The sequence below is a fragment of the Brachypodium distachyon genome, chromosome 4, assembly GCF_000005505.3.
Source record: "Brachypodium distachyon strain Bd21 chromosome 4, Brachypodium_distachyon_v3.0, whole genome shotgun sequence".
NCBI classification, from domain to species: domain Eukaryota; kingdom Viridiplantae; phylum Streptophyta; class Magnoliopsida; order Poales; family Poaceae; genus Brachypodium; species Brachypodium distachyon.
Genome location: NC_016134.3, coordinates 33,250,923 through 33,319,342, shown reverse-complemented (window position 1 = coordinate 33,319,342; position 68,420 = coordinate 33,250,923). Strand labels below are relative to the sequence as shown.

Genomic DNA, 68,420 nt, shown 5'->3' with positions numbered 1-68,420 from the left:
CCAGGTGGAAGTCGATGCCGCCGCCCGCGACCTGCATCCCCAGCACGTGCTCCGTCTTCGGCACCGTCGTCTGCGTGGCGGCCACCATCTCGAACAGCGGGCGCTCCCCGGAGGCGGCATCGAAGGGCCCGGCGCCGACGATGGCGGCGCCGGCGCCGTCCCCGAAGAGCGCGTGGCCCACGAGGTTGCTGCCGTCGGGCCCGTTGAAGCAGACCAGGGTGATCTCGGAGCATGCCACCAGGACGCGCGCGCCGCGGTTGTTCTCGGCGAGCTCCTTGGCCAGGTGCAGCGCCCGGCCCCCGCCGTAGCAGCCGTGGAGGCTGAGGATGGTGCGGCAGACCGTGGGGCGGAGGTTGAGGAGCGTGGCCAGCTCCAGGTCGGCGGCAGGGGCGCGGCAGCCGGAGTAGGTGCTGAAGATGAGGTGCGTGATGTCGCTGGCCGGACGGCCCCACTCGGCGATGGCTTTTCTCGCCGCGGACTCCGCGAGCTTCGGCACCGCGGTGGCGACGATCTCGATGCGAGCGTCGAGGGATGGCTGGTCTCGGTCGAGGAACTCCGGGTGGGCGAGGAGCATTTCCTCCGTCATGTGGAAGTGCCGCTTCTCGATGCCTGTCTTGTCGCCTGGATCGATCGAATTCAGTTGAAATTAGGCTAGTTAGAAACATTTTGGTTGCAAAGCAAGTTAATTAGTATCGTGTCATGATCAACCTGAAACAGCATCTCTTAATACAGTACTCCCTCTAATTGCATACAATATTTAGCAGATTTTGTCGCCGAAATTAGCAAGCAGGCCCGCTACGCTGTGTCCCTGTGTACGTACGTGCCCGTTTTATCTTCTAGCCATTTTCACAGCATGCAATTAAAAGCACAGGACATACGGCCAAGAGTACTCTAATTAATTAGTGTGTTGATTCCTTTGAATGGAATCATAGGAAGAATCCCATTGATTAACAAATTAGGACCAAACTAGAACAGGAGATCTAAAAGAACCGATATCCTAACATGGACATCCAGGCTCTACGTACGCGTCCACCCGAGACTACCCGCGAGACCACCCCTGCCTAAAACAAGAAATTGAGAATGCTAAAATGACCTATATGCACGATCAGACTATGTTAATAATTAGGCAAACTGGGGAGCATGCAGTTGACAATGGGAGGATGGATAATTTGTAGTGCTAGCTCTTACATATTCTCTCAAACTTTGCCTTGAGATCAGTAAGGTCGTCGCTGTTGGTCACGCGGAAGAACTGGTCGGCGAACTGGTCCTGTTGCGCTATGGTGCTCGTCGGGTTTGCCGTGCCGATGGCGAGCACGGCCGCAGGGCCTTCAGCGTGTTGCATGCTCCGGCGGTTGTCACGCACGGGCACGGTACCGTTACCGTTAGCTCTTGTCATGGCCGATTGAAGAGAGTGTATGTATGGGTGTACCTTTGACTTGGATTGTTGGGAAGGGAAGAATGCTAGATATCGATCTAGTAGGCGCAGCGCGGTCTGTGTGTCGATCTATGAATGGGGCTCTGCTGGCCAAGTCTTTATACAGATCGATGCCCAGAGCTGGAGTAATTAATTTACAAGAAAGTGGAATTATATACTTCCTCACTCCATTATTAAGTGACTCAAGTTTGCTAAATATGGATGTATTTATACCCACGAAGCGTCCAAATACATGTAATATTTTGTCACTTAGTATGAGATGGAGAGAGTACTTATTAAACATAGTTATATACTCATGTATACTCTTTTTCACAAAGAATAACATGCATGCATTTCGAAATTTTAGTTTGACGAACAATTAGATTAATAATTTGATCAAGGATTACATGCTACAAAAATTATATTATTGAATTCGTATTTCAAAAAGTATCCAATGGTATAAAATTTATAACATATAATACACATATTATTGGTCTAATCTTTTATCTAAAGTTCGACCTCAAAATGCGAGAGTGACATTCTTTATGAAGGAGTAGCAATGATTGATGTACTTATCATATATTGTGAGAAACCAATTTGTACTGGCCCATAGAAACACTAGTTAGCTTCAAACTGGTTGGACCACGATTCCGGGTTCTGATACGCCGATCTTGCATCATCCCCTGGAATTTCCATCTTCAATTTATGAATGTGTGCTCTGCAATGGACTAATTCTTGAATTTAGAGATCATGTCTTCTTCCATTGCCCTTTTGCTTTAGATTGTTGAATATACATTTGCCCACAATTCACCCCTCAAGGATGCATTCATAGGAATATCAAAGCATTGAAACACCATACCCAGGCCCCATTTTTCATGGACATCACATCATTGGTTTGCTGGAGCATACGGAGGACATGCAATGATATGATATTTAGTGGCACTCATCCTTACCTTTACACATGCAAAAGGTAGTTCAAGGATGAACTTAACCTTGTTTTCTGTAGAGCTCGCAGAAAGACTAATAGCAACTTTAGAGAGTGCATTAGCCATTTTAGATGATTGCTCGTGATAACATCCTCTGTTATCAATCAGATTATCAGCTTGTAAATATTGAACCCCTTTTTTAATTTAATTGTGCAGTAGGTCCACTGTCTTAAAAAAAATGGGTCTAGTAAGAAGACCCTGCATCATGGCATGGTTCAGAGCATATTGGTGAAGTTCCATGGTGTTGCCTCCCATGCATTGTCCTTCACCTTCATGGCTGCATAGATCGATGACTAGAGCAGCCTATTCGCTAGCGCAGCAGCACTGGTGTCTTCCGCTCCTCTGGCATCATACGCTCCTCCAACTTTTGTGATCCAACAAACAGTCACGTCCATATATGTGTTTGTACCCGTTTTTGTTTCGGCAGTTTCGTTTTGCTATATATTTATGCTTCCCTGAAAATTAAACCACCATCATGATGGCACTCCTAATGCATCGTATCTTAATTAAACTATCATATGCATTAAACACATGTTTAGATACAACTACTCAAATGCTTTGTATCTAAATAACATGCTCTTATTTATTATGTTTTGTGAGAGGATAATTATGATTTTTCCTGGTTTAGCGCTAAGAGTTATATCTAGATTAGAGTGTAAATTTCATAGAACCACACTTGTTGTGGCAGTGGTCTCACAAAACCACAGTTGTTGCTAACAGTCTTACAAAAACACAACTCTTGGGCAGAGAGTCTCAAAAAATCCTAATCTCGATGATTAGGCGGCTTGATGGTATTTCTGACGACCCAGGCCCACAAGTCAGTTGCCACGTCATCCTCCCCGACCCGTCTCCAATGCCACCCGGGCCCACAAGTCAGTTGCCACGTCATCCTCCCCGACCCGTCTCCAATGCCACCCGGGCCCACAAGTCAGTTGCCACGTCAGCTTTCCCGACTTGTCTCCAATGCCACGTTGTGGACCCGGATCGTCAGAAACACCATCAAGCCGCCTAATCATCAAAATTAGGGTTTTTTGAGACTTCCTGCCGCAAGAGTTGTGGTTTCGTGAGACTGTTAGCAACAACTGTGGTTTTGTGAGATCACTGCCACAAAAAATGTGGTTCTGTGAAATTTCCTGAAATACCATACATCTCTGTTTTTCATTAAATAAGGTGCCACGTCAAATTTTTGCTTAGCTGAATGCTTAAAATACGGCACATCTAGAAGCATTGAGAGGGCCCTGATGATTCTATCCGTTTTCAGCCCTACGAGAGCACCGCCGCGGTGCCCTCGGGAAGGTCTGCAGCACCTGGAAATTATTACAACTATCCATACAAAAGGATCTTCTGCGAAAATACTCCATACTGAAGGATCTAACGGCTCCTAATTGTTGGTACCACCAAATGCATGACGCAAGAATCGGAGGAGGTACCAAATTGCACAGGCATCATGGACCATAATTGATGGCTCTTCGGCGGCTAAGTCTCTCCGCTGCATACCTGCACCCCTTTAACGCGTCCTCCTTGTCCTAGTTGTGCAGCTCCTCCTACTCCTCTAGTCCTCTGTAGACACCTCCTGCCGCCGTACGTCTCACCGACGCTAGCCAAGCGCATCATATACGATCCCTTTTTTTTTTCTCTCTACTGCTCGGGCAGCTCGGCCGCTCCTCTCTGCGCAGTCCGTGGAAGGAGCTGAACAAATCGACTGCAATTGAGTGAAGTGACCTACGCGACGATGATACTCTGCATCTCGGCCACACCCTTTGTTCCGTGTAAAGGTTTTCCGGCTGCTTCCACACGATCCGCTTTGACACGGCCACACAGACGAGCAGGAGAAGCAGAAGGTTGCAGCGATCTGAGATGAATTCCGAGGACCTCGAGTAGCACTGACGTTCTTAATTTCACATCTATGCATGTTCGCATCCTGTCTTCCGTTGTGGCGTTGTCTCGTCTTGAGGCCTTCTTTATCTCACCGGAACTCGAGGCTTAAACAATTTAACCCGATTGGTCACACTTTCTGCATTCCTGTATTTTTTTTCTATCATGTTTATCATGTGAATCTATCCTAAGTTGACCTTACAAATGAATGCTCGCAATGAGTAAGTACTTTCACAATCCCTCCAGCTGTGCGTAAATTAAGTCTAAAACCATCTTTGGCAAAAACGTACTTACTCCACTATTGTGAAAGTAAATGAATTAAGGATCTAACCCAACTTATTTGCTTCAAGGGTCTCACTTCACACATCCTCGTTCTTAGTCACGCTTGTTTAGTCCAAGGTGCCCATAAATGGAGGATATACGAGGAATAAAACCATTTTTTCCTCCTCTCATCTAATTCCATTTTTCCTTGATCGACATCTTGAAGAGAGGTGGGATTAAATGATTAGTGTATTCCGCCCGTATCGATTTGCTTATCTTCACTCCACTTTGGACCTGGTCGGCTGGTCGTGCCGACAGAACCTCATAGTCGCCCATGCTATTTCCACTGGTTGGACTCGTACGTGAGAGGCCGCCATTAATCTGGTCTGATCCTTCTGGAAAAGAAGGCGTCTGCTAACGAGAATGGTCAAGACAATTTGAAGATGATTGCATCCCACATTCCCACTCTAGGTGTTTTAGTATTGAAGGTTCCTTAGCAGCCGGTAGTTAGCAAGTATATAGATCGATGTACCATAAATGTCAATAATGGCACATTTTATATAGTACCGATCATGATCTATGTTTTGAACAGGGTGGACCATATATACATACTCATACTGAAGTCATGCTTAATTTTGAGGAAGAAAATTATTGTAGCCGCCTCCATGCATGCGACAGTGCTTACTTGTATGCGTACGACCAAAACACATCAGGTCACATGTACTACGCTTTAATGGACAGGTAGCAAGCAAGGGTCTACGTCAAAACATAAGAGCAAGAATAATAGTGGGATATAAGCTGACTACAAGAATTAAAATATTGTTTTGATGTTTAGTCGGAGGAAAGAGAAGAGAGAAGAGAAGTGGGCTGTTTAACCAGTAGCCAGCTGCAACACGTGCTCCTAGGCACCCTGTGAGACTGTAATGTGAGCCTGTTATTAATAAAGTAGTGTTTCTTATAATCAACTTATTATAAATGCTAGCTATTATATTACTTAAAGATGACATGACAATGTTTACAGCCAACAGCAGGTTATAGCTATTCATCTTGCTCTAATGGCGTCTGGTGGCCACTTGAGCAAATTACTAAGGATATTTAAGAAATCTTATATTCAACCAACCAGCTTGTCGGTTCCGCGGCCTCCCAGCACCTTCGGCTATATGACTTGGTACCACATCGAGTGCAGGGCGGAGGCAGAAAATTTTGATAGGGAGGGCCGACTAAAAGGACAAAATTGGAAGGAAATTTAGAGAAGAAGTCGAGAAGCCCAGGCACATGTAGATAGTTGGGGGAGGAATGCTTGGGGACCAGCCGGTTCCAGGGATGAGTGCAGGCTGCCTCCTCTCGTATGCTTTTGGGCTAGCTTTTGGCATAGAATATGAGAAATTAGAAGTCAGTTCGTCAAAGAGCAGATTTTCCTATGGCTATTGTTTTTGTGTGTGAATATTGAGGGGGGCCATAACTATAAAATGGACAAATTTAGGTAGAAGTAATTCCAGATCATACTAAATTTCTTTTTCATGGCCCGAGCCTTGGCCCCTGCTGGCCCCCCTCTCCCTCCGCCACTGATAGAGTGTATCTATACATACATCGAGGTAAGTGCTTGTGTTACTACAAACATTTATGACACTATGCATACATTCATACATTTGTACAAAATTAACTAGTACATCCTCCGATCCTAAATATTGACTGAAACATCGACAAGTATTTAGGAACGGAGGGAGTACAGTACTCCGTACTACTTTTGCACGGTAAAGAAAATGTATTGTCTATAGTATTGAAAACACTGCGAGCGTAATTTGTCTTTTTTATACTCGCCTTATAATGTACTCCCTCCGTTTCTAAATACTTCTCTCTATTTTAGTTCAAGTTTGCACTAAAACAACGACAAGTATTTAGGAACGGAGAGAGTAGATGGATAAACTACACAAAAAAATTATGGAGTCTTGTATTTATGTATACGTACTAGCGTCATTTTTGGAGAAGTTTTTATGGGGTACCCGCCTGTACCTACACCATCATAAGCCCGTAGAATGTTACCAATTCCGCTTACATCACCATCCCTGTCCTCTTGGTCCTCCTAGGCGTCATCCTTATCAGCATGTACGTACACCAATAATTTAAGTTACAGTGTAGTTACGTTCATGAAGACGCAGATTAGCCGGTCCCCAACGTACGCAATGGAGCATACTTGTAGGCCATATGGCCATAATGTTGCATGCGGCTTGGCCGGGTACTCCACACCCCCTCCATCTTGCATGACCTATATGACAGCATACTAGCGCGAGTCCATGTAGTAAGGCACATGCTTCTGCCAATGCTGCATCCAGCACAAGGTTCTACGGTTGTCCACCCTCTATAGAGGATTGTCCTTTGTCATCTCGCAAGCGGCTTCTATGCCACCATCTAGAGAACTCTCGAAAAATTGAGTTTTTTAACCATACTGGTCTTTCCATTCCACATGGTACGTGGACCAAACGGAGTTGATCCAAAGAATTCTGATGAGAATCATGGCCAAAACATATCCTTGACGAGGTCCAAATCCTATACTCCTTAATGTCCAGTAGGTTGCCACATTAGCTAGTGAGTAAAATGCACCGTAGGTCTAAAACTATTCGGCGTGTATCAACTGAGTCCTAATTCCATCAAAATGCATATTTGTACCCTAATTCTTTGTAAGTTGTTCACGCGTGGTCATAATCGAGTCCGAGCCACCGCTGACCGGCAGGGGCGGAGCTAGGTTATATTAGTGGTGTCAGCTGACACCAATGAATTGTTGCCATTCCTTTGTAAATAAGTAAAGCATATTATTCATTTGTAGAAAATGACACCGGGCCAGCAAAGCTGACACCAGTGGCCCTCCATCCTAGCTCCGCCCTTGCTGACCAGCCAGGTGGCAAGTTGACTGCCACGATGGCTAACTCCCGGGTCGTTGGAAATTGCAAATATGCCAAACCTTTCCATTTTACTCATTCCGCGGTCCTTTCCCCGATTCTCCCACCCCGCTTGAAATTGCAAAATGAATGGTTGGGCCTATTTGCAATTTCAAGTGACTCAACAGTTATCCAGCGTGGTAGTCAACTTGCCACCTAGCCGGTCAGCAGAGGCTTGGGCTTGATTTGGACCACACGTGAACAACTTACAAAGAATTAGGGTCTAAATATACACTTTGATAGAATTAGTACTCAATTGACACACCCCGAATAGTTTTAGAACCTACGGTGCATTTTACTCTTAGCTAGTCAACAGATTGTGACCAATCAGGATATAATTCACCTGCCTCTGCATCAAGCGATGCACACAACCATTTTATTGCAGAGTCAAAATTTGAGTTTGGCAAATCACTGATCAAACATAATAGACACAAAAATAAGCAAACAACAATGATCTAGCATAGCGAATCTATTTATAAAGCAAGCGACTAGTGTAGGCAGCCAGCCAGCTCGGCTGAAGATATCCCGAGATACCATCTTCTAACGGATGCGGCCAATATCCCCTCAAAGACAATACACAAATTTTTCCTGTCATCTGTCTGACGCTAGATAATATGTTTGTTGAAAGCTCGAAGCCTTCTAATCACACTTCGCCACGTATAAAAGATCCCCTCTTTACTGTGGCAGATTATTTTTTGGAAGGTAGTGGGAAAAGGGATCCATCGGGATAATACTTAGCTTTGAGGGCTTGAGCATAGAGAGAATCAGGGTTCTCTACTAATCTAAATCTCCGCTTCACTAACACTGCAAGAATATTACAATGAATATCTCGGAAAATCATTTGGCTTGAGCTGCTTCGTAACAAGTATCTTTATGCTAAATCCCTTTCCCAGGTGGAGTTGAGGGCATCCGACTCTCCCTTTTGGAAGGGATTGATGTGGGTGCGACAGTTTTTCATCCCTCATGTGTCGCTCGATGTTAAGGGTGGTTTGGCGGTGAACTTCTGAAAAGATAGGTGGGTGGATCACGCTCTCGCCTTGAAGGTCATTTTGCTTCGCGTTACAGAAGTGCGATGAACCGTCAGACATTTGTTGCTGAAGTGTTGACTATTGTACCTCTGAATATTTACTTTAGGAGGAACATAGTTGGGGCTACATTGATTGTCTGGGACGAGTTGTGCATCAAACTACTTGTTATGGTTCAGCTTGTAGACCAACCAAATTCGTTTTTCTATGTGTTGTCTTCTTTGGGGTCATACTATGTTGATCAGTTTTTTAGTAATACTGATAGTCACTTTCGCAATAAGATTATTTGGAAACTTAAGATTCCTCTCAACATAAAGATATTTGCTTGGCTTCTTTGTCACGGGGTTGTACTGACTAAGGACAATTTAGCTAAAAGAAATTGGCAGGGTTGCAAAAAACGTGTTTTTGGTGATAAGAATGAAACTATACCTCAATTGTTTTTCGAGTGTCCTTTGGCTCAATTAGTATGGAGAGTTGTCTGTGTGACTTTTAATCTCCCACCTCCCGCGTGCATTATGAATTTGTTTGCCCGTTGACTTTGTCAGATGGAGAAGTGTCTCAAATCACTTATTCTTGTTGGGTTTGTGCGATTTGGTTGTCTATTTGGAATTGTCAGAATGATTTGGTGTTTAACAAAAAAAACTTTGAATATTTTGCAGGTGGTTTGTATGGCGACATACTGGCTCCGCTCTTGGTCACCTCTACTTCCGATGGTGGACAAAGAGTTGATGGAGTTCAACAGCTGGTTTGGGTGGCACGTCGATTCTAGGCTGGGGTAATTTTTTGATGTAATTGAGATGGATGAGTTTTCAGCTTTTTCGAACTCTTTTGAGATGTAACTGAGATCGATGATGTGTTATTTTTGGCGTAATAATATTATGACTGTGTGCATCGCACGATGCAGAGACTGGTGCATGCCCCCCCTTTTCGAAAGAAAAAAATATCTCGAAAAATCTATGTCTCCTAATTTTTCAAACCACACATTGTCCACCAAGCAATTTAGCAAATTCTATTCTAGTTTTCATTGTCTTTTCGTAATAATGATCCATCACGTCCATGATTCCTTTGGTTGTAGAGCAAGGTGGAACGGAATGAAACAGTTGTATTCTTATATGAATGAAATGGAATGGAACGGTTTACTTTGTTATATTCTTGTAACCAAACACCTAGAAGCGGCGGTTTCACTTGGAATCAAATGATTCCTATTTTTTTTAAGAATGAGATGGTTAGACATATTGGAGGAATATTTCCTTTTGAGAAACCATATAGTTTCATTCTAATGTTCTATATTCTAGGAAACGAACACAACAATAATCTCAATTTTGTAAGCCAGAGGGAGTATTACATTGAATACCAAACACAACAGTCCACTCCATGACATGAACCAAGCACTACTTACAGATTTGTCCAGGAATTGTAAAGACTAAGGGCCTTCTTGATTCATAGGATTGGAAAAGTTAAGGAATAAAAAAAATGTAGGATCGTAATGTCATGTCCACTTGAGCGAGCCCTATAAGATTTTGTTTACATCAAAATTTGTTTGATTGGACCAAAGAATTTTTTCCAAGAAGTTGGAGTGGATGTAAATTTTATATGGAATGTAGTACAAATGAATCCTTAGAAAAAAATCCTATAGGATTTAATTCTACGAATCAAACGACCAACATAGAAAAAATTTCTAAGAATTTCAAGCTTTCAAAATTCTTATGAAAATCCTTTAAATCAAAAGAAGCCTAAAGTCGTGTAAGATGAAATACCATGTGCAACAGATTCAAGAAGCATCTCTTTTTCTCCAATTGACAGTTTTTCTTCTTCCAAACATTCACGCTTCTCAGCAACGGGATGGATCAAGAATTGATACTCCGATCGATCCTTGTAGTACGGTAAAAAAACGTCAATAACCATGTTGTCAAAAGTAGTTGATTTTCTTTTTTTGCAGGGATCAAAAGTAGTTGATTGACTAGTAGAATTCTGACATTTAAGGTGAAACGGACCGATAACTATACAGTTCAAAGGCCATAATGAATGAAACGAACAGCCTACGCATGAAGGGATTTTCTTGACGAAACTTGTTCGTCAATCATCAATGTTGATGCTTACCTATCGACAGTCCAGCTTGCACATGGACATAACCACGCGAAAGAAAAAATATCCTGGATAAGTTTGGGTGGCTTGCATTTATACCGGGAGTGTATCAATTTGGACTTTGTGGAGTGGCAAATCCTAGATTGGCATCCCCATATGATCAATTCTTCATTTATTGACCTGATAATACAGTACTTTTGATGGCACCGATATAGCTGAGAAGGAAAGATCTAGTTCCTCACATATGTTTTCCAATAAAGATCTTATATTCTAAACAAACCTGGAAAAACTATGTACTCCCTCGATCCAGCTACGTAGAGTGCTTTTGACCTCCTTATGCAAATTTTCATTGATGTTAAATCCGTCATACTGTTGATCGATCTGCACAGTGCACACAGCTCATGATGGGAGCACATGGTTATCTTAGTTGAAGTATATATCTTCGCAAAAACAAAAACAAAATCTTAGTTGAAGTATAAAATTAGAAATGCAATCTGGCTAAATACGGTTGGAATAACGATCGATCAAAGAGGAAAAAATCATTTTGCTAACTAGCAACTAACGGGATATTTAAAGCCTCCTTTGGATTCGAAGAATTTAAGAGATTCTATTTATTAGGATTTTTTAAATAACTCGGGTTGTATAAATTCAATAAAATTCATATGGAACAAATCATCAATTCATAGGAATTTTAGAGGATTTCTAACAGATGCACGTCTTGGTAAAATTTCTTTATGTGTCTCGTCTACATGTTCTCGCTTAAAATTCCGGAAAAAAAAATCAAAGTGGTGGATCCAAACGGCCATTGCAAATTTTCTGAGGTTCTGACATTTCATAATATTTCAATATATCTTCATTTTTTTTCTTCTGTTTCCATAGAATGATGTGCGTGTTCACCAAGCCCTGGAAATTATTTCATTATGCACGCGCTCTTAGCTGTAGTAACTAGTACATGACAATGGAAACAATTGCATATTTTCTACGTATATTATGATCTTTTTTTTAGAACAGATGGCAGCGGATGGTCACACACTGTGCACACTTGTATGATCAAAAGACATGTGGGCACACGAATCACTGTAGATGCACTGATGGTTTGACCAATTAGAGGGCAAGTACCAATTAGCATCAATTTTTATTTGCTACGCTTTAATGGACAGGTTGCCAGTAATGGTCACTATCAAAACATAATTAGCTTTCGGGAAAATTGCGTTATCCGTACGTATCTATCAACGTTGGAGAACTTAGTCGCCGGGTCATTTAAGTTTTCGTGATCGGGAGTAAATGAATTAATGAATTGGACGACCACATTTTTTCTGTCCAGTTGCTCATCGCGGGGATATTTTATTTAGGTAGGTCGTAGCATCTTGTACTCGTATCCATCGGACTACTCAAATAGTGCAAGTAACTTGGATAATAACATGCATGTCAACTAGTCATTTTGGTGACATGGCATAATAATAAATGGAAAAAAAAATGTGGTAACTAATATGTTACCATAACATCACACAAATCAAGACAAGATGAGTCTACATCATAATATATGAACAATGCAAGATACCACATGTATAAGTTACTCCCCACTATTAAGGTAGTAACTTAGACACATAATAAAGACATGCTACTAGTCTAAATTACTATGCACTATGACCAACCAAAGAAGAGAAAAAATTAAGTGTATTTGTTGCGAGGAAAAAATGTATGGGCCATTGAAATGCGGCTGGCCTGGTTCGTAGGTCGCCAATTTAACTAAGGAGATATAAGTTATATGACCAAAAAAGTATATCATTAAATACTTCATTTGATTATCTAGTGATATACTTTTTGTGTAATATAAGTACATATTTAGTTTATCAAACCGACAACCATGAAATACGTGCATGCCTTATAAATCCGAACAAAGCGAATACTCTGTATGTGCAGACTGTTGGGACCCGCATGATTTTCTCCAAATTAACAGGTCAATCCTGTGTAGTCTGGAAAACGACGACAAAATTCCTGTCCGGGCGGTTTGTGATCCCACACACAGCTTGCTTTCTAGTTTCACAATTTAGACTAGGTCCAGTTTGAATTGTCAATATACTCCCTAACTTCTGATTAGAAAGTCCATCTTCTAATTCATACTAGTCAAAGAGTGTCCATTTATATGTTCGACTAACCATTGATGAAGTATATATGCATACTTGTCTTTTTCAAGTATTGCTTTATTTCACATTGGAGACCCAAATTACATAGTATTGGTCTAGGCGTAATTAAATTTGCTTATTCCCAAGGCAGATGGGCTTACAAAATAAAAATTTAATATTTTTTAGATGGGCGTATAAATTGAAAAGGATGAGGTACTTAATTGAAATTTTTCCTTATTTTCCTATAAAAGATAGACTCAAACATCTAATCTACAAGTCCAACCATAACCCAACTCAGACTTATATTTGACACAGATTCCAACAAGCTTCATCTTGCAGAATATGCCTTTTGCCATCTTGAAGCCTTCATGCATGGACCTCTGTTGGCTTGGACTTGATTTTCTTATAAGGGCATCTTCGATATTTATTGGAAACTTTACCATGTACAAGATTTTGTTGATGTGGATGAAGAGCGACAATTTAAACTGCAATGTCTATTAACTTTGCCATGTAATCTGTTGCTGGTGTCAACAGGAAGACGTCCCTTTGCCGCCACAGAATTAAGGTGGATCAAAGGTGGTGCGACAATAACTGGAAGCGGGACAATGATGTTTACTACTTTCAAGAATTGATGGCAGTGACTGCTTCGACGACAAGTATGTGCGTGCTCGGGTAGAAACACTATTAGTACGCCGAGCCTCTAGATGTCCTGCCTTAGTCACACCAGACCAATGACGAGTCTCACACTTCCTCCTACCACTGAGCTCTATCTTGCATGCACGTGTGCTCCTCTCTCTTTTTTTATCTTGCTCACATAGGCTTTGATTCTCCGGATCCTTGCACTTTAGGTTTAATTACTTATCTTTCAGCGAGAATAACTGTTAATTAGGTGGGGATGACCCTCATGATCCGGAGATAACCGTATGACGCGTGCATGTGGCGGCCTGCAATATTTGGAACCAACTCCGACAGAAATTGATCTTGCTAGCAACACTGACCTGACCATGAATGTCTTTTCATGATATCAATGGAGCACAAGCAAGAAAAATAGTAGGAAGTACAAGTACTGCGAGTATCGTTTTAAATGCAATAGCTAATTTGATCAAGAGGTTGAGGTTTGTGGTACAATGGTGGTGATTTCTTTATGGAAAACAAATGTAATCAAAATCCGAGTTTTAGAGGGGATTTGAGGACTTATTTAAAGGAGATGAGGGTTGGGAGTTTTACGGCCACCACAGGGGCGACCCAATCTAACCCTAAAATAAACCCTCCTCTCATACTCTAACTTGGAAATAAATTGGGTTTGAGTCTAATTTCGAAAGTACACGGGTGATTGGTACGTTAATCGTACAGTTCATTATAAAAGTTTATCGATATATGCATGAGAAAGTAACGAATGTTGCAAAGCCTGAACCCGATGGCCGCGATAAGGCATTACGTGGAGATGCAGATGTGTGGAACCAGGAAGCATCGGGTGCTCCCAGTCAGAGGCACTTAGTGGCGGATCCAAAGCCAAGGATCTTTGGGTGCAGTCCCTCAACGTGGATCCGCCAATGGAGGTGTTGTGCCGGGATGAATTTCAAAGGACATCTATCAAACTGAGTTTTTCAGGGTTCTGATGAGTCTTTCGGGTCTACAAAATCCCGTTGGGGCCCTGCACGCGTCGTGAGGGGCACAAATGGGAAACCAGCGGGGCGGTCAAAAAAGGCGCGTGCCAAAGGGGAGACAAGGCGATATGGCAACAAAGCACAATAGATAGATAGTGTCGTTGGCGCTAACAGCGCAAGAAGCTATCAATATTGGAGGTGATTCCATTATAATGGAGATGAACCCATAGGCTTTATTTTCTACTCACTCCGTTTCACAAAACATCTCGTATAATTTTTTTCTTCTGGATTACACAGTACATCTTATTTTCTCGTGGCTCCCGCACCTAGACAATAACTGTCCACACTCATTTTCTTTTAAGCCAATAAGAATGCTCAGATGCTAAAAACGATAATTGCCTTGTTCCAAGTGCAAAAATCGATATGAGATGTTTTGGGAAACGGATGGAGTAGCTTTGTCCCTTTTGTTCATATTAAGTAGTTCCATTTAGAAAATTAGTTTCTTTTCATTAATTAGTTCCATTTAGAAAATTAGTTTTTTTTCTAAAAGGACAGAATAGCCCGTACCAGTACTAGACTAACTATAAAATTCCCCATAGCACATGTTCGAATGGGCTGTCATCTTTGGCCTAATGTTTGATTTTTCGGGGGCCAAACTGGTCGTGATTGCTGAAGGCATTTTTTTGTAGCGCTGAAGGCATTTTTTTGCTACAAACAGAAGGTGTGTAATGAACCCCTCAGGATCTAACGGCTAGCAACATGGTTGGTTTGCTAGCCGGTGCCCGTTCATGATCGACTCCTTACACTTTTGGTTGGCTAGTTCTTTCTAGCCAACCATTTCATTTTCTTTTAAAATATTGATAATGATTTTTTTTTACAAACACATTACAAGCACAGACACTCACACCCTTGCAAACGCACACACTCCTACGAGCACTTTCGAGCATATTGAGAATGATTTAATTTGTTTGCCAGTAAGTTAATTATTTGTTAAAACTATAGTTCAAACATGCAAAGTGGAAAATAGTTACTCTAGATTTAATGAATGAAAGCGACTAGTGTTGTGTGAGGCGGGTTGAAGCGGACCCGTATTTGAATACCCCTGGCAGTAGTGTGCTTGCATCGCGAGCCGCAGGCGTCTCGTTATGGATTCTTGTGTTCTTCTCATACGCGTGTTGGATGTTTCCCTTGGATGTTTTCTTGTGTGCAACGATAAAATTCCTGAATTCGACCGTACGAACTTGTTTGTGCGTGATCTTCTAAACCTCTGCAGTTGGAATTTCATTAGTACCAACAGTGTAAATAGTTTACTCTGTGTCGACGGATGCAATTGCTTCTCTTGGCCTATTTTTCCGTTTCACACGGCAGCTAGAGAGATACTTACAGTGTATCATTTCGTTCCGTCCTCTATAAAGGGACCAAAAACTGAGCCAAAGGCTGCACATACAAGCTTTGATTTGCAGCGAACTAAACTCTAGCAGATCGACATGGGGCTTAAACTCTTGGCCGAAGTGAGTCCTCAGGACTTGCTGGTAGCTCTCGCCGAGCTCCACAACCACACGATCGGCTACGTCAAGTCCATGGCGCTCAAATGCGCCGTGGATCTCGGCATCCCGGCCGCCATTCACCGCCGCGGCGGCTCTGCCACGCTCGCCGAAATCGCGAGCGACGCCTCGGTGCATCCGGCCAGGCTCCCGGACATCAAACGCGTCATGGAACTCCTCAGCGCTTCCGGCATCTTCACCGCCAAGCCGGCTGATCAGGGCGGCTCCGGAGCCGTCGTGTACGGGCTGACCACGGCGGGCCGATTCCTCGTGGGCTACCGCAACATCTCCCCCGTGGTGCCCTTCCTGACGAACCCTCTCGTCGTCTCCTCCTTCTTCAGCATGAGCGACTGGCTCAGGAGCGAGCCGACGACGGCGGCCGCGGCAGCCGGAGCCGGCAGTAGCTCCGGCTCCGGCTCTCTCTTCGAGCTGGCGCACGGCTGCGCCCAGGCGGAGATGGCCAGCAAGGACGCCGCGCTGAACGGCGTGCTGAACGAGTCCATGGCCGCCGACAGCCAGCTCTTCCTGGAGGTCGTGATTTTCGACAAGGGCCGCATCTTCCGCGGGCTGAGCTCGCTGGTCGACGTCGGCGGCGGCAATGGCGCCGGCACGCAGGTCATCGCCAAGGCTTTCCCGCGCATCAAGTGCACCGTGCTGGACCTTCCTCACGTTGTCGGCCAGCAGGCCGCCGCCGGCGCCGCCGGTGAGGGCAATCTGCAATTCGTCGCCGGTGACATGTTTGAATCCGTTCCGTCTGCCAACGCTGCCTTACTCAAGGTATCAATATCACTTGTTTACGGATACTCGTCAATTTGATTGCATACTCTTCTTTCACTGAATGGTTTGTCCTCTTTAGACCTTCAAATTGGTTCTCTATGTCCGTTGTTGTAGAACGTTTTGAATCACTGGGGTCACGACGACTGCGTCAAGATACTTGCACGTTGCAAGGAAGCCATCCCTGCTAGGAATGCTGGAGGAAAGGTCATCATCATAGACATGGTGAGGGGATCGGTGCTGGGGGACAGCAAAGTCAGCGAGATGGAAGCCATACAGAACATGTTCATGATGTACGTAAACGGGGCGGAACGAGACGAGAGTGAGTGGAAAGCCATATTTTCTGACGCTGGATTCAGTGACGACTACAAAATCATGCCGGTGCTGGGTCCCCTTTCAGTAATTGAGATCTATCCGTAAAAGTGGGCAATAGGTTGCTTCCAATGTATGCGTTTAAGTTACTCTGCTTTCAACAAGGAGGCTACCACGTTAACGTGTGCCTATGCTGTGGTTTTTTCTCTTCCATTAAAAATACGATACAAGTGTGAGCCTATCCAGCATAGTTGGTTCTGAAATTTGTAACTTTATTTTGTGAAATCATGTGTCATGTTTTGACGATTAGAGTTTCTTCCTCCGAGCCAGACAACAGCAATTTTGTTGTTTGATTCTATCATGTTCATGGAAAATTCTATGGTAGGAATGGGCACCCCACCTCTTGTGTTTCTTTCAAGCGAATTTTGAGAACTATATGATCTTCAAATTAGACGGCCAGGTTGCACAAGTACAGATCCCGACGGAGAGAAGGACTAGACCGCTCATGCTTGTACCTTCGCTAGAGCAACAACCGAGATATAACCACCACTTTAAGAATTCGGGAGGAAAAAAGGGACCCGAGTAGATACCGAATAGGGGGACTGAATGGCAAAAAAAATTCAGGAATCCGATCTCGCGGGTGAAAAATCACAATATACTCGGATCCGAGAGATCGGGTGGGCCGGGAACCGAAACACACCACGCAGCTTTGGCGGGACGAAAATTTCCGCTGCGCGCCCAAGCTGCCACTCGCCGTCGCCGCCGTAGATCAACTCGCCTGAGCTCGGACCGGCCCGGCCCCGTCGCAAAAAAGTCTGGCATGGAGTACCCCAAAGCGTGCTACACCGGTTCGAAGGCGGTTCCCGGCGGCGGCGGCCCTCCCGTGGCTCACTTTCCTCCCGGGCTAGTTTGCGGGTTCTGTTCTGGTCGGGCCAGTTTATGGGTTCTGTTCTAGTCGGGTAAAAGTGAAACCGAATAACACGAGTTCGGTCGACCGAATCGGTGTTTTCGTGATTTGGAAAGATCGGTAGCTTCTAGAGATGATCTTACATTTCACTTTTCAACTTGTTCTCTTCCTCAGATCACACTTGTACTAATATATACGAGGTATTGATGTTCGATAAGCTAGGTGTTAGTGTGGCGTGTACGTCACCGTACAAGTCATCAAATATAGCAGACTCTTGTTTGTGACGTTCTTCCTTGTATATCAAAATAGTTTCGGCACCAAAAATAATCAGAAATTCACCTGTGCCATTAACTTTCATGAACATGTAATGCCAAGGTGCCCGTTTTGGTCTCGGTGTGATCCCTTCGGTTTTTTTTTGAGAGTAATCCCTTTGTTTGATGAAAAGGCTTTCCTATTTCTTGGGCCGAAAGGCCGGAGATCCAACCTCTCTTCTACTCGGGCCTAAGCTCATAACCTAGGTCCAAATAACTACCATCTCTCTCTTGGGCCTAATCCATTCCCTTGGCCCATCTGGCTGAGGGATGACCTAGCCCATCTCCCATTCGAGCCCGTTTGCCCCTGCCATCCTGTCAACAAGAGCACCTGCCCCCTCCCCCCCACCCCCCACCACACCACCACTAAAAAAAGAGCACATGAGGGCTTTTGACCGAAAATTACATTAGTAATATGAGATTATTGCAGCACAAAATATATATTGTTGGATTCGTATCGAAAAACTCTTTCTAATGGTATAACTCCTATGTACATATACTAAATATAATTGTTGGTCAAAGTATGACATGAACTTCAATATAAGCCTTATATTCCCAAACGGAGGGAGTACTATTTAGAGGTCGGAGCCAAGAAACATCTATTTATTAGCTACAGAGGTTCCTATAATAACTAAACAAAGAAATGGCAGAAATTGCCTTCGGGAGATTAAACAATATTTTATTTCAAAATAAATAAATTTTGATAATAATTATGGAAAATATGATACTCCCTTTGACCCATGTTACTTGCCGTTGATTTAGTTCAACTTTGGACTAAATCTGGGACAAGTAATAAGGATCGGAGGGAGAATTAAACTTCAGATTGCATAGTTACATGTGGATACTAGATATTTTCTTAGATTTTAAGAAACTCTCCTCAGTATGTGTGAAATTTTCTTGGCACTTCCTAGATATTTTCATGTTAGCCTAGTGAGTTTTGATGATTTTTAGGTATCTATAACCATTTATCTAAAGTTATAATATTTTTGAGCAATATTGGTTGTTGCTTTAGCAATGATACTTTCCCGAATATCTTGGATTCCTTGGGTCTCTTTGTAGTTTCACAAAAATCACGAGTCCTTCTATAGTTTCCTTGACCCTTGGGTCTTTATGCAGTAGAGAAGATGTTGGCCTTCTGATTTCAAGCACATACCAACCGAGTCTCATGGGAATTTAAACTCTACTTAAGGCCTTATAAACAATTTGTTTTTTCAATTTTGTTCAAGGCACCGGTTCTTCTTGTGTTTTTATCAGGTTCCTTTCCTCCATCTGAGTCATTTATTGACTTGACTAGACCTTGTTGGCATTTTGATGGAAATGCCTCACACTTTGGGTTTGGTTTGAGTTTTATTGGACCCACGATCCTGTCCATGAAATTCCTCCAACAGGTTGCGTTACCAAAAGATACTTTCTTCGATCTAGAGCTAATTCAAATTCATACCAATCTTTATGAAACGAAGAGAGTACTAGACTTGAAATCAAAAGTTTGTGAACCAAATGTGAAATGTCGTTGAGAGTATATGAATATTATTTTTGTGAAATTTACACAAACTTATCTAATACTCCAAATAAATTGAGCAATAATCATTGTAAAAAAAGTATATCTCAAGGACATCAATAGATTGGAAACATAAAAAATAGTCTGCTCAACACTGCGACGCTCCAATCCATGATCCATCTCTTTTTATCTCAACACAGTTAAGCTGGTTAAAGTGTAATGTTCTCCCTTGCTGAAGAGTTAGTCAGTTAGACAGTGGTGGCCCTCTCAATTTTCTCTGTCATAATTTCATCCTGAGCCTCCTCCGGTCAGTAATTAATCTATCCGTTTCATAATAAGTGTCGTAATCTAGCAGCGTTTTCGTGTGTAGATACATACGTATCTCGATAAAGTTGGGTCGGTTAACATGAGACATAGAGGTTAATACGAGACAGATAGAGTATATTGCAGATGAAACTGACCTCAAAACAAAATAAAAACGCTCCTGAAAAAATAAAATAATGTACCGCACAAAGAAAAGGAAAAAAAGACAAGAAGGAAGAGAGTTGGACCGACACGTTCTTCGCACGCGAAGCCAAGCTCCGCACCCCCTCCCACCCGCATAGACTATCCCCACGGGGGCAACGGATCCTTTCACGGTGTCACCCTCCAACGCATCCACCGACTCGTCTGACTGCCGTCCATGGACCAGGAGCACGGATGCGCGGCAGGACGTCCACCGTTCACCGAAGATGAGAAGAGGCGGAGGAAATGAATTGAGTCGCTTTCGCGAAAGGGACCCCGGCTCTGCCTCCCTGAGTCCCTTCCCTTCCCTCGTGGCCACCCCTCAGAAGACCGCGGGAGCCCCGTCGATTAGGGGACCAATTGATCTAGGGATTCGGTGAGTTCTTCGGTGCTCTTCTCTTTGTTCAGTTCTTGAGCTCTTGAATCATCTTTTTGTGGTTTTTGCTCTCTGTAGCAAGATTCACTGTTGGGATGGTTTCGGCAATTTCTTGGGTTCTTTTTATTTTGTTGGGAGCGTATGGAGCGGTAGGGATTTGCTAGTAAGGGGCTTCGTTGTTAGGATGAGATCTGTAGCGTTTTGTGTGGATTTTCTTGCCTTTTTGTCAGCAGTAGGTGTCGGCCACAGTTTCTTGGTTTACCGTAATTATTTTGAGTTTTGTTTTTCAGTTATGTTCATGATTTGGGGTATTGCCTCGTGTGATTATTATTGCGTAAGTTCGTCTGCGGTGATGGATGGAGTTTAGCTTTCACTCTTCAGACTACAAGGGAAAATAATTGGAGCAGATTGACTGGGGACTTGCTTTAATTGAGTTTCTAATTGTTAATACTGCTTCATTTTTTTCTATTCGGGAAGAAACGTACTTCGATTGAGTTGTCGTTTCTGAAAGCTCGAACTAGAATAGCTTGCACCTGAAATGGTTCAATCGTTGTTGCTTGCTTTAGTTTAGATACTGATGGGTTTAGCATGATACTATGTCATAGCAGAACTTATTTGCTTGGAGAGTAGTGATATTGACCAGGGCTGTCTAGAGACTTTCTGATATGGTTTCTGTAGTCTTGGATTCAAGATGTCTCTACTCCTTAATGTCCTACGAATTTGTATATGCCAATTAATAATGTTGAAAATAAAAACCTTATTGGTCGATAATTTTTTTCTCTTGTACTCATGCCCATGGTGTACTCCCCCCATTTCACAAAAAACTGACATTTGGACATTGCCATGGTTTCCAAAACACAGCTTTGACTATGAATTTTTATTGTATTATAATTATGGAACATGGTAAATCTATGATACTATTAAACAAGTCTGGGGACAAATCAACACATAGGATTCCCAAGTGATTGAAATATTTAGAAAATATTGGTAGCCAAAGTTTTGAAAGTTTGAGTAGATTCATGTAAAGAATGTCAGCTTTTTGTGAATTGGAGGGAGTAATAAACATGATGAGTATTCTTTTGGAAAAAAAGAATAAGCAGGATTGTACTCTTCAAGAATTGGAGTTTTCACTCCCAATTACTGCTTTGTCTGTCACGGTCATTTTTATTCTTCGTCAATCTACTATATGCATGATTGAGTCTTCAATTTCATTTTGTATGTTTGGAACACTATGTGTGAGAGGTTCTTTGTTTTCTAATTTGGAATTTTCAGTTGGAATTTTCCATGAAGCAAGTGAAGTTATCATAAGGCACAGACTAAAGTTGTGTACATTATACGAGAATCAACATCCTCCTCTGCTCTATTTGCACTAGAACACAGACCTTTGTCAGCTCCTGGTTAAAAAGATGGTGAATCCCCATATGGTTAGCCAAGATGAGTATGTGTGTGCCTTTTTGTGATTAGAATTAAGCTGAAAGTGATAAATCCAAGTTGTTGATGGAGCATGCTACCTGTGATGATGCACACGAGCATGTTATAAATGTGGCACATGGAGAAACTGCATCAACATCTACCGGTCATCAAGATCTGCACAGTGATACAGATGAACCACATCAGGAAGATAGGCCTTCGACAAGCACACGAACTCCGTCACCAGAATCTTCAGCATCAACCTCTCCAACTGCATATAACTCCAACAGTTTATCATTTCCTAGAAGAGATAGTATCTATAGTCATGGAAGAAGTCTGTGGAATTCTGGTTTATGGATATCGTTTGAACTTGTCATATATGTAGCACAGATTATAGCTGCTATTGTCATCCTCATCCTTTCAACTCATGAACTTCCCCATGCCCCTTTGTTTGCATGGATAATTGGTTATACAGTTGGCTGCGTTGCAAGTCTTCCTCTTATTTATTGGCGCTATGTCCATCGAAACAGACCTTCGGAGGAAGAACCTGAACAGCCACCTACCACTTATCCTACCCTGACATCCTCTCAATCATCAGAAGGACGCAATCAGCGTACCAGTGGTACTGTCTTGCATCTTGGGTGTATCACAGTTTCTTGTCCAAGGTGAATTTTTTTTACTCACGTTATGTTTCCTAAGCTTCTATTTATTGAGAAATCCTTCGATGCACAGTATGTCCTGTAATGTCGTATGTTTTATCCAAAAATCTGAAAAGTGCTATGAACAAATTAATTGTTAAATTGGAATGAAATTACGAAGAAAACTGTTTTATTTAATGATGTTACATTAGTTTATGTTATATTCAGTGGCAACTGGCAACTGTAGGAAAAAAAATACAATATGAAAACGAATCTGTGAGAAGAATTAAACAAAGGTCATAATGCCGCATGCGAAATAAGTAAATGAAATTCTCAGTTTATAGAGATCAGTTTTATTTTACATTGTAGCATTTTCTAGAGTCACCACAATCCACAATAATTTATATAAATTAGCATAGCGAATTAGCGATGTCTTCTCTCCAGTACCAATGAGTAAATGAGATTCCCAGTTTATAGAGATCAGTTTTATTTTAATTTTAGCATTTTCTATAGTCACCACGATAATTTATATAAATTAGCATAGGGATATCTTCTCTCCAGTACTTCTCCCTATCTATGCTTATCTTGCAATGGTACATTCTTTGTATGGCTTGCCAGTTTAACCTGGTCAGTTGTAAGAACTTGAAAAATGAAGAACTCATTTAGGTGGCTTTCTAAGAGTTTTGAATTTGGAAAGGACAATTTTGCAGGTCTTTTGATTGCCCAGTAAATAATTGTAGAATTATTCACTTGTGAGCAATATCATGTTGATTTGTTTACTTAATATGTACCAATCTAATTACTTGTGTATGTCACTAATGATATGTCTGATATCAATTTTAGTGTGCCATAGCCCACGATCAATCACTTCAAAGTTAAAGAATATTGTGTCACCACAGATTGTGATGCATTCATATCTTTTACTCCCTCCGATCCATAAAAAGTGTCACCCACGTAGTACAAAATTTGTACTAACTTAATACAAAATGGGCGACACTATTTATGGATCGGAGGGAGTAGCATATATAAATTAAAATTACCACGCGAAGTTCCGCCCAAAAGAGAAAAGAAAGAAAATACATGAAGGATTCTACAATTCAGTGGTTCTATAACCCTATTTAATTTTATGTTTGCTCATTTTTACTGTGGAAGTATAGAAGAGTACTAGAAATTTGTACCATGGGCTACTGCAATTCTCACTCCATGGCATAATATTATCATGTCTCCTTCAGATTTCTCACTAGAGTGGTTGTGGGATGATCCCTTCTGTGTTGTGCTTGAGAGAAGCATGCAATGATGTGAAACATAAAATGTCCTGTTTAGCTAGAGTGAGATTGCTGATAGTTTACTCTAGTCTTAAGTATTCATATTTGGTTCCTAACTTGTAGAGCCAGGGGATGTGCGTATTATAATTAATATCTGGCTGTATGCACCAATTTGAAATGAATGAGTGCTGTTATCTGACGTAATTATGCATTACAGGCCCAGCATACTGGCTTACCATTCCAAGACAGCTGTAGACTGTTTCTTTGCTGTATGGTTTGTTGTTGGCAATGTGTGGATTTTTGGTGGGCGTGGCACTTCTTCAGATGCTCAGGACGCTCCCAATATGTATAGGTAGTTGCATTGCTAACTGTTTCTTTCATTACATTTTGAACTCCCAACTGACTCTGCTCCCCATTCTAGGCTATGTTTAGCATTCCTTGCACTTAGTTGTGTTGGGTATGCTGTTCCTTTCATCATGTGTGCAGCGATATGCTGCTGCTTTCCATGCTTAATTTCTGTTCTGCGCCTCCAAGAGGATTTGGGTCAAACTAGAGGAGCTACTCAAGAGCTAATTGAAGCACTGCCAACCTATAAATTCAAACCAAGACGGAGCAAAAACTGGGGGCTTGACTATGCTTCGAGCTCAGAGAATCTTAGCGAGGGTGGCATCCTGGGCCCAGGGACTAAGAAGGAAAGAACTGTTTCAGCTGAAGATGCTGTGAGTATATATTCCACTTCCTTTTCCAGTGTCATGGTATTCGACAAGTAGGGACTTGCTATCATCTTTCATATACTTCATAATTTAGTAAAGATACCTATAATCAATGCAAGTGGCAGCATAAACACTCGGTATTATGTGGTTCATTTATTGGTCTACCTTCAGAATATTTATCAATAAGTGGTATAGTCGATGATTTTTCTATACAACTTCTCCAGACAAGCATGGAAATATATTCTATTCTCATTGTGTAGCACAGATTGATCTCAAGTGCTTTAGGGAGATATTCTTGATTTGTAAGGACCACCTTCTTCTATTATACTATAGCTTTGCATGTTCCCTCTTAGGTTATTGCTAGCTACTCCATGCGGCTTTTTTTTTTCTGAAACTGCGTGGCTTGGTTGATATTTGTTAGTGTACCTACTCTTCACAGCTTTGCCACTATTAACTTGATGCCAGTTCTCCAAATACTGCACCATATCAGTTCTCAATATACTCACATGGGCACATTTGCTCTGTTTCTCAGCATGATTCACGTGTCGTAACTGTCAACATCTCCTGATATTGGTGCAGGTGTGCTGCATTTGCCTTACTAAGTATGGTGACGACGATGAACTCCGTGAACTTCCTTGTACTCACTTGTTTCATGTGCAATGTGTTGATAAATGGCTCAAGATAAATGCAGTATGCCCACTCTGCAAGACAGATATTGGAGGCGTGGTTCGATCATTGTTTGGATTGCCCTTTGGTCGCCGTCGCGTTGATAGAGTGACAGGAAGGGGCGTAGCTAGCTCAAGATTTACTGTATAGAACATGTCCTTCTGCTCTGGTATGCTTGCTTTGTTCCATTTATTTCTGCATAGTGGTGCTAATGGGATTCAGTGGGCTGATTGTCAAGGAAAGTGTTAAACTGCTTTCTGTCAGACTGTCACGCTTGGCTTCACTGAAGTGATGACAGCAAGTGGTGATCTGGTGCTTGTAATGGCAAGTTTCACTGATAAAGTGGAGCTGATGCTATATTCTGATGTATCGTTTGACATCCAGCTTGTAAATAAAGAACACAAAGTTCAGTTCTGAGGTGCATGGGCATGGGGAAGGACGATATATTTTGTTGAATTAAGAATATAACTTTGCAGGCATTCTATTTTTTTTTAATCACTGGACTTGCTATTTGTTTACTGCCAGTACTGTGAGTTTCTCTTGGTTGGCGCCATGCACCAAATGGTCAGCCAATTTTGAGAGGAAGTCACAAGGAGATGGCATGTTGTAATGTATCCCATTCACTCAGTTTTTTTTTTATTGCTTTGGTGAAGCTGTCATGTTTTATTTCAGTTCAAACCTATTCTTGTTTCTGCTGTAGTTTCTGGCAAAAAAAGAAATGTTTCCATCAGACCATAAGCATATCCAGCATTTCTCGAAGGAAAAATGTTGTTTTTGATCATGGATGACAGGATGAGCAGAAGCTCAAGAGGAGAAGACCTGGGCTAATGCAATGATGGAAAATTATCCTAGAGGAAGTATGGAAAGTATACTCAATATCTGAGATGATGTTACTCTGATACCATTATGACGATATCACATGATGTTGTCTGCCTGTTCTTGATTTTACATGATGTCAGGTATGTAAGCATGTCGCTAACTCTGGCCACCTCTCCTGTCATGCGTTCTTGTCCCAAACATCTTAAACTCTTGTCATTGATGCAGGGGTTCAGCAGGACAGATGCTCTGGTGATCTGAACCATGTGTCCACACATGTATTGGATATTTGGATGCCATGTTCTATACGCTCAACAACTGCGATAATTCAAGGGAGAAAAGTCTGCAGTCTACAGCAAGAGACCAGCCACTTCTCTAGCCAGAGAACAATCTCCCGATCCAGCTGTTGTCTCATACAGCATAATATATTAATCGTGTGCCATTGTTTTTAGCTTGTCCTGATGACTGATGATTGGTGTAGGAAAGACAAATTTGTCTGGAGCGACGTAATGCGTCGTGGGGAGAAGTGCAGGGAATGTGAACATCCTCCTACCGACTCAGCATTGCAATTACAGATTCCCCGTGTCGTTCTCAATTCTCATGCTCATTCAAATTTAAGATGTTTTACCTTTGTCAAAATTTGACTAAGTTTATAGACAACACCTACAACTTGAAACTAGAATTGCAGATTTGATATAATACTATTTAAAACAGGACCAAAGCTGTGATTTTTTTTCAGGTTATCTATAAAGCCACGTAATGGATCCATTTGTGGTCATTTATTCTCCATGCGGACAAGCGGGAGTATATTGCTTCTGGATGCAACCGTTTGACAACAATCTCACGTGATATCTAAAATCAGGTTGGATGGCGGTCCATTCATAGAATTGGCAATGTTTAAACACGTTTTACATTTAAGTCAATATAGCTATGAAACACAAGCCAATGTCGTAACAAAATGAGACACAAACTAATAAGTACACGTATAACAAGTCAATACAAAATACACAAACGCAGTACAAAAGATAGCAATTAGCGTACTATATCTAAAAGACGTAAGGCATTAAAACTATGTGACATAAGGCAATGCAAATGATATAAAAAAAATGTCGAAAAAACGTGATTAGTTTTAAAGATCATGACACGAGAAATGCAATTGTGGAAATGGTTTTGTAATTAGATGTCCGATCCAAAAGTTATTGTGTGTGTTGTGTTTTTAATTAATTTTGCAAAAATCACCATGGTTGAGCCACACACGTACCCAACCAAGCGCGTAAAATGTGTCACACATGGGATGGTGACCTCTTAATTTGGACAGTGTCCATGTTCTAATCGATCGGATTAATCATCACATTAGAAAATCAAAATCTAAAAACAGCCACTTGAAAACAATTTCGTTAGTTGGTTGAGAAATAGATGCACCCAAGTTATACATCCAAAAGACTCAAATATGCAATGACAAATGTGAGGCAATATAGTTTGAGAGGCGAGAAATTCTGCATTAATGGGAGGTTTGATTCACAGGAAGAGGAAGAACACGTGAATCTTAATAAGCACATCCAAATAATAGTCGAAGCAATTAAAATCAAGGGACTATTATGTACTATGAGGACTTTGTGTTGTTCTTTGCACGTAGAGATTCAACAAACAAGTCAAGCCTTTTCAATCAAGGATTTTAATAAAATGTATTTGAAATTTTTCCTAGGTGAGTTGTGTGATTTGGAGGAATGCAGTCCACGTGAAGTTTTTCTACATATTTATTTGTACTAAATTATACAAAAACTAATTGGTTCATTAATATAGAAACTTTTCGTCGGCTTCACCATTTTATAACAAATTAACTTCACGTTGTAGTATTTAATCCTACAAGATTCAAGAACTTATGCCATTGTAATTATGCATTTCTTCTGTATTTCTGGTTTTTGGAATCCCACGTGTAAAGGAAACATTGAATACACTGTATGCATGCTTTTTCTTGAGCATGAGGCCAGTGAATTTTTTTTTGTGTTTTTTCCTTTGATTGAAATGTAAATACTATTTGATTCAAAGGAATTTCTTACAAATTTGGGAAGATCTATTTCGTAGGAGTTTTTTCTATAAAGCTTTGTTCAATTGGTAGGGAGAAAAATGAAATATTTTTTCGATGGACAATTTTGCATGCAATTCCTAAAGAGAATTTCTATTGAGTCCAACCTTACTAAGAAAATATTTCTGTGGTATCAAAATGCTACTGTAAATTTTGAAACAACCATCTGAATTACATTTCTGTTTTTCTTGTGACCAGAGTTTTTCAAAACCAAATCTATGCTGAATTTTTCGATGAATTTTTCTTGACGTTAGTTTTCATAATGCCACATGGCTCTTTTTCATAGAGTTTTCTTTCCTCGTGTGTCATAGTTGTCGTGTTTTGTGCCTTTCTAACTCGTTGTGCCTCGTAGACATCATGTCATGTATACTTTAGTTGTACTACTTGTCTACTTCATGTCTCACTAGATCATGATGGCGCGCATTGCCGCGCCCGTCAGTTTGGACAAACCATAGAATTTGACAAATATATAGGTCATATTTTGTATAATTCTAAAATTACATGAAATAAGATTTCTATTGTAAGTAAATTAAGAGGTGAATACTCTTTAATAGTGAAAAATGTGAAATTTCAAGATATTTGGTCTAAGCCCGTGTTTAAATTGTCAAGAGCATACAGTGAAGGCATATAATTCTTATTAATTGTTTTTGGTGACCAATTCAAAGTAATCACCCAATATTTGAAGAAAAAAAGCAAGCAGCATCCAGACTTTTCACGACAATGCAAAATAAACAAGCATGCATGACAGAATGCATCTTTTCAAGACAATTTACAGACCATAACAAAGCCATAAATAATTTGAAAATTGTCATAAAAAGTGGGGAGAAAACATGTATATAGAAAATCGACTGGCTCGGATTACAGTTCAACTCCAAGTTCTGTATTCCTTCAAATTATTGAGTAGATTACAAAAATCATCACTCATATCTTTAAAGAAAAGGAGAAAATATAATACTGTATGATGTTTGCACTAAGCTTTACCACAGCACCACAAGACGGCTTGTAGTAGTCCACGGAGATTTCAAACGTCGAGAAGGATATGTCATGCCAGGCTGGAACATCAAAGAAAACCATAAATTAACTCCACCAGAAACATTGCAGTTGAAAGATTGATAGAAGAGTAGTGTAAGTCAACCATCATAAAAAGAACAGTACCCTCTTACTGTAACAAAAATCATTTTTTGGTAAGAAATACAGAGGTAAATTCAATGTAGAGACACTTGACCAGTAGAGACAGCTTGGCAGGCGAAAACCATTAGTTGGATGTAGTTGATAATTGGAAGAAGAAACTTAAGGATGCAAGCTTTCTCTGATACTATGCTAGTTGTAGGCTTTTAGCAAGTTCCCAAAATTGAAGGAACACATATCTGCTACGTAGTAGGTATCCTTTGCTAGTTTATAGGACATCTGGCCCAAAAAATAAGCTTTGTAAGAAGAACAGTTGGGAGATTAAAAAAAGGAGGAGATTATTTGAAGTATCCTTTACTAATGTGGTGTGGCTTTCTATGATCACAAACAAAGAAATGTGATCTGAGTGAAATCCATAAATACCTTGACATTGTCAACCGGACTAAACTTCATTCGTTCCACTCTAACATCTTCCTCAAGGCCGGGAAGAAGAGTTTTATCAGTCTCCAGTGGTCAGGAGCTTCTTCCTTGGTACAACAGTCATGAGGAAGAAGTTGCTTTAACATATTAACCAAACAATAGCAATCTGGAAGACTGAAAGCAATGTCGTTCCATATGAAAAACACAAATTATTTTTGGACACGTCAAGCAGACTTCCGCTACCTACTCTCGATTCAGCAGGAGGTGAACAGTTTCTACCAAATCACTGGGTAGAATCATCACCTTCTTATCATCCTGTCCACAAAATAACAGAATGTCATGAGAATCAAAAGAGGTTGAAATTTTTAACCTGGAGACAAAGCTATTTTGCTTGCAAGACTACAATTAATGAAAAAACAATGGCTCATCTACCAACAGAATAATGATAAACAAATACCATGTGCACGAGAATAGTTTCCGTAACCTAATACTTTCAGAGCTATTTTGCTATTACAAAAGATTTATAAATTGTATCTGCAGAAGGAAAACAGAACTTTTTTAGTGGAAACAAAAACACTTTGGTGAACTGTTTGCATTGTGACATTCAGACACTAAAGGATAGGTGCCAGAACAAGGACTTCATATATCAGATGAAATAACACAACTACACTTTAATTAAGAAAAAAAAACTTGAATACCCGGTGCTCCTACTTCCTGTTGCTCCTCCATGGCCACTTCCTCCCCTCTGTCTTCTTCCTGTTTCTCTGCCTTCCAGAGTGGCCGGTGCTGCAGCCCTAGAGGTAGTGAGGACGCAGTCACGCCGGGGGAGAGAGGGGCAAGGCCGGTGGGAAGGGGGAGAGGCGCGGGAGCTTTAGGGTTTTGTGCACCTGCGGTGGATGCGGTACAGGTCGCTGGCCAACAACAGCCCTTGCTGCTGTCGCAGAGGAGGGGACTGATCTTGCGGCGCGTGAGTGGTCAGGACACGTGAGGGTTTAGGGAGGGAAGCCCCCTCGCCGCCGCGACGCCATTTACAACGTTGGCGCCGCCGCTGCCGAACCCTTGGCCGCCGCGGTGCGAGGCAGACGTCATGGGAGCGGGGGAGGAGTTGGGGACGCAAAGGAACTGGCGGGCTGAGGATGGCGGCGGCCCCGCGGCCGAACCCTAGCCAACCAGCAACAGCCGACAGAGAGGTGACGACCGACGGAGGAGACCGGGAGACAATGGGTGACGGAGAGAGGATGTGATCGGGGTGGAGGCTAGTTGCGACTTGCGAGTTGCAGGCCGAAAGGCCCAGTTAACCACAATCCACCGATTTTTCTACCGGACTAGCAGCCCATAGGACATCCGGCCCATTACGTTAACCTATGTTTATCTAACGGCCAGAGATATGGCGAAGAGCGCGACCTGTGCGGTCTGCCATTCCGCGCCTGATTCTTGGAGGCACTCGTTGATTGAATGTGCAATGGCTCGCTGCGTCTGGGCACTTGCAGATGAAGAACTTGCTGAGCATCTATGTGCTTCTGTTTGTCCTAATGCCAAGGAGTGGCTTTTTGGCCTAATGGAGACCGTCTCGCATGCCGAATGTGCAAATTCTTTTGACACTTTGGGCTATTTGGTCGGCTCGCAGGAAGGTTATTCACGAATCGATATTCCAAAGCCCTGTGACTGTCCACGGTTTGGTGGCCAAACTCATGGCCGAGTTGCAGGTCCTTCAAACTGTTTCGACGGTGCAGCCAAGACCTGTACAGCGGTCGGCTCCTCGATGGATCTCGCCGCCTCAAGGCTTCCTCAAATTTAATGTTGATGGAGGGGTCTCGAAGGGGCATAGCAAGGGAGCAGCAGCCGTGGTTTGTCGAGATGAAAGCGGCCGCTACCAAGGGTCTTCTGCGAGGATTTTTGACAGCATTTTTGATCCACCAACTCTCGAAGCTCTTGCTTGCTGTGAAGCCCTTTCCCTCGCCAAGGATTTGAATGCCCAGAAGATCTATATAGCGTCTGATGTTGCCGTGGTAATTAAAGGAATTTTAGAAGGTTCTAAATGTTCTTATAGTGCTATTCTTTGTGAGATAGGAGTTAGAAGTCGTGAGTTTCTGGACGTTTGTTTTGTCCATGAGGGAAGAGAATCAAATAAGGATGCACATAACCTTGTGAGGAGCTCTCTGTCTCTCCAACACGATCGATTCCTCTGGCTGTCTAAGCCGTGGGATCAGTCAGCTGTACCTCTGGTTATTACTTAATAAAGACCGTGTGTTTTGCTCAAAAAAAAAATCTAATGGCCAGAGATGATCAGGACGCCAATCTAACGGCTGGGACAGCTGATGGCCTGAGAGAGCTCGAAGGCTGACCAGTTTTACTGTCCTTACTCTGCATTGTGTGTTTGCATTGCCTAATTAAATTAAAGGAGTACAAATCGCAAAAAAAAAAAATACTACCTCCGATCCTAAATTGTCGAAATATTACATGTATCTGGACACTTTTCATTAATGGATACATCCATATTTGGGCAAATTTGAGACGAAAATTTAGGATCGGAGGGAGTAATAAATTAAAGGAGTACGATGAGATATAGTCTTAAAGATATCTTAGAACAAAATAATGCAAAAACCTCTTGCAATTGGACGCTAGATTTTTGTTGTTTGATTTGCCGATGGCAGTTACGCATTTTCCAATCGGCCGATCAGCAAAGCGCTCCGGGAGACTAAACGACAAACTTTCGCTCGCTACAATTTTTTCTTGCCCTCTACTAGCTTCATTTCTGTATTTTTGCAAATTCTGCGAACCAAAGATGTTGTACCGTACGTAATCAGAGAAAAATATCCATCTTCATGTAACCATTTGGTGCCAAGTTGGACGGATCCGGGGCCAGGCTATGGCCAGGGCTTTTTTGGTTAGCCCCGTGGAATCATCTTAACGAATCATTTGTTTTTCTCTGAAGATCTATGACTATGAGCTTCTTGATTGCGGTCATGTGGTGCAGTAGGTTCCGGTCCACCGACTAGTACTACAATGCAGCCACCCAGGAAACCTCTACAGTACTAAAAAATGACACCTTGCTAAACAAACACGTCCGTGGCATCTACTGAGCAATTAACAAAGCTTTAAGGCGACTAATCAAAAGCAACGACCGAATCGGCGGATTCCCTTGGCTCGAATCCCCAAGAGCTCACACGCAACGCGGATGCAAAGTCGCAGCACCGACAGAGCCTGAGCACGAGGCGGCCCCGCAGGACAGGCAGACAGGGAGGAGCCTAGCAGCGGGGCGAAGGGAGCGTGGCCCACCCGCCAGTGACTGCGAGGCGGGCCCCGCCGACACGCCCTCCTGTCCACTGGCGTCCGGCAAGCCCGGACGACTCGGACCGAGCCATTCAAATTTTCTTCCACTGCATTCCATATTTCCATTCCATTCCATCTCACCCCCCTCGGCCCTGTGTCCCTCCGCTCCACTCGCACTCGCCCCACAGATCCACGCCACGCGAGCGAAGACCACCCCCAGGGGGAAAAGGAGTTCTAGAGAGAGGCTGGCGATGGCGGTGAATGGGACGGGGAATGGGGCGATGGCGGTGAACGGGACGGGGAACGGGACGACGGGGCCCAGCAAGACGGTGCTGGTGACGGGAGGCGCTGGGTACATCGGCAGCCACGCCGTGCTGCAGCTGCTCGCCGCGGGGTTCCGCGCCGTCGTCGTCGACAGCCTCGGGAACTCCTCCGAGCTCGCCGTCAGGCGCGTCGCCGCGCTCGCGGGGGAACACGCGCGGAACCTCTCCTTCCACAAGGTAAACGCCCCGCGTTTTGCGTCGACGGTTTGGCTTTGCTGCTCGTAGCGATAATGTCCTGATGCAGTGCTTGCATCCCCCCCGTTGTCGTCGCTGGTAGATTTGGTGTTTCTGTAGTGTGGCCGTGTGGGGATAGATCTCATCTCCTCCTCGGTCATGATGGTGGACTTGTCAACGAATGTTTTTTGTCGTTTGTTTGTTGCTTGGATGCGGCATGCATACTTGGCCGAGAGGTTGAAGGTGTAGCGCAAAAATGATCTGTACTGATTTTGCAATTAGAATGTATATATTCTCAGATTGCGAGAATGTTAGCCATGGGTCGTGAATGTTAGGGTGTCCATGGTTAATTCGGATATTGTTGGATGATCTGGGTTTGAACTTTGAAGGTTCTCATATTATGTGATAAAGTTGTAAAATAGTGGATTACGTGACTTTTGTTGGTTTTATGATGTTTTGCTTGATCGCGGTAGATTGTAAGGAAAGAAATATCCTACTTAAGAGGTTTTGTCTAGGCAACTGGACCTTGTGTATTCTAGTACGGAGTATCTCTTTATTATCATTCTTGGTTCTTCACAGTTTAGAGAGATGGAATGCCTGTGTATTAAATATTGTTCTCCATGATATTAATGATTTGGACCATTTGGCTTCAACCTGTAAGCCTGTAACTGATGAATAAAGAGAGGTTGCATGTTAACTATTGAACCTTTGGTGAATGTTTTTGCATGATCGTGCAGCTATTGAACCTTTGGTGATGTTTTACATGATTGTCAACATTTTATTTGGGGTTAATTGCTAAGATTGAGCCGCAGTTGTTATAGGACTTGATTTGCAACTCTCCAATTCTAAGGTTTGCACTGTCTTGTTTGGTCAGTTCATAAACTTTTATCACATCAGAATTGCAGAATTTGTACAAGTAGCTCCAAAAATTGCTGGTTTTGCTTGCAAAAAAAAATCAAGTTGGCAGCTAATAAATCAATTATTTGTGTTTATCTTATATCATCATTGCAAAATCAATGCGGTTAGTACATACACAAACAGCATGGCCTTGTAGAGAAACTTAGTTCGTGCAATTACAATGTGGTGTTCGAGTCAGCTGTAAGATATTCCTAACTCTTAATAATTTAGAAGTTTGTTTGTGACGAATGTGAGAGGCATGGTTCCTATACCCTGTGTTTCCATGTATGTAACCCAGGAAGGAAAAATATACAGATCCTAAAACATTTGTGGTGTTAATACTTTGTTTTACGGTCTACACCACATCTTTTTGGGGAGCATAGAAGCACTGCAGTTTTTGTTGGCATGTCTTCGCTGTTAGCTCCAAACATATTTCTCGGGCTTTCTGTTGCTATTGCCAAAATAGAAAGAACGGGTCCAGTTAGAAATATCCCAATACAGTTGTCACTTGATGGACAATTTATAATTGAATATGCAGATGACATGTTGTAAGCTCCGTTCAAGAGTTGGCTTCTCGCAGTTGACGAGTTTGGTAGTTTGTAGTTTCTGGGAATTCGTTATTATCTCTGGTGTTAATGATCTTCGCCTATTATTGTAAGGGATTCCACTAAATTATTGTGCGATGGAACCTGTGAAGCTGCATTTGATGGTATATCATAGGAAAATATATTGCTTCTTGTGCTACAGAGGATTTGGAAATCAATGCTAGCTTATCATCTATGAAATTTTAAAATGGGACATTAATAACTCTGCTTCTGCAGGTTGATATCCGTGACAAGGATGGACTGGAAAAGGTTTTTTCTTCCACAAGGTAAACACAATATAGAATAGTGATCATTGTAATCATGTTTATTCTTTACTAGTTCAATGCTTTGATTGTTTTTGTTATTGTAAAGGCATCTCCACTGAAAACTTTATATTCCCCAGATTCGATGCTGTCATTCACTTCGCTGGACTGAAAGCTGTTGGTGAAAGTGTGCAGAAGCCATTGCTTTATTACGACCATAATATTGTTGGCACGATAAATCTTCTGGAAGTTATGGCAGCCCATGGTTGTAAGAAGGTATTATAATTTCTATGTAGCCTGTGGGGTAGATTGTACTCTCAGACCTCATGCACACAACTTCCTTATCTGACATGTTTTGTTTTATTCAATTTCAGATAGTCTATGTTTCTAGTTAGTAATTTGACTATATATAGTAGGGGTAACATCTAACGTTTAAATGTTACTACCTCGGTTTCACAATACCTGTCCCGCGCTCATGCCTTGGAGGCTAAAAGTTTAGTTATACTGGATAGAAATTTATCGTTCTTGCTTTCATGAGATGTGCGAACTACTAATCTATCTTGTGAGAAGTATGGTATGATTCCATGAAATTTTACTTAAGTTTTGTACCACCTAGGTGTCCATGCAGGGTAGATAGTATGAAATGGAGGTAGTATTAATTATCCAGAATTTTGTATTCTGTTGCACAGAAGTTTTCTCACACCATTTTAAAAGAAAATGCTGGCTTGTCTGCTTCCCAATGTATTGATGTATCAGACTAGAATGTGATTTATGTGCAATCCATCTCATTTTATCTCCTTTAGCTCCAACTTCTACCAATTGCAACAATCGAGGCATGAACTTCCGGCATGGTTATGGCATTCATAACATTCTGGATGCATGTAACTGAAACTCATCGTGTTAGTAGTTCGGTCAATCATCAATGTTTGTTGGAGGTTAATTCAGTTCTGTGTTCATAGCAGACTCATACTGATATGTGAGTTTGTTTTCTTATGTGTTCAAATGTTGTAGTTGGTGTTCTCGTCATCAGCTGCAGTTTATGGATCACCTAAGAACTCACCCTGCACCGAGGAGTTTCCTCTCACCCCACACAATCCATATGGCAGAACCAAGGCAAGCTACTGGTGTTTCCCATGCATAAACCTTCGTACCAAGTCTTTCAACTGATTGCAATCATACATGTTAATTGCAGCTTATAGCTGAGGAGATATGCCGTGATATCTACCGTTCTGATCCTGAATGGAGGATCATTTTACTTAGGTATTTCAATCCAGTCGGGGCTCACCCTAGTGGGTACCTTGGTGAAGACCCACGTGGAACACCAAACAACCTTATGCCCTTCGTTCAGCAAGTTGCGGTTGGGAGAAGGCCATCAGTGACAATCTTTGGAAATAACTATGCAACGAAAGACGGGACAGGGGTATTTTTCCCTCATGCTATTCTCAGTTAGTTATCACCTTTCCTCACCATTTAAATTTGGTTCAATCATTTTGATCATTTAGTTCATGCTCCATCAATTCCAATCTCGACGTTGAAATATATTGCCCACCTTTGTCCCTCAGCTCGAGCTTTTAGGTGAACTGGTTAGTTGCATTTAATTCAATATGTTACCAGAGCCAAGAAGTCTTGAGTTTGAAGACCTGGCTAGCTCACTATTAAATAGTAGGTTTGGTGTATCCTAGACATGAGGGTAAAATAGTAGGCTTGGTGGAGCCTAGATGTGAGGGGGGTGTTTAAATATATTGCCCACCTTTTTTCTAGTGGATGTCTTAATGAAATATAAAGAGATCATGACTAAAAGTAGTATCACTAAAAGCTACTTAAAACTGGGTCCCTTGACTTTGGAATTCTGTGGTAACTAATGAATAATTTAAGTCCCATTCAAACATAACATTCTTGCAAGAAAATTACTTTAAGAACAATAATATAGTAATTGAGACAAGTTTTTTAGCTAGAAATGGTTGAGCTCATTCTGTGTTCGATCATGTAACATAGAGCTTTTGATTAGCTTTGTAGCTCTCCAGTGTGCCTTGAAAGTGGCCAATGCTTGGACTTGTCTTATGGTTCAAGTGTTGTGCATAACTTGATGAATGATGCACTGGTTACCAGTTTCTACCCCAGAGGCAGTCCACAGAGCTACCAGATTATATCCCAATAAAAAATGTAACATGTGGCAGTTCTCAATTCTCATGCAATACATCCTGAAAGTCCTCAGAAGAGAACATCAGGTCCACATGCCTGGCTTACAATAAATGATCAAGCAAAGAGGAAAACAAATAAACCACATCATACTTCAGAGATAGGCATTGCCAATGACACCAATTACTTTTTATTTGTGATTATTACTGTGAAACTTGCAGTTTACTTTTTTATTACATATTTTCACCTATGGACACACTTTTTTGCCTGATGTGCAGGTACGAGATTATATTCATGTGGTTGATCTTGCTGAGGGGCATGTTGCTGCATTACGGAAGCTTTTTGATAACTCGTCTAACATAGGTTTGCACATTGACTGTGCTCAAATAATTCATTACAAATGCTTGTGCCATTTCCCACATGCATGTATGTAACAACATAACTAACTACTTTGCAGCATATTCCTACTCCATGAAATCTAGAGAACGATTTTCTTTCTATGTGATTCTTTCTCTTTGGAGTCCATGCAAATAATAAGTGCCCAAACTCCATATTGCTTTGTAGTTCAATCTTGTTCTAAAACTCGACTCTTCATGCAGGATGTGAAGCATACAACCTTGGAACTGGTAAGGGGACGTCAGTGTTGGAGATAGTCAATGAATTTGAGAAGGCTTCTGGAAAGGTATGTCTGATTTGATATGTTCAGAGTTTTTTCCTTGTATGTTTCCTGTATTTTTGCCATGCTACCTTTTCCTGGTTAGCATACATGGCGAATTTCACACATCCATCCTGCAAAGTTCTAGTGGCATGCAAGCAATCCTTTGATTTATCCTGCAGATTCTGTAGGATATTATATGCTTAAGAAAGATCATTTCCAATTGGCAACTTACAATTACGAATGCATGCTGGGATGAGGGACTGTATAGGTGCTAAATACAGTTATTGACCAGATTCATTTTTATTACTTCAAAGTTCAAACATGGAGTAGCTAGTACATCCGACGAGCAGTCCATCATGATGCTTAGGCCCCAGTTCATGCTGTAGTGTTTGGTTGAGGTCGCATCACTTTCTGGAGTTCGTCATATAAGGACCTCTAGATTTTTTACGGGTGATTGTTGGAATTTTCAACAGCAGATTTATATATATCAATGACCGCACACCTGTACTGATGTCTAGTGTTAACTCGCCTGCAACTAGCATAGTGCCCGTGCTTTGCTACGGAACCAAATGAAAAGAGGGAGGGTATAATTTGCCAAATGAGCACATTTCTTATGGATGGATCAACGCATGGCACAACTGACACAATAACGACATAATAGTTAAACCTGGAAGAAAGACATGCATGAAGACACAAATCGGCTGATTTCTCGGTACAAACTTGATGCTTGGGATTATAATAAGTTAAACCATTTCATCCTGGGTGCTATGGCACATGCCAGGTAACGTAAGGTTTTGAGTTCGAGTGGAGAGGTGTGACCTAAGCAACAACTCGAATCTTAATAGGTAGTAATAGAAATGCCAATAATACCACAAGTCGCACGCGTGTTTCTTTTCTTACACATATGTTCTTGTTTCCTTTGTTAGAAAATCCCATTGGTCATTGGTCAGCGACGCCCTGGTGATGCCGAGATTCTATTTTCAGTAGCTCGTAAAGCAGAGAGAGAACTCAACTGGAAGTAAGATACTAAAGGACTTTCTATAGTTTTTTTTAGTGGTGACAATTCCTTGGTTACTTATTAAAACTTGATGTTCCTTCTACAGAGCAAAATACGGCATCACAGAGATGTGCAGGGACCAGTGGAACTGGGCTAGCAAAAACCCTTACGGATATGAGTCACCCGACTCACCCAAGCAGAATGGTAGTAATTCACACTGAACGACGCGGATTGCTCTGTGTGGACTCACTTGTACATGCAACTTAGTGCCTACGGCTGGGATCGGTGTAGATCTAGTCGGTCAGTCATACAGAGAAAGTTACAAGATTAGAAAAGATTGTTCTGTTCTTCTTCCCTAGCATAAGTGGTACGGTAGCAGTACAAATCTATCTTCCACCATATAGGTTTATCAAGGTTGTCTAGGAACACTGCTACTTTGCTATAGTCAACCAGCTAATTCAACTCTTTCACTGCTAATTGAGTTGCATTGCCTTAGCAGCTGTACACGAATCCTTTTATGCATGTAATCGTTAATTAGTTGAGCCACAGTAATACATTCAGGTTGTACCTTTTTCAATGCATTGTGTTACCCTCTGGTGTACTACATATCAGGAGATATGGAGCACTAATAAGATGTACTCCCTGGTTGGAACTTTGAGGGGGATTGTGGGCAGTGCATCATCATGTGTCAGTGACTCCCCTTCAGATATGTGGTCTGAGGATGCATTCTTCGCCCACGAAAAACGCAATTGCGAAACAGATGATCGGTGTATAAAGGTAGTTTGCCGAACATATACATATCTGCTAATGGGTCAGGGCGATTGTTCTTGTTAGATTTTGCAGGTTGTTGACTGTGGGTGCTTGGGTGGGTGGCTGCCACGTCCTTCTGCCCAAAATAAGAGTACACACTGAAAAAACAAATCGAAATACCCTCAATACAATTGGGCAATTGGCATCTTTCCCCGGCATAATTCAACGACGGCAAATCCATGAGCCAATCACTGGCAATTTCGGCCATGGCCGCCATCGCCACCTCCTTTTCCGCCGCGGCCGCCATCGCTCACCGGAGATCCCGGCCCCACCTCCAGCTCGTCGCTCGTCGACGCGCCCCGTTCTCAACCGCCGCCTCTTCTTCCTCCGCGCCATCTGCTGCCGCGGCGGGCTTCGGTTGGACCGACGCCCTCCGAGTTGCCAGCGACACCGGGCTCGACGACGAGTCCGACCTTTCCGGATACTTCCGGAAGGTTGACATCTGCAACCGAGGAATGGTAGGTTTTGCCTTTGCGTTCTTCTGTACGCAAGGTATCAGGTATGTGCGTGTGTCTGAAATCGTCTCAGGTGTGGGTTGTGCGGATTTGTTTGGGTTTTGCAGGATAAGAAGGGGCAGTTCGTGGAGTTCTTGGTAGAAGATCAAGTGGTGGGGTACATCCACAAGGGGTGAGTCGAACATCTACTCCGTGAATAACTTCTCTTGTTGGCAAAGCCCACCTGAAGACCCTGAGTTGTCCCAAGTCCCATGATTTGTGCGAGAACTTCTTATTGACTCAGCTCCATGTCACTGTATATACATTATAGAAGCATATTGGTGCATAGTCCATGTCTATAAAAAAGCATTTGGCAATTGTTTGCAAATTACGACAATGCATCATCTGATTCTTGACTTGAATTGAATGTACTAAAATAATTCTGGCTAAAATCCCTTGATGGTTATCTACAATTCGTTTGCCACATGTGTTATTTTCAGGAAAGTTGATTCCACACGAAGGGCAAATTGTGAAACTGCTCTATCTACTATCCTATCCTTTTCCAGTTTTATTGTAGATTTGTCAAGGAACTTCCACAGGATGAATTATATATGCGCTTTCTGTTAGTTTCAAGATATGTTGTCTATTCGTTCTGTTGAAGTGACATAGCAAGTTTCAATCATTTTAGACAATCATTTACTCATTTTGCCTCAGGCCCTTAGCATATTGTTTCTTCAATAAAACATATCATTTGCGAGATAACACTCATGGATAAAACATAATAAGAGGAACAAAGCTTATACATGGTAGCCAAGAGCTAGGTTTTGTTCTTTTGGGGATTGAGTGTTCAGATTGACCAAGTGGAAGTGTATGAGGGATGAACTTACCGGTCGAAGTTACATCAGTGATTTTTGGGTGAGATTGCCCTATGAGAAGTTTAACTAGTATTGCTAATTTCAGTTTCACCGATCACCTCAGAGACTTCAATGATGTTTTTAGCATTGTCTCGGGCAACAACTGCAACAGTAGTCTGGAGCATGTGACTCTTCACTCATCGCTTAAGACGCAAGAAGACCGAACAATCGCTATTGGGAATGTCATAAAAGGCCTAGGAGAACTCATTCCAGGTATTCGAAACGAGGTACTTGCTAGAATGTGATATCTGAACATCTTTTGTATGAACTAAAAGTAAAATTGCACATTATTCTGATGTGTGAAATTTAGGCAACATCATGACTCCATGGGTGTAGTTAACAGTTAGATAGAACTTCTGTGGATTTCATTTATCATAAGATTGAAATTAGCAAATTGGCCTGACTTTCTGGACATAGTTGTATGGTCATTTCTTTAATATAGGTTAATTTTGTTAATAACTTCATATATCGACAATTATGGTGCGGAAAACTGTATAATGGTATATCTTCTGTTACTAAATAGCTAGGTATTTTTGTTCCTTTCCCATTTAGCCACATCATGCAATTGTTTGTCCACGTCTCTCCAGTCCACTATGCGGCAACTGAAGTGTGCATGCGCTGTATAAGTAGGTTTCTGATCCCAACATCTCCAGACACAATTCTTTTTTCTTCTTCGAGAAAACACAATGCTTGCATCTCGATGCATTGATAGAAAGAATATAGTCACAAGCCTAAGACTAGGCCGAAACAACTGACTACTCAAGACAGGATTGAAACCAATGGCTCAGGGACAGACATTACAACAGACTCGACCAAATAACCCTGGCCTTGATGCCAACCACACAAAACTGGAGACACTTCATGCCCCACTTCTGTTTTTCTCCATGTAGGTTCACGCAAAACTACCTCATGGGCAGAGGCTTATTTTATTAGCTGTGTCTCATCATTGTTGTCCAAAAATACTTTCTAGCATTTTCTCTTGTTAAATTGTAAATATATGTACACCTTAGTTGTTGGGAACGTCCTATAATAACGTTATATTGTTAATCATGCACCAACCCTTTTTTTCCATTGCTGAAAGCTCAGTGCCGCAAATTCAAATATCCTTTTGATACTATTATGTATATTACTCAATATTGAAAGAGCAATCATGTATATTACTCGATTATTTAAGGCCTGTGCATTTTCCTAAATATATCTCATAGGGTTTCTCCCTGTTACTCATGCAAAACTACCTAAACATATATTTTCCTAAATATCTCACATATATGATTTCCTCCCCATTACTCAAGGAAACCATCTCAATGTATAGTCACAAAGTCCCCCAGCAATGTGTCGGGTATCTTCTAGTTCCCCACTCTTTCTTTACCACAAGCTTTCTCTCTTCACATTTCCTCAAGCAATGTTGTGGGCAGGGACGGAGCCAGAAATTCGGCACGAGGGGGGCGAGTTGGGCCCAACCTATCTTTTAGTGATATGATTAGTAGTTTTTATTGGGGGGTGGTTGCATGTCTGACAATTGTTTTTAACATACAGCTCTATCCAGTAACCTCGTCTTATGGCACGCCCGTATACTTCTCTCTGGAACGTGCTGCTGCTCCCTACTTTGGTATAAAGGTTTGCTATACTTGTGGCACTTCCACTTTAAGTATGTTTCCCATGCAATATTCTATACATCTAATGGTGCTCACCATCAATCTTCTGCTCTATGCCACGAGTGTACTGATTTTTATTTGCTATATTCCTGAACTTAGTATACCTTTAAGTTTGAGATCATTATGGCAGGCCTATGGTGTTCACATGAATGGGTACATCGAGGCGGATGGTGAGAAATCTCTTTGGATTGGTAAAAGGAGTGATGTGAAGCAAACCTACCCTGGCATGCTTGATCATCTTGTTGCTGGTGGCTTGGTATGTATTTTCATTTTTCATCTTTTATCTTCTTTTTGGAACTTCATTAGCAACTTATAATGAAGATGGGCAACGGTAGTTTTTGAAAAAAAATTCAACGAACGCTCTTATGTTCACCAATCACTATATGGCCTTTGATGCCAGTTTTATTTACAAGATATTAAACTGTAATGACAGGCACATTAGATTGTAATCAGGATATCTAATCACAAAGGAATTTATATGTGAACACTTCACATTGTTTTAGTTACCTAGAGATCTGCACCAGTTCTGGACATGTTGAAGATAACAGAGAATGCTCCTAGTTAGAGCTATAACCTGTACATTGTCACTTGCTTGCGGCTACATACGTGATACGTACATCAGAATTTAATAATTTTGGATTGCCTGGTACCCAGTTTGTCTACCTTAAGGTGTTATTAACGATTTGTGATGAAAGAAACATCCATTCTTACCTTGTTTTTTCATACAAATTCCTCTAGTAAAGAAAACTCCTTAAGTCTCCTCCCCTTTAGTGAAACCAAAATTCTGGTGTGCGGAAATGAGAGTTTTCAGCTGGCTGCGAGTGCAAATAGTGGGTGGAGAAAATCTGCTTCGCTGCTTGGAGGTGCTACTTAAAAGGGTGGGATCTTTTAGGGACTTTTTCGTTTCAAATTAATCTTGCATGGAAAAGAGGCCATGGGTTTGACTGACAGGCTCAGAGCCTTAGGTTTCCACATGTTCTACGCACTCCTGTTGTTATTCGCATGTGGAACTGAATAGTTGTTAACTTGTCCTGACTCTGCATGGAAATGTTTTAGCCATACGGTATCTCCTGTAAAGAGAATATCATCAAGGAATGTGAAGAGGAAGCAGGAATCCCCAGATCCATGTCAACCAAGTAACATGCTCACTGCTGTTTCTGTATTGTGATGCTTCATTATGTTTCCGGTGTGCAACACCAAACTCATGATTAATCAATTTTTTGCTAGTGCTACTTCTGTTGGGGCCATTTCTTACGTGGATATCGATGGGTTTAGATACAAAAGAGATGTTCTGTTCTGCTATGACCTTAGACTTCCTGCTGATTTTGTTCCTAATAATGAAGGTACACATTTGCACCACTAATTTATGAAAAATGCTAATATTCTATTTTCACATTCATGCAAATTGCTTCTGGCGGGCAGGATATTAACCAATTTTCTGCCAACTTATTACAGACGGAGAGGTTGATAGCTTCAGACTAATCCCTGTGCGACATGCTGGAAACATTATCCGGAGGACAGATTATTTCAAGGCCAATTGCAACCTTGTCATCATCGACTTCCTCTTCCGTCATGGGTACTATATGCATCTTATATTCTTCCCCGGACAACCCAACTTTGAGAATAAATCTCTCTGACCTTGACATGGTAATCTTACCTTCAGGTATATAAAACCAGATTATCATGGATACCTAAAGCTGCTGCAAAGCTTGAGGAGTGGCGATTGTTCCTAGTGCTGCCATCCACTGTTCACATAGTCAGGTTGCCACCTTTAGACTTCTAGCCCTTCTTCATGTTCATCAAAGTGCAATTTCTGTGGTCTGATAATAGAAAATAACTTCAGTCAAAAAATAATAGAAAATAACTCTGTGGTGCTTCGCGTTTTTTAGATTGAGAAGAGGCCGGGCCTTCCAGCTCCATTAATAATAATGAAACCAGGCAATTCAGTACATAGTATTTCTTGCCAGAAATAGAATGCAGGAAATTAAAAAACGCTACAGGCAGCAAGGGAGTGCCAAACATGACAGTTTCAACAGCTGGCGACCTAGCTAAACACAAATGCCTCGAGCCTGATTCTCAGAAACAGCTGAGGGAACAACAAAACGAGACAGCTCTTTGCGAAGCTTCAGGCGATGCGGGAGCACTCCAGACCCCTCTGATGCGTGGGAACCCAGCTTGCTGTTCAGGATCGGAGACGACGAGCGAAGATTAACCTAGATATGGCCTCGGCATGCTGCATATGAATATCGGGGGTCTTAGGGAGAATGACAAGGAAGACGCCAGAGCAACTGCTTTGTTCATTTCCAGGGCAGCTGGACTGGCTCCCTGGGATGGCTAGACAGGTGATTGCAGAACCTGTCGATCTCCTCCTGCATCGTCTCCCTGAACAGGAGCGACCACTTGCGGATAGTACGAAGAATCAGACACAAATCTGCTTCAAATCAAGCCAGACACGGTGGTTAAAGATCATGTCATTGTGGAAAGTCCAGAGACTCCACAAAACAGCAGCACAAATTGTGTTCATAGATGCAAAAAAATTATTAGCCACCCAGTAACGAGCTACAGATTCATAAGAAGAGTCAATGTCTATGGAAAAAAGAGAGACATCATGCCAAATGGCTTTGGCAATTGCACAGTCAAAGAATAAGTGGTTGACATATTCATTTTCAGTACAAAAGACATAGTCCTCAGGTTTCTTTGGCTTCGTTCTTTTCGGCTTCTAGGACCGGCTTCTCCTGGAAGCTGTTCTCACTTAGCTTCCTGGAGAAGCCGCGTCTTAGATTTAGCTAGGTTTCTAAAATGGTTTAGGCCACACTAGTTTGGTAGCCTAATCAAATTTAGGTGGCGGTTCTACAGGAAGCTGGGGCAGGACAGCTTCTCGGAAAAGTCAGTCTAGGAAGCCGAAAAGAACTGGCCCATATGAGAGATTAGCCAGAGGAAGATATGAATCCGGAGGGAACAATTAAGGACCAAAGAGCAGGTATAAAGGTAGGCATGACCCCCCTAAAATTAATAATGCTTTATGTATTGCCAGATCAGAGCATCCTGCTCCCCATTGAGAGAAGTACTAAGACAATTTGCTCTGGTTCAAACGACCTCTCCATCAATTGAGGGGAGAAGGTTCTTCTACAAGAAAGCTTAATCGTAACCCCATCCCAAACATCTTTGAGGCTGACTAGTTTCTCATTGCAAATTACATATATATCTAAGAATTGGCATGTATTCTGGCAATCTTTGAAGTGAAATTTGGGAGCCCTGCTCCCATGCTCCTATAATAATAATAAAAATAACGAATGCAAGACCATGTTCACTAACGGAGGGAGGGAAATATGTTTGAACAGATTTCTTCAAGCCGCCACTGCCGGTCGATGCCGGTGCAACCGCCTCCACACCGGCCGCTGATGGTGCCATTCGATGGGTTTGGGGCTGATCTTTTATATCAGCCCGATCTGCAAAATAACTGCTACTATACGGATTTGGTCCATTTTAAATGACCCGAACAGATCCCGTATCGATATGCCAAATAACCGCTACTATACAGATTCGGTCTGTTCTAAACGACCCGAACAGATCCTGTACAATCGACCCCAGTACGGAAAAGAAATTGGGGGATCCGGATATCCGAGCCCAAAATCTCAATAGAGCCAGGTGGGAGTTTGGTTTTGCGGGCATCCGCAAAAACAGCAATTCTGGCATGGAGCTCCCTGAAGTGCCCCTCATGGATTCCACCGTCATGTGCTCCCAATCGCAGCCGCACGCAGCTCCTGCACCTCACGCGGCTCCCGTCGGCACCTTCGCCTTCGCCGTAACGCCACGCAACCCTGTTTTGGCAGCGGCCAAACGCAAGTGGCAGCAGAACTATGTCGTCCAGGGAGCAATCCAGGCCCGGCCAGCTCCCCTCCACTCCCTCCTTCAGCGACAGTGCCGGGGTCCTTCTCCACCATGGCTAGACCGAGTGGGGTGCGGCAAAAATCGACCATCGCGAAGAGGCAAATGAATGCGGCGGCAGGTCGAGGAGTCTCACCTCCTCTCTCACATCCGGCGGGTAGCCCTCCCACCCTGCAGCCCTAGCTGTTCGACAAAACGCATGGATGCTGCTGGCGATGCCGTTGCTTGATTTATCATGTCTCATAGCGCATTGTTTGATTTATTCACATGCGCTTATATTTTGGGAACTGTTATAAACCGTCGAACTGTAACTGTCGATTTCTTTGGCTTTGACAGAACAAATTCAGTTTGCGGAATCTGTTCCGCTCAGATCAATTCGGTATCGCAAAACATGTTTGACGATAGACTACATATGTGCTTTTTAGGATATAAAATACAGGATCTGCTGGAGTTCCTCTAGTACCGGTCTACCCCCTTAGCCACCTCGCTTGTCTGGGACGATCGAAACTGTCCTGAGATGTCGGTTGCCTGCGCCAGCAAATATTCCCTTCTCGATTAGTTATGTGCGTGTCTCCATGATTAGGCCAATGTCTGATCATTACCGTCAGGCCCAGCATGTCGTGAATATGTATATGTATTGGACCTGGCTCCCTTGTTGAAACCTTAATTTAAGGGGAGCGGCGGTGCCCTGATAGATCAGAGAGGCGGTGGTGCCCTGATAGATCAGAGAGCTGCGGCAGACGAGATCAGAGCGGAGGAGTCCTGGTAGATCAGAGCGGCGGCGGTGCACTGTTGGAACACACACAAAAGGAGAGCGGCGGCGGCGAAAAAGACGAGGTGAGGACGCCTCGTGAGATGGAGATGGAAAGGGAATACGGGAAGCAGCACTTGGACCGTGGTAAATCCCTTTTGGAGGAGCAGGTGATGCATCCGGAGACGAAGACTGAGCAGTTGCTCAAGGACATGTCAGACAAATTGGTCATACTGGATGGCGGTGGTAATAAGGAAGATGATGAGATGGATCAGGGCAAATCAGCCGAGGAGGCCGAGCAAATGGCTGCTGAAGAGGAACGTTTCAATTCATATCGCAGTAACTGGGAATCTTCATGGGGGTCGCATGGGTGCGGTCAATTCCCAGCATGAGTAAGTAATCCTGCATTTACTTCTTAATCATGTCCTCTCATATGTTTGGATGGTTCATGGGTTTCTTATTCACTTTTGTGCATACTGCAGCTCAAGTGAGTCCCATGCACTTTACAAACTTGATACCTGGATGCCGCCCAAACGGTGCAGCGATCGCTGGGGCAACCTTGCAGATCTTCTCCATGGAACTCAAAGAACTAAAAGGTGGCTTTGATATGCCTTTGTCTGTGTACGGTGTGGTTGCTGCCCGAGCTGTCGTGGATCATAATCGCAACCTTCTCTTCTCTTGTGATAGGAGCATGTCCCAAAAACTCAATCAAGACGTACGTGTGCTATTGTTTTCATTTGCTCTTCATTTTCTTTTGGGGATCTTAATACCTGCCCACATCCTTCTAACATGCTCGTCGTAATAAGTAAATTGGTCATCTTAGATTTCGCTTGTTTGTTGCCTTCTAACATGTCAGATATAGATATATTTATTCGATCAGAGTCCTTTGTGACACTTTTTATGTTTTTAGTTTTTGTGTGTATGTGTTAGTTAGCTTAGAAGTTAAGTATTTTTTTTTTCTGTTCTTCTAGGATTTCATTCACATGGGTACTAATAGGATGATTGATGCTTGCAGGATTCTTCTTTGTGCTTGGTTGGCCCATCTCGTGCAATTGTGTTTAGGAAACCCGTTGACTTTGAAGTGCAACTAAGAGTAAAAGGTAGAACTATGTCTCGAGATAGACCATTGATCAGCGGTGTGTGCCAGTACACTGGGTGGCAAGGGCAAACCGGTGTGTCTACCCTTTGCCTCGAGAACTGTTTCTGCAAAATAGAGATGTGCATGGAAAAAGTTGAACGAACGGTCCAGGCCACTATCTTGAGTGTCGGCGTCAAAGATGAGTCATGGCCTTTTGAATATGGCGGCCGAGTTGTTTGCTCATTGTCACGGACTGCTGGGCATAAACTCTCTTTTTTCACGGATCCCTCATCTACGGAAATTGTACTGCTTGATTCTCGTGGTAAAGCAATTCCTAATTGTTCACATGGTTACCTTTGTTTGTCAAGGAATGTCGTTTCTGTACAACTGGGAGGAACCCTAAAATTTGTCATACAGACAAATTCTCCATCCGGTGATGTGGCTGCACAAGGTGAGGTTTGCTTCGTGGGCAAAACTTCCAATGTAAGCCAAAGTACATGTTTTCTTGGTGACACTAAGGTGGAGGTAGAGATTACTGTTGCTTGGTCTCTTCTTGTTTCGGACAAGGAGTCTATTGCATCACAGGGGTGGGAATTTGAAGCAACTGAGCAACTTGATCACATCATGTCTTGGAAGTTACAGTGAGTTATTATTATGAAGATGATGGCTAAAAAAAGGCCTGACGAACCATCTCTTTGCTCTATCGATCCATCTTGTGTAAGTGTCCTTAGTGTTATTTTCTGCATGAAACAACTATATGTGTGTAAGATGTCCAACTATTCGTACTATAAGTCTTAACTTATGTTATCCATACAACTTTTGTGTATGAACAGTAATTTGTGTGAAGCAACACATAAAACCATTTATCCAAAAACCTTGACATTTTTTTGAAAATTCTCCATGAGTATAAGATGAGTCCCACTATATTTTCAAGATGTTTTGAGCTTGATTGAATGCCCAAATAATTATGTTTCCACTTAAACTATATTGGAATATACTTGAAATATAGTAAAACTATTTTCAAAATCCATGAAAGTTTGTAAACCCTTACCCTACCAGAGTAAAAATCATCGGGTACGTGGGTAATTATTACCAATTGCCATCTTGACCCACCACCATATCTCAATTAAGAAGAAAATAGGGGGATGACGACACCACGGCAACAAACAACAAAACACAAAGCTATAAACAAGTGGAAGTAGGGCCTGGATCCCCTCCCGCTCGACCAACGATGGAATAGAAGAGAGGGATGAGAACTGGAGTGAATGACGAGGAAAAGTGGAACACATGAGAGAGAAAAGAGAAAAGGCAAGGAAATGTCGAAGTAACTGTCATAGTAGTTGATATCGAAACTTGTTCTTGTCCCCTCTAATAGAGGGGAGGTGCAATGATTTATGTGTTGTTAAAACCAAAATTGGTTCAAGTGTGCCACAAATCTAGTTAAAAATGAAACTTACTGTACATCTTCGGGTGTCTTTGTCTGTATTGGTTTGGATACGATATGGCATCACACATGTTTGGTGTCTAAATTGAATATAAACACTTAATTTTGTTTGGTATGCTCGATCATCGAACCCACGCTGTAAGTTATGCGTATTTGAAATCGACCGGACCAGATAGTATTCCGTTCGATTCATATTCGTATGCAATTTGATGCAGTTCATATTCCAACATTTTTTATGTAAAGTGTTGACACTAACATGGTGATATTGGATACGCTTCCAAATCTATATATCCCACCTAATCCGCTAGCCCAGGTCTCGTCCAAATTCTCTCTTTGCCTCCTCGACCTAGGTGAGCTTCGTCTCCCGCCACCTTGCTGGCAACCGGTTCTCTCCTCCCTCTCAAGGCCACCCCGTAGGAACTCCAATTCGACGAAGCTTAAATCTTCAGCAGTTTTCCTCGTCTCTCATGGCCGATATGGCGTTGAGAGACGAGGGGAACCACGGATCAACGGTTGACATCCAGTTTGCTATCTTCTTTGTTAGGGTTGTGTGTTCTTCTCGATGACGTCTTGGCGATGGAGACGCGTCGTATAGAAGATTGTTGTTCTGACTCCTACCTCATCCTGGTCTAGGCGTTGCAACCTATGTCATGGAGTTAATGGTTCTCATGATCTTGTCATGTTTTTTTTTGTCTTTTTTCTTATTGATTCATTGACGGAGAAGCAATTTTACAGCTTGTCTTGCAAGGGGTATGCGTTTAATGCTTTATGTTCTCACCGTTTGAGATGTGTGGCTCATGCGGCTTTTAAAAACCTTTAAGGTTAGTTCAGCCTTGTGTAAGCATGTTATTCTGCAATTTTGTCAACTAGAGAAGCATCAAGATAAAAAGGTGAATCAAGAGAAGTTTACTTATAAAGACTAGCGAAGTTTTTAGTTTTGTTTAGTTGTTTCGTCTATGGATCTTTTGTGCTTTTGTCTCGTGAATCACTGTAGCCACATCGTTGCTTAAAGAAATATATGTCTCCCTTTTTCTCTTCTTCTTTTCCTTCGTGAGCCGCAGTCCTCCCTCCTTATTGTCCTTCGTCGCTGCCGACCGCCCCAGCCCCCTCGCTCCGTCGCCCGTCTTCCTTCCTCCTCGCGCTAGCGCCGCCAGCCCGCCATCGCCGGTTGGTCTCCCCTTCGATTCTCTCGCTCCCGACCGTTTCTCCTCCGAACGGATTCTGCCCTTTAGCTCCCCGTTTCATCTCCTTAATCTTCCCCAATTCGTAACTGAGGCAGGTTGGGCGGCCGCCCTACCTTGCCTTATTGGGTCCTCCGGCCGTGTCCTTTGCTAATCTGACTAGTCAATCACGTCCATGGTTCACTTAGGTTATTCTTCTTCTTCAGTTCTTCTAGATCGAGCTCAGGTAAACGCGTAGGATAGGGGTCGGTAGTCCACTGTTGTTCAAACGCTCCTTTTGGCTGTCCGTTAGACTGTCTTTGCTTGAAGTATGGGGATATGGTATCAATATTGGGCTTAGGAACTGATGAGGATGGGGTAAATCATTACATAGTTGATCGGTTGGTCAATTTTGTAATTAGCGAGGGAGTCACGTCTTGATTCTCGGCCCCTCACCTCATTAGCTAGGTCTTGAAAGAAACCAGAGAAAAGATATATTTGTTGGGAGCTTTATTGGCCGTATTCTGGAGTTAACTATCTTTGTTACTGTTAGTTTATGTTGTTTCTTTTGTTTCATCATGCTGTTTATCATGACAGTTCTATAAATTTAATTATGCTGATATAGTGATATGGGTTATCTTTGAATTGATTTACAGTTTTATGACTTGGATACCTAAATTATCAGCTCTTCCTTGAAGTGCCTTTAAGAGATTCCACCCAGAGTGATTACTTTAGCCATCATCCCAAGCAGTCTAAATATTTGTCATACATGGTGCGTTACACATCATAATAGAGACCACCGTCTGTTTGTGTTTGAGCATTAGTAGTTGCACCCAAAGTTCAAAGATCTTCTGTCATGTGCCATGTGGAACTAGGGATGGCCCATGTACTGATTTATATTGGATATGTTAAGTTGAGTTTAATGCCTTCAATTTGAAGGTGTGCTTTTCATCTGTTTTGTCAGTTTTATTTATGTTCTCACACTACCTGCTTTCTCTAGTTCATCATTCATAGTGTTTATTTTCCTTAATGTTTCACAGAAAGATGATAAACCTTTTCAAGATTAAGGGACAGAAGAGGGAAGAGGCTGCAAATTCAAATGGGGGTCCTCCTGTTAAGAAGCAAAGTCCAGGGGAATTGCGTCTCCATAAAGGTTTCTTTTACTGGAAGCTATTTGATCTTTTGTCTTTTATTTAATTGGCCTCTCACTTTCTAATGTTGACATGGGTTCTGTTTGCAGTGGTTGTGCTTATCTTGAAATATGTTGAAGAAAGAAACTTGTGAAAAAATATGATTAATGCTAGATAAATTCATTTATCCTGCAGTTGCTCTTTCACGTTTCATCTCATTTGTTCTAGAACACACTAATTATCATTTTCTTAACTACGATAAAGCAACTATGCCAAGACTTGATGAAACAAGGTTATCATAATCCACCACAATGCTAAATAGTTTTACTTCTATATAGTAAGGCCCAGAACACTGATATGAACGTGACCAAATTCACCATTTCAACCTGTGAATTATGATACATATCTGGATCCTCATCGGAAATCCTACCATACTGAGTTGGACACCGTTATAATCTTCTATTGTTCAAACCTGTAATGTCAATCTAGTTGTCATTAAATAATTTAACATCCGCCTATCTGCTCCTGATGAATCTTCCTTTCTTTTTGGATAGTTTCTAAAGCATGGATCTTGTTGATAATTTTCATCCTAACTTGCAGATATTGCTGAGCTTAACCTTCCAAAGACAACTAAAATTTCCTTTCCTAATGGAAAGGATGATCTCATGAACTTTGAGGCTACTCTAAGACCTGATGAAGGATACTATGTGTAAGTTTCTGATGGATGCTTCTTATCATTTAGGTCTATTATTCTTTTTAACTCTTTTATTGTACTCCCTCTGATCCTAAATTCTTGACTCAAATTTGTCCAAATATGGATGTATCTACTCTTAAAAAGTGTCTAGATACATGTAATATTTTGACAACAATTTAGGATCGGACGGAGTACTAGTATAATGCCGTTGGTATGTACTAAAAAATACATGTTTACCTAGAATGTTGTACTATTATCCATTATCTTTGTATTATATAATCCATATTCATTCTCATCTCAATATGCCAAATCAATAAGTGAAGCAAAAAACACATGATGCAGTCCGAAGGCGACGGACCACCATCCTAATTTTGAGTTTGCTATACTAATTATGCTAATTGAGTCTTCTATATGAGTAAAGTTACACCCTTTTTTCATGCCTTGCTAATTTCGATTTTGTGCTATTCATTATGACTGAACATTTGAACTACTTAAAATTATTGCACTGGTGCTACTACCTCCGTTCCGGTATATGGGGCCCCAACGCATCCCTAGATTAAAGATCTAACTAATGTAACATTATTTTTATATCATAAAAATTATACCATTAGAAAATAGAACATTCAAAGTTTCTAATGGTATAATTTTTGTAATATAAAACTCATGTTACATTAGTTAAATCCTCAACTTAGGGATGCGTGGGGCCCCATAAACCGAAACGGAGGAAGTAGTTGCCACATAGATGGAGGGACAAGAAATGTAAGATACTTGTTAACAATTTTCAGTCCTGCGTTTTTTGTGTTCTTGAAGAAATACTTGTTTGATGCATATGGATTAAGTGAAATCAAGTTTAGCTTTTTATTAAATGTTGCATCACTCTCCTGCAGTTATAGCATGAAGTAGGATTATTACTTAGTTATTCACTAGAAATACGAGGAGCAGTAGACTGCTATTGTTGATTTGCTTTCCTATTTTTCAGCAGTTTCATGTTTCTGGTCCTTAGTTTTTATCTCATGTTTTCACTACCAGTTCAGTTTGTTTTAATTGAGAGAGTACCCCCTGCCCCTCCCCTGAAGCAGTTTCTATGTTGATGCTGTAGCACTCATCTAAGAAGAGTCATTCTTATCATGTTCGTCAACCAAAAATAGTGCTGGAAGCCATCCTAACATATTTACCCGGCACACTGGTGAACCAATGTTCATCACAGAAAGGATAATGCATTTTCAGTTCATCTTTATTGAAAAAATATTATTATAATTCTTCTAATATGTCGTTTTGTTCATAGAGGTGGGACTTTTATGTTCACCTTCCAAGTACCTCCTTCCTACCCTCATGAGGCTCCGAAGGTCAAGTGCAAGACTAAGGTAACACAGCTTTGACTCCTTTCGTCATCATAAGTTGACATCATATTGCTAATGTAGTAAAATTTCAGGTTTATCATCCTAATATTGACCTAGAAGGAAATGTCTGCCTGAATATTCTGCGAGAAGACTGGAAGCCTGTCTTGAATATCAACACCATAGTGTATGGTTTGAACCTTCTTTTCTCGGTAAGTATCATATTAAATTGACTGTGCAAGCTGATTTTTCATTTGAAATGTGAAGTGAAACAAGTATGTATATATTGGATTTGGGTGTAGCTTTTTGCGCAAGTTAATCTTCAGGGTATTGTTTTTGGATTACATTTAGTTTATTAACTACTTTCAGGGAATATAATACATTTTGTTTTCCAATGTAGTTTAATAATAAGTAACTTCCATCTTAATTGTCTGCAGCAACCTAATGACGAGGACCCTTTGAATCATGAGGCTGCGGCTGTCCTCCGAGACAACCCACAAAAGTTCCAGAGAAATGTTCAAATGGCAATGTCAGGTGGTTATGTTGATAACACCCATTTCCCAAGGTGCAAGTAAGGCCTGCTACTTTCCCAAAAAAAAGGCCTGCTACGTGGTGACCTGATTCCCTCGTCTGCCCACCTACCCTGAATGTGTGACAAGCCCAGGAAATGTGTCACAGTTGTGAGATGTTACTATATGTTAAGCTTGGTTGGGTGGATGTACTGGACTCGTGTAAGTTGAATTAAGCAGCAAAAACTCGTCTATATTTGAGCTGAAAAGTCAGCTGATGTTTGGAACCCAGCAACCATAAGTCTGAAACTGATCTTGGCAAAAAAGGTTATCTCTTCTGCTCTATGCGATTCTCATCCGCCACTCTAGTCACGTTTCTTTTTCGTGTGTGAAACTGTGGCAGAAATCATCCATGAAATCTGAAATTTATGCCTTTTGAGTTTTTAATGCATATGTTCTTTGTCGTCTTTCGGTTTGGATTGTTCTGTAGTTTTTTAGGGAATTTGATGTGTTCAGCCTGCTTAGTTATGGAATTTGAAGTGTTGCCGTGGGTGTGGATGGTACAATGCTTTGGCAGTTGGATAGTACAACTGTAGTAGTGCTACAGCTGTATCATGTTTGGTAGCTAGTCTCATCCTGACATGGCTATTCTCTGCCTACACATGTAAAATTGCAAAGTGCATACAAAATGTGTTGTGTTTGGTACGGATTAGCATATTATTTATCAAGACATGCGGAGCTGAGATGTTATTTGATGGTCTATATCCGATGAGAGGGTGGTTTGTTTGGCATCCTATATCTGAGTTAGATTTTTTTGTTTACTTGCTCTGTGTGGGGGTGAGCATACCGCCACGGTTATAGGAACGATGAAAAATCATCTCATTTAAATCACAAGTTCAAATGAGCTGTTCATTTTAAATCATCACGAACAAAAAATTCCCAGGGTAACTCTACAGACATCACTAGCAATGTAGAATAATTACAAGAGTTCTAGTGAAATATATTACTCCCTTTGTCCCATATTAATTGATGAAATATTACATGTATCTAGACGCTTTTTTGCTATCGATACATCCATATTTGGGCAAATTTGAGTCACTTAATATGAAACGGAGATCCACATTTGGGCAAATTTAAGTCACTTAATATGAAACGGAGGGAGTAGATGTAGAAGACAGAGCTTTATCAAAGGTAGGTCATTGCAATTGGTAGCGCTGCATACCTGCCACTTCTTCAATGGCTATCCTCAAACTAAAGCTAAACTTAACCAGATTCATGTGTGTTGTTCAATCAAAGCATCAAAATCACAGATACAAATATTCTAGATTATGCTACTGCATTTTACAAAAAGTTGTTTGGTCCTAGTGATTCTCTTTCTTGTACTTGGATATACTTGTTAATAATGTTCTAGATGATGATGATAGATGGATGTTAGCTGTTGAGTTCAGTTTAGATGAAATTAAAGGAGTTGTTTTTTCTATGAGAAGAAATATAGTTCCTGGACCTGATGGTTTTCCTATAGAATTTTATCAGAAATTTTGGACTTTGGTGTGTGTTGATTTATTACATCTATTTAAATTGTTATATGCTGGTAGATTAAATATTGATAGATTTAATTATGGTAACATTACTTTGCTGCCCAAAGGTGAGGGGGCTGATAAGATTCAGATGTATAGGCCTATTTGTTTATCTAACACCTTGCTTAAGATTTTTACTAAAGTTCTAAATAATAGAGCAATGTTGGTAGCTGATAAAGCTGTAGATCCTGTTCAGTCTGCTTTTATTAAAGGTAGATACATCTTAGATGATGTGGTCCTGCTGCATGAAACTCTACATGAAATTCATAAAAGTAAGAGTAGTGCTGTTCTGTTTAAGGTTGACTTCGAAAAGGCAGGATTCCCCTTGCAATTTATTAATATGGTTATGTAGATAGTTAAGGGAGGTAGTGTAGGGATTACAGTTAATGATATGCTTGGTCCTTATTGTAAAACCAGGAAGGGGCTTCGGCAAGGAGATCCCCTATCCCCAATTTTATTCAATCTTATTGTGGATGTTTTGAATGTTTTACTTAAGAGGGCTCAAAGTCAAAATCTTATTACTGGTTTGGTTCCTCATTTGCTGGAGGTGGGTTTAAATATGCTGCAATATGCAGACGACACCATCTTCCTTTTTGATGGTGATCTACATGGGGCAAGGAATATTAAATTTCTTCTTTGTTTATTTGAACACTTAACTGGTCTTAAGATTAACTTTCATAAAAGTGAAATCTTCTGTTTTGGAGATGCCATAGAGAATAGCTTGGCACTAACCCAGATCTTTACCTGTAAGATAGGCTCTATGCCAATGAAATACTTAGGTGTACCAGTTCATACTAGGACTTTAAGTAATGCTGGCTGGAAAGCTACTGAGGATAAAGTAGAACATAAGCTAAGTTGTTGGAAAGGGAAACTTCTATCTTTAGGGGGGAGATTGGTCCTTCTGAACTCTAGTCTTAGTCATGTCCCTTCTTACATGATGTCCTTGTATTTACTTCCTGTGGGGGTTAAGAAAAGAATTGATCATTTTAGAGCTAGGTTGCTTTGGCAAGAGGATGAAAGTGTTAAGAAGTATCACCTTGTGAATTGGCCAATGATCTGCCAACCCAAAGATTAAGGGGGTTTGGGTGTGGTTGATCTTACTATTAAAAATGTGTGCTATCTTGGTAAGTGGTTATGGAGACTTGAAAATGGGAATGGCTTATGGCAGCAGATGCTCAAAGCCAAATATTTAAGTAAGGATACTCTAAGTCAATGTGAAAGTAAAGCTGGTCAAGCACATTTTTGGCATGGTCTTATGCAGGTTAAGAATTTATATAACCAGTTTAGTAGGAAAGTAGTAGGTAATGGTAAGAATGTATTTTTTTGGGAGGATCTGTGGTTAGGAGATGAACCTCTTAGTGTTAAGTTTTATAAGCTGTTTAATATCTCTTTGAATAAAGGTATTACTATAGCTGATGCTCTCCCAGGGAGGTGTCGATCTATGACTTTTCGTAGAAATTCACTCCTGAGACATTCCAGTTATGGGAGGATCTCAAAGTGTTGTGTTCTAGAGTAATTTTAACTGATCAGGAGGATAACAGTCGTTCGTTGTTAGAAAAAAATGGTCAGTTTTCTGTTAAATCTTTTTATAATGTGTTGGTAACTAAACAAATTGATTTCCCTTTCAAATACTTCTGGAAACTTCAGTTGCCGCTTAAGATTAAGGTTTTTATGTGGTTGGTTGAGAAAAAAAGTATTCTTACTAGAGATAATTTATTGCATAGGGGATGGAAAGGTCCAAAGGAATGTGTCTTTTGTGGGAATGATGAGACCATAGATCACTTATTTCTTACTTGTCCTATAGCTAGATTTGCTTGGAGAGTTGTAGGATGTACTTTTGGTTTAACTTCCTCGCCTACTTCTATGTCAACGATTCATACTTGGTTAAATACATTCCCTGTTAACTGTCGGTATGCTTTAGTTGTTGGAATTTCTGCTTTACGTTGGTCCAGTTGGAAGGCTAGAAATAATATGTGCTTTCAGAATGTACCTCTTGGTGATCCCACTAACTTAGTGTATTCACTGTGTCATTGGCTGGATGCTTGGTCCATTCTATAGAAGGCTGTACGCAAAAGATCAAATGATGAGGGCTTCAGTTGTTCTGAGGAAGATGGTGATGGTTATTTTGAGCAAAGCATATGGGTGGTCTTTGTGCAAGCGTCTGGAAGCTGAGTGATGAGCTTCTTCCAGGAACCTATAGTGGTTGCATTCTGAATTCCTGTTAGTCTATGTGGTCTTTTTACTGTATGTAGGCTGTTCGAGAAGTACCTGGCAGCTGTTTTTTCTTATCATTGTTGAACTGTGGGACGATCATGTATTGAACTGCATGATTTTTTAATGAAATCGGGAGCTTGCTCCTCATTCAAAAAAAAAGCATCAAAATCATCCTGCGGTCTTCTTTCTGCTCGAGATGAAGTGAAAGTGTCGTTGTTCTTCTAAGCTGCTTCAGTCCGGTGTTGGAATTCCTATTCAGCTCTAAAATGTGTGAACTCAGCTCATTCACGCTACGGAAGTCGTCATGAGAAACGCCGCAATCATCCAGCCTGTGCACGGAAGTCTCGGCACATATAGCGGGGATTTCGTTGGGTTTTTCAGAAGTTTATCGCGCCAAGCGGATGACAAGCCCTGCGAACAGATAAGCAGAGCAAACACTGACTAAACGACGTGAAGGTCAATATTTTTATGATTGTAGAGAGATTACTAGTCAAACCACTCTACAGTACATTAAAAGGATCAGAGCATCGCTCAAGCAACTCATCGTAGATATGATACTCTGCTACATGGCGAGTAAATCAAACGCATAATATATTTGTTGATGACTTGATGCGATGTTAAGTAAACTTAAGACGCCAAAAATCTCGCTGTCGTCGCTTAATTGTTATTCTCGGTGTCCTTGTCAGCATCTTCTGCAGTTGGACGAACACTCATTAAAAAAAAACAAATCAGGAATAGGAGTGACAGCTAGTAGCAGGAAAATCTTCGTGTAAACGTCAACTGCACAAGGAGGCTGACGGCGAGGATTGGGGATTGCGACGGTTCAGAATTATCTATACAAAGGATCCAGATAAGCAGTGACTAAACGACGCGATGGATGTGAATGTTTGACCACAGAAAGGTCAAAGGCTGACCGGCCGGTCCAAGACTATCGCGCCATCATTGACTGCAACACAGATTTTGTAAAAAGTTTATAGATTCAGCTAGTAACATGTAACTTGCCTAGTGTAGCTGATATCGATACTGCATCATGCAGCGGCAACATCTGGGCCGGGCACACAACCTTTGCATCGAAGATTTCACTGACCCACTACCATGCATCACACCTCCCGAGATGGAGTCCAACAAATCCTAATCAAACTGTCACGAACAAGAGATCTAAGTATCTTTTATTGAAACATTTTATCTTCATCATCATGCATGGATCAAGCATCCGAAGAAACAGGCTTGACAGTGGAGGCGCTGGCGGCTGCCATTTCCTGCCGCTGGTGCCGCGTGTGACCTTGGTACTTGGGGTCCTTGGTGACGACCCGCTTCCAGTACCAGTGCTTGTCGAAGAGCATCCAGATCTCCTCGATGGGCACCTGCTTCGTCTCCGGCAGCAGCAGGATGACGAACACGGACATGACGACGATGAGCGCGGCGAAGAGGACGAAGACGCCCCACCGGAGGTGGCACATGGCGGCCAGGAAGCACTGCGCCACGGCCGCCGTCCAGAAGAGGTTGACGCACACCACCACGCTCTGCCCCGCCGACCGCATCTCCAGCGGGAACAGCTCGCTCGGCACCAGCCACCCCAGCGGTCCCCAAGACCACCCGTAAGCCACCACGAACATGCAGATGGCCACCACGAGCACCGTACCGACCCCCTTGGAGATCTCTTCCCCGTGGCCGAACTTGAGCGCCAGGATCACCGCCACCACCACCATGGACACGATCATCTGGATCCCCGCCTCGATGAAGAGGAACCGGCGACCCAGCCTGTCCACGACCACCATGGAGATCAACGCGCCGGCGACGAGCATCGACCCCGTGATGATGGAGGAGTAGAGCGCCGCCGAGGAGCCGAAGCCCAGGCTCTGGAAGATGACGGGGGAGTAGAAGAGGATGGAGTTCATCCCGGACAGCTGCTGGAACGCCGGGATCCCCAGCGCCCCGATGATGAGCTGCGGCCGGTTCCGCACCGCCAGAAGGTTCCGGAAGGTTCCTTTGACTGCTCGCGCCGCCTCGCTGGCTTCCTTGAGGTCCTCGAACTCGGCGTCCACCTTGTGGGTGCCCCTCACCTTCTCCAGCACCCTTCGGGCCTCCTCCAGCTTCCCTCGCTCCACCAGGCTGTTGGGGGTCTCCGGGAGGAAGAGCGCGCCGACGAAGATGGCCGTGGCCGGGCCCATGGCGAGGCCCAGCGAGAGGCGCCATCCCCACGGGTGGATCCGGTCCGTGAAGTAGTTGATGACGTCGGCGACGAGGATGCCCAGGCAGGTGGTGAGCTGGAACAGCTGGTTGACGGCGCCACGGATCTTGTAGGGCGCGATCTCCGACAGGTAGAGCGGCACGGCCTGGTTGCCGAACCCGATGCCGGCGCCCAGGAGGACACGGCCCACGATGAGCATGGCCACGTTCTGGGCCGCCGCGTTCACGGCGCCGCCCAGGAAGAAGCTCACGGCGCCCACCATGATGCTGGCCCGCCGCCCGTGGCGCTTGGTGACGTAGGAGGCCCCGAAGGTGGAGACGAGACCCGCGAAGTAGAGCGAGGAGGTGAAGAGGGTGAGAACCTGGTTGTCGTACTTGCAGTAGTCCGTCTCACGCAGGTGCGCGTGCTTCCGCGCGTACACGTCCGGGAAGAACTTGAGCAGGAAGTCGTCCATGGAGGTCACGCCGCCTGCAACGTCCAGGCCGGATTAATTCGTTTCCATAAGTACTGACAGGAAGAATGGCAGCAGAACACGGATTCTACTCACTGGAGACGCCGAGGTCGTAGCCGAAGAGGGAACCGCCGAAGGAGCCGACGATGCAGGCCAGGATGAAGTACCCGGTGATCTTCCCCTCGTACTGCTCTGCCCTCCCCGCCACGGCCTCGCCGCCGCCGAATCCCCCAGCCATCTCTCTTTTCTTTATCTCACTTCTGCCTTCTCCTCCTCTCCCTTCCAATCGGCTGGCCAACCAACCAAGAACACGTACCTCACCTGTCAGGGCCCTCGATCTTCCCTGAAAGGACGGAGAGACTGCGAAATTAAGCTTAGTGTGGCTGTGGCCGTTGAATTCTGGCGCAGTGGGTGGGAGGACTCCTTGTGTTGACTGAATATCTAACAGCCTCTGCTACTTATCAGGTTAATTGACTGGTTCAGAAAGTTTGCGGATTTCTTTCCCCATCAACTGATCCTCACCGAGTTCCTAGTACATTATCCTTTGATTAAAAATGTATGATTTTTTTCGAGACTAGTAATTTTTACAATATCAGACTTTCTTGTTTTCACCGCAATTTACGTGTTTTCTCCTCAGTATGGAAACCTTAGGCACATGCATCGATCTCTACTGGAAATGAGAGGACTACGGTGACATGCCACGAGAAAGTTTCAAGCCAAGGTAGATGAACAAAAGACGAAACATGCTTTCTGGATGTTAATTATGAGGCTGCCAGCTTACAGCGTAGCAAGCAAACATGAGAAATGATTTCCTTCCAAAACTAGATTAATTCCAGTGGCTAAACAAAGTAAGACGGAGACATAGCCATAATGATCATTCTGTTTTCCTTTACTCTTTTGGCCTAAACAAACAAACAAACAAAGCATTCTTTCTAAAAGAATTAAAGCAAGTTAACAAATTTTGAAAACAATACACCCAGGAAATATTTGGATGTACTAGCCAGGAAGAATTAACAGACAAAAAACCAGATTTAGAGGCAACAATCTCTCACCAAAAAGACAAGTTTGACACGAAAGGGGGGAGAGGCAAGGAGAGATGCATACCTCTCCTCTTGGGCGGCGGCAGCAGATCGGCCGGAGTATTCAAATAGGAAGCAAATAGCGGCGATTAAACAGCGAGCAGGCACGTCTTCTGCCGCCGTTCAGGAGGAGCCCGTCGTCGATCTGATGTGGTCGCCGAGGAGAGGGACTGGTCGGAGGATGTCAATGGAGTTCGGGGTAGAGCGAGGAGGAGGGAGGCGGGAGAGGTCGTTGAGGGGGGTTTTATTTATGGGGAACGGATGGATGGATGGATGGATGGGGCTGCGACCTTGGCTGAGTGACACTCGAATTATGCACGGTTCGTTAGGGCTCAATGGCCAGTTGATTACCGTCCGGATATGGCTGCGGGGCTGCAAAAAATTGCTTATCCGATCGGAGCGTCGTCGTGGCTTGCCAGCGTAAAATATGTGCTTCCCCCGTTGAAGCGTGGACGGATGTGTTCTGCTTCCGCAGAGCCCGGCGTCACGCCAAAACTGTTGAAGCGTAAAGATTTTCTTTTTCTGACGGAAACAGAGGGCAGAAGCCTGCTGCGAATAAGATTAAAATCGAAGTACTTACAGAAAGTTTGAACCATAAAGAAGGCAAAGCTATTGGGGCGTCACGCCAAAACCACGGTTGGTGCTAATAGTTTCAAAAAAATTGAATCGATTTTGACCGTACGATAACTTTCATAAAATCTGAACCGTAGAATTTCTACTAGTTTAATTAGATATTAGATTATTGGCGCACTTGGCTTGCAGTGGTAAGTGACTCACGATTAAGCATCTTGCGATCCGTAACATTCCCCGTGACCCAATTCATCAGCTATGTTATTGTTACCCGAAAATGGCTCTGCACATTTTATTTGGGCGTGCTTTCACTTTTCAGGCTCAGGGGTTCTTGCAAAACCGCTTCAACCTGACACCAATCTTTCCATTTGGCTTCAATGCTTCTTCGCTCTCCACTATGGTCTGAGACTTCCTCGACTTAGGCTGCCAAGGGCAAAAGCTTCATTTGAAAAACAAAAACCTAGATTTGTCTTTTCTTTTTCAGACTTTTCTACATCTGTCCGAGCCAGTTGCACCCAAAATACGTGCATACAAGTCATGCCGGGCTGACCTGAAGAACAATTATACAGTAAAAAGATTAGGTGTTGCTACATTATAGTGATTTCAAAAATACTACTTGGGTGGTAAATAATAAAACATCCCATGGAGTGCGGAAGGATAAATTTGTGTCGCCAAGGAGCTAGAGTACAAACTTGTGCCAAAAAGAATCTAGTGTCCGAACTTGGGATATGTTGCAGTTTATTATTTTAGTTCCATATAATATTCACATGTTGGTCAAAGCTAATAGAAAAATCAAAGCAGCAGGGAGCTATCGTGTACTCTGAGGTACGTATAACATTTTCTAAGCAATTTTTTTTTTGAAAGATCTAAGCAAGTAGTAGAACAAGTTGTGAAAACAAGCAGGAAGCCGATGGCTGGCAGACGGATTTTTTTTGTTGGTTTGCGAATCAGTTCGTGATGGGAGTTCACACAGTGGGTGTGTTCCGTGTCACTCTTTACTATACGGGCAAACCCCGGGCCGGGCCGGGTTCGGGCCGGGCTTCATAAAAGCCTGACGGTCAAGCCTAAAATCCGAACCCAGCCTGGCCAAAAAAACCATTTAAACATTAAAATAATTATTTTCGGAATAAATAAATAATTTTTATATCTATTTTTTCTAAAAATATCCGTTGTTAGTCATTTCAGGTTTTTTTGGGCTTTCAGGCCGGCTTGGGACTGAAAAGTGAGGCTCGAACCCGGCCCGGGACGTCGGGCTTCGGGCCGGGCTGGGCCATCCATGTCCAGGTATACTCTGGACACGCCGCACCTAAACAACTCGATTAGTCTGTGCCTTACAATGTCGAATTTTTACTCTTTTGTCCTCCCGGCGAACCGAATTGAGAAAAATGACGGTCTCCCAAACCAATTACTCCCTCCATCTCTCCCTCCATCTCAAGATAAGTTACCTATACAAATCCAAGTCACTTAACAACCTATACAAATCCAAGTCACTTATTTTGGGACTGAGGGAGTACCACAAATGCCTGGCATAACGCACGCAAATTCAACTGAATTGTCGGAAAGCCTGCGTGGAGCCAACTTGCCTTCAGCCCCGAGAGCAAGCTAAGACCATTCTGCCAATTGAGATGGATTTCGGACCGTTCCAGCAATGAAATTGGCTAGAAAGTCTCGTGAGCATTTAGTTGGTGGAAAGCGTTGCTTGGTGCTTTTCGACCTTCTGTCATGCAATTTTTAGCAATTGATTTGGACGGTATTATTTTGTCAATTCGGTTTCACATGACCAAAAGAGCAAAAAAAGAAACAATCCTAGCTTTATTTGGATTCTTCCACAATCAACCTTTCTCAGAGCACTTGGAAGTGCAATCCGATCCAACCCCTCCCATCACTGGATCTGGGGATGGGTGGCCCGGCCTTAGGCCCGGCGTCCTGGTCCGTGCTTCAGCTGTAAAAGTCCCGAGGCTAGGCCTGAGCTTGAGTTTTTTTGGCCGAAGTCCGGCCCGTAAGCCCGAAGTGGGTTAAAATCAGTTTTTCTGAAAACCGTGTAACGAATCTTTTGCATAGTAGATGACGTCTTGGATGAACCAATGCATGAAGAAGCAACAATAGGTGTTTATACGTAGGCGACGTACCCAGCGAAAACTCTTTTCGGTGTAAACTTGCAAACTTCCGTTCATAGCCATTGCATACTGATTTTATTTTAATTTCGGTAGAAAACGTCATCACTATCTTAACCGTTTAATAGATTTAATTATTTTCATTAGAAGGAGGTGAGAACTTTCACAATAGAAAAGATGGTGTGCGAAGGCCATGAACCACCGACACCCATTGTTTTTGTACTCCCTCCATCCAACAAAAATATCTCGTTAAGACATCATTTGTTGGACGGAATAAGTATGAGTAAATTATATGTACACACATAATGTCTATGCCAGGGCCGTGTGCATTCGTTCGATGCATAGGCCGGGCCGCCGGGGAGGTCCCGTTTATCGAAAGAAAAAACATAATTTCTCTGCTGTTCTGTTCGTTGGTATAGGTGGTAGCACAGCAACTCTTCGATACTAAAATCATGTTGAACAAAGATGCTTCTACAGGTTGGCACAATGTTAGCTATGTATTATTCTAAAATTATGATTATTAAGTGAAGAGGGCAGAGGAATCTACTATCTGGCAGCAAGTGAGTACAGACATGGACACATGGTACAGAGTACATACAGAGGCCGAGAGCAATAGAAATTTCCTTCACTTTTAGAAGCGAGTAAGGAAATCTGTTACACCGTTCGTTAGGAATTAGGACGAGGTGAACAAGTTATAAACTTGCTGTCTCTCTCGATTGAAAACCTGTAGGATTACCTAACTTTGGCAGCTACCTAGTTATACTAGAAAAAGTCTGTTTGCTACTGAGTACTAGTACTGACAAAGTCAGAGCAAGACCTGGCCGACTGAAGAGCGGTTGTCCAGTTTACGTAGCATCACCGCCCTTATTTTTTAGTCCACGATCGTAACCATCGAATGGAGATTTTTTATCCATCGAACATTAGTCGTACATGAATCTCACTGAATAAATCAAAACGTTGTTATCATTGATTAAAAAATAGTTATTTCTCAGTCGTCCAAAAAATAATAAAACCGCTAGTAGAAAAGAAGATATCCTGAAGCTCCAAAGTACATCCGATTTCTTTCTAATAGACATATCAAATGTCATCTGTTTGTTTGACTGTGGCATCAGCATGCTCCTTGATTCTCTAGCCCACCGCCTTTCCTTGATGGATGAGACGGTGGGTCGCGGCTTCATTCAGGCAAGGCGGCCCACCGCCTCACCAATTCAGGAAAGGCGACCCACGGGGCTCCAAACATCCCATAGACATGTGGTGGCAGGCCCCTAGGAGGACTGGGCCGGTGAACTCTTCTGGTGCGCGGGTAGGCGACGCTACACGTACGGTATACGAGTGGGCTGCACTTGTGATCAAGGGAGGGCTCGGGAGCTTATAATCAGTTTAATGAGCCAACCGAGCCGATCACGATTCTTAGTGAGTCAGGCATTAGAGCATTTCTAGCATATCCCTCGTACCGCTCCGGTCTGCAGCCCACAAGGCCCTGTAGGCGAGGCCATCAACCGTGGCGGCACGGAGGCCTGCGCATGAAGGACGACGAGGTAGTAGGTGTCTGAGGTGGCGAGCGCGCCCGCGAGAAGGAGCTGCCTCGCCATGTCTGCCTGGTGCTGAAATTCAACCGGCTTGATAAGTGCTAATTTCATGGTGATAGTTGCTAACTGAGTGGTGATTGAGAGTTCACGGTTGCTAATTTTGTTGGATTTAGTAGTGGAATTGAGAGTTGAGAGTGGATTTGTTGCTAATTTCATGGGGAACACTCATCGCGCAACTAATTTTGCTGTTTTGTTGCTTGATTCGTTTGCAATTACAACTAACTTTGGATTGGCTTTGTTGCTTGATTTTGGTTTGGCTTGAATTTACAGACTTCTACGGACGGAACAGATTCCGTGAACCCAATCCGTAAAAGGTTTAAATGTCAGTTTAGAGGATTTGTTATGAACAAGTCAAAATGGTACCACAAAACAAGTTTGCAGTAAGCTAGATACACGTTTTTATGAAACATGCCGGATTTGCTAGAGATGCTCTTAACTATGACAAGGCTTTAACGAGCTGACCTGCTCGTTAATTCAGCCCTAGAGCCTGTCACCGCTCGCCTAAGCCATCCACTGATCCTCGCATGGAAGGCCGGCTACCCAACCCTTACCGCAGTTCGGGCTGGACAAAATGCTCGACACGTGATAAAATTAATGAACACTCGTTTTGATAAGAGCTTGGTTCGCTAATTTTCGAAACGAACCGAGAAGCATATTCGGTTCGTTAATGGTATCAATATTAAGAGATGGATCCGAAAACGTGCGAGTTCAGTCTACTGATCTCGTTTTTTTCACCAATTTGACATGCATGGAACACATGCTGAATAACTGAATAAGTAATCCGTAAAACCGAATCTTTGCTTCCAGCCATTCTCTGGCAATCAAGCCAGCCTAGCCCACATCTATCTTCATCTTCCACCTCATGCAACCACAAACACAGAAAGCACAAGAAGGAGCGCCTGCAGCTCCTCCACCGCGCGTTGCGGCTCGTCGGGGGCGCGGGGCCGGGCTGCTGCTGCCGCTCGCCGTCGTCTCCGGTGCGGGGACAGCGCGGTGGCCTGGGGCGGGCGCGGGGCCAGGGAAGGGGCGGCCCCGGCGGTGGCCAGGGAGGGGGCAGCACCGGCGGCGGCCATGGAAGGGGCCTGGGGAGGGCACGGGGCCAGGGAAGGGGACGGGCGCCGGTGATGGACAGGGGTGGAGGCGGCACCGGCGGTCGCCAGGAGAGGGGGCGGCCCGAGGGGGCAGGGTCTGCGGCTGCTATGGTGGAGTGGCGCGAGGCTCCGGCGGGCTAGGCCGACGGCGGTGGCCGGGGTAGGGCGCGGGGGCGGCGGAGGAGCGGTCGTGCAGGGCGCCGACGGGTGGGGCCAGCTACGCGCGGGGGCGACGTGAAACATCTTTTTAAATTCTTCAAGGAGGATATTCCTTGGGTTAAGCTACCGTGGGAATCCTATTATCAGAATGGGGTGCCTCAAGTGGAAGACTATCCTGAAACTTGTCCCACTTTTTAGAGGTATTTGCTCCTGCAAGCGATACTGTTTTATCTTGGAAGGATAACTGGTCTGAGGAATGTCTCACTGAGAAATTTGCTTGTCTCTTCTCTTATGCTCGCAATGAAGATATTTCCATTGAAAAATACTGTGACCTAGGGTCTATTGGTGATGGCTTTTTTACTCCAATCTCTCCTGAACCTTTGGTGGAGATGCAGGAAATTGATGAGTTAATTATTAAAGCAGATATCTCTCTTCTCTAGCTTTACAGCAAGCAAATTTTATAATTCATGCTTTATGAGGATATCCCCTCCGGCCCCTTTTGGATATGGCGTTCAAAGCTCACACTTAGGATTAAGATCTTCGTGTGGTTACTTCTCAGTGATAGGTTGAACACCAGAAATATGTTATCA

At 42.6% G+C, this 68,420-nt stretch overlaps 8 protein-coding genes and 1 long non-coding RNA gene across 16 annotated transcripts in view; 6 read left to right on the top strand and 3 right to left on the bottom strand.

The window, feature by feature from the left end:
- Positions 1-1,561, bottom strand: part of LOC100835138 (bisdemethoxycurcumin synthase) — a 2,508-nt gene extending 947 nt beyond the window's left edge. The window contains exons 1-2 of the mRNA XM_003576369.4: positions 1,189-1,561; positions 1-621 (exon numbers count right to left, since the gene is read on the bottom strand). The exon at positions 1-621 is cut by the window's left edge and continues 947 nt beyond it. Of these exons, the coding sequence (XP_003576417.1) occupies positions 1-621; positions 1,189-1,396 (829 nt within the window). The 5' untranslated portion in view covers positions 1,397-1,561. The remainder of the gene's footprint in view (positions 622-1,188) is intronic.
- Positions 1,562-15,465: 13,904 nt separating this feature from the next.
- Positions 15,466-17,260, top strand: LOC100822684 (acetylserotonin O-methyltransferase 1). The gene is made up of 2 exons (XM_003577941.4): positions 15,466-16,636; positions 16,751-17,260. Exons 1-2 carry the CDS (start codon positions 15,803-15,805, stop codon positions 17,051-17,053), a joined length of 1,137 nt encoding a protein of 378 aa, XP_003577989.1. The 5' UTR covers positions 15,466-15,802; the 3' UTR covers positions 17,054-17,260.
- A 3,117-nt stretch (positions 17,261-20,377) lies between these two features.
- On the top strand, positions 20,378-25,728 carry LOC100834830 (E3 ubiquitin-protein ligase At1g12760). Of its 2 annotated transcripts, none has more exons than XM_024463232.1 (5): positions 20,378-20,541; positions 22,482-22,616; positions 24,072-24,206; positions 24,276-24,573; positions 25,147-25,728. In XM_024463232.1, the coding sequence occupies exons 1-5, from the start codon at positions 20,393-20,395 to the stop codon at positions 25,381-25,383; spliced, it is 954 nt and encodes a 317-aa protein (XP_024319000.1). In that variant the 5' UTR covers positions 20,378-20,392; the 3' UTR covers positions 25,384-25,728. The 2 variants fall into 2 exon arrangements, with proteins under 2 accessions (XP_024319000.1, XP_010238064.1); XM_010239762.3 differs by having other exon boundaries at positions 20,406-20,541; positions 21,814-22,616.
- A 3,197-nt stretch (positions 25,729-28,925) lies between these two features.
- LOC106866749 lies at positions 28,926-30,941 on the bottom strand. The gene is made up of 3 exons (XR_001407627.2): positions 30,382-30,941; positions 29,687-29,998; positions 28,926-29,187 (listed from the first exon to the last, which is right to left on the bottom strand). It is a non-coding gene; the product is annotated as an uncharacterized LOC106866749 (long non-coding RNA).
- A 2,121-nt stretch (positions 30,942-33,062) lies between these two features.
- LOC100822377 (UDP-glucose 4-epimerase 4) lies at positions 33,063-39,568 on the top strand. The gene is made up of 9 exons (XM_003577940.4): positions 33,063-33,456; positions 35,172-35,221; positions 35,338-35,473; positions 36,209-36,310; positions 36,390-36,617; positions 37,615-37,699; positions 37,936-38,018; positions 38,921-39,012; positions 39,098-39,568. The coding sequence occupies exons 1-9, from the start codon at positions 33,208-33,210 to the stop codon at positions 39,210-39,212; spliced, it is 1,140 nt and encodes a 379-aa protein (XP_003577988.2). The 5' UTR covers positions 33,063-33,207; the 3' UTR covers positions 39,213-39,568.
- A 215-nt stretch (positions 39,569-39,783) lies between these two features.
- Positions 39,784-45,952, top strand: LOC100821754 (nudix hydrolase 20, chloroplastic). 6 transcript variants are annotated; one of them, XM_024463229.1, is made up of 11 exons: positions 39,784-40,259; positions 40,364-40,428; positions 41,196-41,376; positions 42,442-42,488; positions 42,565-42,766; positions 42,935-43,060; positions 43,861-43,940; positions 44,032-44,147; positions 44,260-44,380; positions 44,468-44,565; positions 45,661-45,952. In XM_024463229.1, exons 1-10 carry the CDS (start codon positions 39,981-39,983, stop codon positions 44,535-44,537), a joined length of 1,287 nt encoding a protein of 428 aa, XP_024318997.1. In that variant the 5' UTR covers positions 39,784-39,980; the 3' UTR covers positions 44,538-44,565; positions 45,661-45,952. The 6 variants fall into 6 exon arrangements, with proteins under 6 accessions (XP_024318997.1, XP_024318996.1, XP_024318998.1 ...); XM_024463228.1 differs by lacking the exon at positions 45,661-45,952 and adding an exon at positions 44,694-45,498; XM_024463230.1 differs by lacking the exon at positions 45,661-45,952 and having other exon boundaries at positions 41,214-41,376; positions 44,468-44,692.
- On the top strand, positions 45,655-49,357 carry LOC100834530. Its single transcript, XM_014902929.2, has 4 exons — positions 45,655-45,792; positions 46,146-47,835; positions 47,926-48,158; positions 48,459-49,357. The coding sequence occupies exons 2-4, from the start codon at positions 47,799-47,801 to the stop codon at positions 49,164-49,166; spliced, it is 978 nt and encodes a 325-aa protein (XP_014758415.1). The 5' UTR covers positions 45,655-45,792; positions 46,146-47,798; the 3' UTR covers positions 49,167-49,357.
- Positions 49,358-51,020: 1,663 nt separating this feature from the next.
- On the top strand, positions 51,021-55,151 carry LOC100821446 (NEDD8-conjugating enzyme Ubc12). The gene is made up of 6 exons (XM_003577937.4): positions 51,021-51,132; positions 52,166-52,278; positions 52,856-52,964; positions 54,235-54,313; positions 54,382-54,498; positions 54,724-55,151. Exons 2-6 carry the CDS (start codon positions 52,170-52,172, stop codon positions 54,859-54,861), a joined length of 552 nt encoding a protein of 183 aa, XP_003577985.1. The 5' UTR covers positions 51,021-51,132; positions 52,166-52,169; the 3' UTR covers positions 54,862-55,151.
- A 4,377-nt stretch (positions 55,152-59,528) lies between these two features.
- On the bottom strand, positions 59,529-62,539 carry LOC100821147 (sugar transport protein 14). 2 transcript variants are annotated; one of them, XM_003577936.4, is made up of 3 exons: positions 62,333-62,539; positions 61,325-61,571; positions 59,529-61,245 (listed from the first exon to the last, which is right to left on the bottom strand). In XM_003577936.4, exons 2-3 carry the CDS (start codon positions 61,464-61,466, stop codon positions 59,792-59,794), a joined length of 1,596 nt encoding a protein of 531 aa, XP_003577984.1. In that variant the 5' UTR covers positions 61,467-61,571; positions 62,333-62,539; the 3' UTR covers positions 59,529-59,791. The 2 variants fall into 2 exon arrangements, with proteins under 2 accessions (XP_003577984.1, XP_024318994.1); XM_024463226.1 differs by lacking the exon at positions 62,333-62,539 and having other exon boundaries at positions 61,325-61,630.
- Positions 62,540-68,420: the final 5,881 nt, after the last annotated feature.

Excerpts from the sequence above, each read along its gene's own strand:
- LOC100821147 (XM_003577936.4), bottom strand. The coding sequence starts at position 61,466 with ATGGCTGGGGGATTCGGCGGCGGCGAGGCCGTGGCGGGGAGGGCAGAG. Across the intron at positions 61,246-61,324 it reads CTACGACCTCGGCGTCTCCA|GCGGCGTGACCTCCATGGAC; the intron begins GTGAGTAGAATC and ends TGGACGTTGCAG.
- LOC100834530 (XM_014902929.2), top strand. The coding sequence starts at position 47,799 with ATGGGGGTCGCATGGGTGCGGTCAATTCCCAGCATGA. Across the intron at positions 47,836-47,925 it reads GCGGTCAATTCCCAGCATGA|CTCAAGTGAGTCCCATGCAC; the intron begins GTAAGTAATCCT and ends TGCATACTGCAG. Across the intron at positions 48,159-48,458 it reads CCCAAAAACTCAATCAAGAC|GATTCTTCTTTGTGCTTGGT; the intron begins GTACGTGTGCTA and ends TGATGCTTGCAG.
- LOC100821446 (XM_003577937.4), top strand. The coding sequence starts at position 52,170 with ATGATAAACCTTTTCAAGATTAAGGGACAGAAGAGGGAAGAGGCTGCA. Across the intron at positions 52,279-52,855 it reads GGAATTGCGTCTCCATAAAG|ATATTGCTGAGCTTAACCTT; the intron begins GTTTCTTTTACT and ends CCTAACTTGCAG. Across the intron at positions 52,965-54,234 it reads CCTGATGAAGGATACTATGT|AGGTGGGACTTTTATGTTCA; the intron begins GTAAGTTTCTGA and ends TTTTGTTCATAG.
- LOC100822377 (XM_003577940.4), top strand. The coding sequence starts at position 33,208 with ATGGCGGTGAATGGGACGGGGAATGGGGCGATGGCGGTGAACGGGACG. Across the intron at positions 35,474-36,208 it reads CAGCCCATGGTTGTAAGAAG|TTGGTGTTCTCGTCATCAGC; the intron begins GTATTATAATTT and ends CAAATGTTGTAG. Across the intron at positions 37,700-37,935 it reads TGATAACTCGTCTAACATAG|GATGTGAAGCATACAACCTT; the intron begins GTTTGCACATTG and ends CTCTTCATGCAG.
- LOC100821754 (XM_024463229.1), top strand. The coding sequence starts at position 39,981 with ATGAGCCAATCACTGGCAATTTCGGCCATGGCCGCCATCGCCACCTCC. Across the intron at positions 40,260-40,363 it reads ACATCTGCAACCGAGGAATG|GATAAGAAGGGGCAGTTCGT; the intron begins GTAGGTTTTGCC and ends TGGGTTTTGCAG. Across the intron at positions 42,489-42,564 it reads GTCCCCCAGCAATGTGTCGG|GGACGGAGCCAGAAATTCGG; the intron begins GTATCTTCTAGT and ends TGTTGTGGGCAG.
- LOC100834830 (XM_010239762.3), top strand. The coding sequence starts at position 22,039 with ATGGAGCATGCTACCTGTGATGATGCACACGAGCATGTTATAAATGTG. Across the intron at positions 24,207-24,275 it reads GACGCTCCCAATATGTATAG|GCTATGTTTAGCATTCCTTG; the intron begins GTAGTTGCATTG and ends TCCCCATTCTAG. Across the intron at positions 24,574-25,146 it reads CTGTTTCAGCTGAAGATGCT|GTGTGCTGCATTTGCCTTAC; the intron begins GTGAGTATATAT and ends ATATTGGTGCAG.
- LOC100822684 (XM_003577941.4), top strand. The coding sequence starts at position 15,803 with ATGGGGCTTAAACTCTTGGCCGAAGTGAGTCCTCAGGACTTGCTGGTA. Across the intron at positions 16,637-16,750 it reads CCAACGCTGCCTTACTCAAG|AACGTTTTGAATCACTGGGG; the intron begins GTATCAATATCA and ends CCGTTGTTGTAG.